The sequence below is a fragment of the Crassostrea angulata genome, chromosome 1 (genome assembly GCF_025612915.1).
Source record: "Crassostrea angulata isolate pt1a10 chromosome 1, ASM2561291v2, whole genome shotgun sequence".
Classification (NCBI taxonomy): Eukaryota; Metazoa; Mollusca; class Bivalvia; order Ostreida; family Ostreidae; genus Magallana; species Magallana angulata.
Window position 1 is genome coordinate 649,050 of NC_069111.1, and position 72,089 is coordinate 721,138.

At 32.5% G+C, this 72,089-nt stretch overlaps 3 protein-coding genes and 1 pseudogene across 3 annotated transcripts in view; 1 reads left to right on the top strand and 3 right to left on the bottom strand.

Moving 5' to 3' along the window:
• Positions 1 to 7,341: 7,341 nt before the first annotated feature.
• On the bottom strand, positions 7,342 to 15,576 carry LOC128162566 (uncharacterized). The gene is made up of 11 exons (XM_052825815.1): positions 14,939 to 15,576; positions 13,532 to 13,591; positions 12,959 to 13,101; positions 12,493 to 12,570; positions 11,666 to 11,752; positions 11,425 to 11,535; positions 10,946 to 11,080; positions 9,522 to 9,671; positions 8,830 to 8,911; positions 8,617 to 8,741; positions 7,342 to 8,459 (listed from the first exon to the last, which is right to left on the bottom strand). Exons 1-11 carry the CDS (start codon positions 14,994 to 14,996, stop codon positions 8,019 to 8,021), a joined length of 1,470 nt encoding a protein of 489 aa, XP_052681775.1. The 5' UTR covers positions 14,997 to 15,576; the 3' UTR covers positions 7,342 to 8,018.
• A 12,857-nt stretch (positions 15,577 to 28,433) lies between these two features.
• On the bottom strand, positions 28,434 to 36,578 carry LOC128156717 (uncharacterized). The gene is made up of 11 exons (XM_052818972.1): positions 36,169 to 36,578; positions 35,947 to 36,009; positions 35,721 to 35,866; positions 35,311 to 35,385; positions 33,721 to 33,807; positions 33,420 to 33,530; positions 30,277 to 30,411; positions 29,975 to 30,124; positions 29,778 to 29,850; positions 29,564 to 29,688; positions 28,434 to 28,924 (listed from the first exon to the last, which is right to left on the bottom strand). The coding sequence occupies exons 1-11, from the start codon at positions 36,308 to 36,310 to the stop codon at positions 28,601 to 28,603; spliced, it is 1,431 nt and encodes a 476-aa protein (XP_052674932.1). The 5' UTR covers positions 36,311 to 36,578; the 3' UTR covers positions 28,434 to 28,600.
• Positions 36,579 to 44,182: 7,604 nt separating this feature from the next.
• LOC128163144 (uncharacterized) lies at positions 44,183 to 54,507 on the bottom strand (annotated as a pseudogene).
• Positions 54,508 to 63,272: 8,765 nt separating this feature from the next.
• LOC128172129 (uncharacterized) overlaps positions 63,273 to 72,089 on the top strand; it is an 11,806-nt gene continuing 2,989 nt past the window's right edge. Inside the window, exons 1-3 of the mRNA XM_052837899.1 lie at positions 63,273 to 63,400; positions 64,660 to 64,713; positions 70,269 to 70,328. Of these exons, the coding sequence (XP_052693859.1) occupies positions 63,324 to 63,400; positions 64,660 to 64,713; positions 70,269 to 70,328 (191 nt within the window). The 5' untranslated portion in view covers positions 63,273 to 63,323. The remainder of the gene's footprint in view (positions 63,401 to 64,659; positions 64,714 to 70,268; positions 70,329 to 72,089) is intronic.

Genomic DNA, 72,089 nt, shown 5'->3' on the forward strand with positions numbered 1-72,089 from the left:
CAAATCAGAGATCACAAAATATTTATCTAAACAATCACAATGGAACTACTTTTTGCTTGGAGTTAAACAACTTAATTTTTAACGATATACATTTAGAAAGAGTTGATGAATGTTCAGAGTGAAAATAGTTGTTGGTTTTGAGTCTGTTGTGGCAGTATGTAAATTCTGTGTGAAAGTACTAGTTAATTTGTTGGATTTTATGATTGTATTCATCACTGTTATAAAATTTATACAGTTTATGTACAGTATATTTATTGTGTATTTTTTATGTTATGAAAGCGAAGCATAATGACATTTAATTTCAGTGTTTTTAGTGTCTGTGTAATAAGTGTATATTCTTCACTATATATTAAGACCCATCCAATAATTCTAAAAAAAAAATTAGTTTCCTTTTCCATTTATTCAGTGTTGTTACATCCATCATTATTATTTAATCCTGACCAGCGTATGATTTGGCTTTTGAAACTAAACCAGTTGCTTTTTACTTGTAATGATTATTATAAGGTTCAGTTAGACATTTGAATTAGGGTACAATTCTGTGCTTTCATCATTGCCCAGTATATGTGGTGTATTCCATTGTCTGAGTTCCGTGCTGTCTGTCAACACATTACCATTCTTTGTTGTGTACTTAATCTCTGTGTTTCAGCATTTCTCCAAGTCTTATGAAGATCATGATCTGGTTTTGCTGTTTTAAGTGGTAAATAATTATTGTTTTGATATTGTTGTTTTAATCTTTTAATTTTCTATAGAAATATTTTTTCTTTAGCATTAATCCCCATCATTTTGATATAAATAAACCGGTTAAACACAACAATGAAATGTTGCAGAAGTTAAGGAGTGAGATCAAAACATTCTATGCTGATAATTGATGGCTTGAATTTTCCGTACATGTAGAGACAAACTTTTAAACACTAACAAATAATTGTAGCGTGTATAAATTTCAAAGATGTTAAGAGATTGGGGTCAGATATTTATTTAAAAATGTGTAAATTTTCTCTTCAATTTCTCTTCAATTTGGGTGATTTGGTATTGAAATTTATATACAACGTGAACCAAAATTATCACCTTACCAAAAACAACCTGCTGTATGTTACCCTTAAGGTTGAGTACAATGCACCATGTGCCATATTCCATTGCTATTGCTGTAGAAAGAAACAAATGAAAACAGGTTAAGGACCAATGAATCTGACTCTACCAAACTATGGTAATCTTCAACTCATTGTTTTATTGATATCAGACATTGGTCTTTTGATCTCATACCTAATTAAATGGAGTCACTTACGGTATCCACGAAACACAATATTCTGCTCACAGATCTTGTGTATAATACTGCATTAAATTAATTCATCTTTAATCAGCATCCACCATAACTTATTTGTACTGGACACAGAAATACCCTCAGAGAACGTATTGGACACTTTTATAGCAGTTTCACTCACACTATAAGTGAAACTGCTAAAAAAATGTACAATGCATTATTATACAGCCACTGATGAAGGTTCATGGTGTAAGGGGTATAACTCTACAACAGCTCTAACAATCTGCAAAGATTATAAAGGACCATTCAGTTATCACCACATTTCAGATTTTTTTTTAGTTTTTACACTGTCCCAAGGACTGACTATTGTATATTGTACTTGTTTTGTGTGTTGAAAATAAATGTTACTCTATTTTGAATTTGCTTGTTTCTTATTCATTAAAAAAAAAACAATTGTAAATCTTTAGGATAATAACGGTATAACCATCAAATATGATATGATAGTTTTGGTGCCTTCTTTGACAAACAGTTGAAAAGTTAAGAGTACGTAATGGGAATGGAGTAAACATGACTGACTACTGACCAGAGCAGGATTCAAACCACTATTTAAATATGTTTTGAGAGACAAATTGTTCTCATCTAGTCTCCATGTTTGCCTACAATTCAGATTCTGGTTTCCTGCATACAGCTGTGCCATGATCTCAAGTACCTTAAATCCTTACATTCTCTGAAACTCTGCATGGGTGTTATGCACAATACTTGTTAGGTAATAAAAGTTCCCCATGACATGCGCACATGTATAACACACAGTTGATTTACATATCCCACAGGTTTGGTATAGATAGGTTAAGTTTAATTACTACTGGCACAGTTTTCTGTAACCAAAGATTACCTCATTTAAGTGATAGTGGACAAATTGAAATATGACAATGCAAAGTCTCTGTTGAGATTTTTTATAAAAAATTGGTAAAGTGACCAAATATCATTACAAATAGAAATATATTGAGCTATATACATAGAGGCTGCATATCCATGTGGATAGCTAAGAGATAGACCTGCTGAGTGATTATGCAGCAGATCATGAGTTTGATTGCAACATACTTATACAGTATAGATGACGATGATGTTGATTCTTCCCTTCCAACGTCATTGACTTTGGAAGTACAAAACGAGACAAACATTTACTATTAATGAAACAATTTATTTAATGACAATAAATAAATCAACAAATTCCACAATAAAATGACTTATGAACTTAAATAATACAGCACAACTTCATCTTAATCTTCTACACAGTTTTATGTACGATGTCTTATTTTGTGAGACAAGACCATCACATGATGCAACGTCTGGCAGAATCCAATTTGATCACCGTCCACACATACTTATGTCCCTTGTTGCAATCCTCCACAGTCCATGAGACACATCACTGATGACGAATATAAAAAACATCCAGAAAGGAACCATGGCATAATACATGGATATTTCTTCATTATAGTACTCCAGCTTCATGCACAGAATAACTTGGAATGACATTTTTAACAGAACGAAACTCATGTAGCACACTTTCCGCGTCATTGAGACTTGTCCCGAGTTGTATCGATTCTTACACTGTGCGATCATTTTAAACGTGATGTAGATAACAATGACAGCATCAAAGATCCACATCGGAATAAAAACCAGGAACCAATTCCATTTCACTTTCTTGTCCAGCTTCAGAGCAAGAAGTATCAAAAACGCAAGTAGGCTGAAACAAGTAAACAGAGATCGGTGTAAAATTGCCATTGTTGACAGCTTTTACCAGTCTCTACAATATCTAGAACTGCTCACATTTTCCAGGTTACAGATCATTTTTGAGTAGGCTATCTGAAATTTTTTTGTTTTTATCTATGTATAGAAAAAGCCTTGAAAATCTGGTAAGAAATATATGATCTTTAAGTGCTTTGGTGACTAAGATCTTAAGTTATAAATGCAAAAACCCAAAATGAAGACACAAAAGATATCCGTAAAGGTTCGATTTATGCGGAGACTCAACCCCTTTCCATTTTTTAACTAAAATTATCCACTGACTTTATTTATATCTACACTTAAAACAACTAACCCTAAATGACCAAACAAAGCATAAATAAATTTGAAAAATAATACACTCAAATATATTCATTGCATTCATGAATATTGATTATTCATGAAAAGAAAAAACAGTTTTTTAAAAGAAAACACTCAACTCGATAAATTTGGCATTTTAAAATATTTACATATGCAGAAATCATAGCAATTTAAAGCAAAATGTGCTTATTTTACTGCTAAGAAGTGCAAAAAAATTCTATTATGATAATACTCTACTCCTAGCTGATTTCATTCTTTGTGGTAAAACACACTTCATTTTATCATATAAATAAAGATTTCTCTGCTAATCAGAAAAATATATGTTGATATATAGCACTAGAAGTAAAACCATTTTTTAAGTGTAATTTTGCTACAAACTGGGTCCCTGAATAGGTTTTACCAAACATATGTATTACTAATAGAATTTAATAAAATTAATCGTTTTTGTTATAACTTGGGCAATTTCTGACTGTAGAACTGTTTGATAAAGCTATATAAGCAATGCACAGTGTTAATGGGATGTGCAGAACCCATTATTTAGCAAGTGACTGTAAAATAGACATGTTCGATAAAATTATCAAACCAATATTGTTATATGGATGCGAAGTTTGGGGTTTTTTTTAACACTATAGTCTTTAAAATTTTGTACCATTTATGGTATATGGGGAACTTGGAAGATACCCCTTAACAATTAATGTTAAAGTACATGTAAGAATGATTTCCTTCTGGGTAAATTATATGTACTTTATTTCCAGCACTCAAAATTGTCAGCAAAACTTTTTAATGTATTGAAGAATTTTGATAACCCATGGTGCGAAGCTATTAAGAAAATCTAAAATCAATGTGGACATTGATGTGACATATATATATATATATATATATATATATATATATATATATATATATATATATATATATATATATATATATATATATATATATATATATATATATATATATATGGTATGAAAACGCAATAAACATACCCTGGTTTTATTAGACAAATTTAAGCAAGTAAGATAAGTAGATGGTTTAATTAATATTCCTAGAGAAAACAGAATTTGTAAATTATGTGCCTGCAATAAAATTGGGGATGAATTTCACTATCTTTTGAAATGTACTGATGTATATATATATCCAATGCAAGGGTTATATGTTTACCAAAATATTTTATAACAAATCCAAAATTTGTAAAATTTGAAACACTGTTAAATGTCACAAACATTAGCCGACTTAGTATTTGAGAGAGTTAGCCCTCTTGGTTAAATAATATACATCTGTATCTGTTAACCCTTCATCATGCCTGTACCAATGTTTTTCATTTAGTATACATATTGTAGTTTGTACATACTGTACATAAGTATTTTCTCTACAGTGTAAATTCAGTTATGAGAATGAGTAATGCAAGATTGTATATGTTTTTGTTCAAGTCGTTAATAAATGTAATGAAAATTATACAGCTGTTGTCTATTGTAAAGCTGACACCAAGGAAAGGTCATGATGACCCTATGTGTAATAAGAATCAAGTAACAATGCATGTCAGGTCCTGCGGGGCAGTGATTACCTGACTGTTCAATTAAACTGTACATAAGTATTTTCTCTACAGTGTAAATTCAGTTATGAGAATAAAGTTCATACTCATTCATTGTCATTGTAACTCAAATTGCTTTAAACACAGGCTTCTGTAATTATTGCCAAAAGCTAGGGTATTAGCATCAACCAACATCAACCCTCACCAACGTCTTTAAATACCAAACGTGTTACACAATGACCTGCCTAAATCAATATAGGTGTTAACACCCCCCCCCCATCCCCCACCGATTTAGACCCCGGGTAGATGACTCTCCTTTTGCTAGAAATTCCTATAAAGTTATGTACATAGTATGTTCCTTTCCAAAAATCTGAAAATAACTATGAAAAATCGAATTAATTATGTAAATTTAAACTCTCCAATATGCATATAATACATGTATAACTATATAAGCATATTTGGAAGATTGGGTTGTGTTTTTACATAACGTTCAATTGATTTTTTTTATTGCGTTCTAGCTCAGATATTTCGAAAGCGACATGTCGCTTGTTAACATGACATTAAAGGGGGATGGTCACGATTTTGGTCAAATTATATTTTTCTGTTTATATTATTTACAATGCTTTATGAATGCATTTCAAATGATCAAATGAAAATTGGGTGCCCGTCGACGAGTTTTAAGCAAGATACAGGGCTCACAATTCTTCGTCATGTAAACAAGGCTCGTGCCCTGTTTTTGTTTACATAGGTTCAATATACCAGTAAAACATCTTTTTCAAGATGATTTGTCTATAATCCCATTCTTTTTAAGCATAAATAAACAGTTCCTAACGATTAACACATTCATTTTAGGTCTAAAACTGGAATTTTCACTTCAACATTCAAAATGTAAACAAAAGCTTTGTTTACATAGCGAGGAATTGTAAGCTCTGTAACTCGCTTATAACTCAACAATTGGCACTCAAATTTTGGTTGCCTATTAAAAATGCCTCACTGAAGCATTATAAACATTAAAATCGAAAAATTAATTTTTGACCAAAATTGTGACCATATCCCTTTAAAGGAATTGCCATCAAAAGGAGAGTCAATTTTAACTACCCCGCGGGTCTAAATCGGGGAGGAGTGTCTTTAAGCACATGTGAATAAATACACAGTATTAATACAAACATGTACACTATATAGCTTATAAATATGTGTCGGTTTATTTAGAATATGCTTAATATATAATGATTAGTTCGTAGCTCACCTTCTCTAACCACTTCATATCAGTTCAAGTATTTATTTAGTTTATTAAATATCTTAAGTTTATATTCACTTAAAAGGTATTATGGACACTGTTTTATTTTCAATTTACAAGTTTATCATAGAAATAATCCATCTGGACCGTGGTGATTTCGCAGAGAAATATTCCAGCATCTGAGTCAAAGTACTTGAGACTAGACACATAAAAACAACTAAATTGTTTCCACATCAACAAGTTCCCATTCTTCGAAGTAATAACATTGTCAAATACAACTTGCTGATGAATATTTTAAGAGGATGGTGTGATGTAAACCAATTCTTATATTGAGAATTTAAAAAAGTTGAATGTTTCATTTTTATAAGCTTATATTACCCCCCCCCCCCCAAAAAAAAAAAAATAAGTGAGTTTTCTACAACTTTTTTCGTTTTTAGTCAAAGAATTGTTCGTAGAGTCATACAAAATTTAATCCATGATTGAAATATGCATGCTCTGAAGACTTACACAGATGTACGTGAATGTGTTACATGTATGATAATTGTGAATAAAACTAATCAGGATGAAAAATGACTCAAATCAAACAAACGGTACATAAAATATTACAATCTGAAATGCATATACATATTATATAAATGACGTATAAAATATAACAATCTTATATATGTAAGAATAACGGCAAGAATAATGTCCAGAAATTCAGTAGAAAACAAGCGAGATTACTAGTGCAGATTCTCATTTATGATCAGTCATATTTATACCACACCAAACTACAAGACAAAACCTGATAACAAATACAATAAATTTAGACATAATCACTTTCTATGTTATTTTATGTTTTTTGGGGGTTTTTTTTTGCATTCGTTGTCTACACATTTACATGAGATATAATTAAGATTTCAACAACAAAACTACAATCAGTCCGATTCTAAATCTACAGTCACTTCTTTATCCTTATTTATTTCACTGTACAGAGGGTTTTCGGTACCTTTTTCTAAGTAATCGGAATTTTCTTTGGTTTCATCTACAAATCGTTTTTCTGGTGCCGTATCCACAGAATCTATCACGGCGTTTTTCTCCATCTTTTCGGTGTTTGTGACGTCATCATCAGTTTCGTTTTCTTTTCGTTTTGTACTTACGCGGTATTTCTTATTGTTCTGTGGTTTAGATCTCTTTAGAAAGAAAACTAGAACGACAACTAGGATGATCACAAGCACCCCTGCGCATGTCACAGCAACAGCAATCACCGGAAAATCAGATGTTGCTGGAGAACGTCCGTCTTTGACTTTCACATTTATCGTGACATGTAAAGTCTCTGACTCCCGAGTTCCATTGCCGTTGTTTTCAAAGGCCTATTTTTAAAATCAACCAAGCATTTGGATATCTTAATGTTGTCTTTCAGAAATAAATCACAAAATTTTCTCAAAAACATAAATAACTAAAATTTACTCTTTCATTTCTTAATTATATATGTAAGGAGTTACAAAGATCTTTGTGCAATGCATATATTTACTTTGTGTATTTATAACCGATACAATCCACCACATTACTCTACCTCGCTAGTACAAAGCAAACCACAGAACCACACCCAGTCAAATGCGACTTACTAGACAAACTACTGGTAATGATCATAAGTTATCGAACTTTGACATATATGGCACATGAAAATTCTGTCTATTGATGAAATACACAAAGATTGCATACACGTTTATATATTGCAAAAAATATCAAATATTGAATTTTGATTGATGTTTAAACCCAGTGTTGTTTCTAACACAGAAGCACCTGCTCAACTATATCACTCAAAACACACTCCATACACACAGATTAACGACATCATGACACGTGACTCGGCATCATGACACGTGAACCCACTTGCTGTCTGCTCACACGCCGTCCTTATCGCCGTCATACACGGGGTTATCAGCCGTCATTTCCTTCTCCGGCGCGCCGCCATTTGCTGCCGTACCGTTGAACTCTTTCGTATCCTTCAAGTTGTACTTTTGCTGCGGCTGTTTGTTCCTGACTTTGTAGACGACGACAATTAGGATGAGGACTACCACGCCCCCTATGACTGCTAGAACAATGATCAATATTTTGTTGTCATCGCTCGAGTCAGAGCTAGCGTCTCTCTCCGGGGCCGGGGTGGTGGTCGTTGGTGGCGCTGTTGTTGATGTCGTCACTTCCTGTGTTGTTGTGCTCGGCGTTGTTGTTGTTGTCGTCGTCGTCGTCGTCGTTGTTGTTGTCGTTGTGGTGGTGGTAGGAGGGACATTTACGTTGATTGATAAAGTAAAATTATCCGACATCTGACCATTACTGCCTGTTGCCTGAAACGTCATGCTGTATTAATGAACTAGACATTAAGCGTTAGAGGGCTAGACAATGAAACCGCAAGACTAAACCCAGGCCAACACATTACCCAACTACCGATTATCTACTTAGCCATTGCCAAACAAACACCCACAATGCTTTGTAATGTTTTACCTGCATGGTCACTGTGACAGTGAAGTCCGATTCCTCCGCATCCCCGGAGAAATTCGCAAAGGACTGTAGAAGGACGAATGTTCCGTTGTCAAACTGGATGTTGTCTGTGTATTTCACAGGATATACTGACAAAACACAACGCACAATATATAATTCTGAAATAATAGATATGGTAATATTATGGCAATACCGTTGATGCAAGAAGTTAATTACCCTCCATGTTGTATGTAATATTTGTGGGGTCGGTATCAGGATCCAGCGCCTTGATGCTCGGTGGATCAGTGACCACGGTACCCTGTAATTGTGGAGGATGTTAACCATTGTTTTATTTAAGAGTGAGATGAACAATGTCGGAAAGACAATCATTATGATGAAAGCAATGTGACCAAGTCATCTTTATGTTTGTAATTAAACTGATTTTACTATGTTGTTAGACATATTTTATATATATGCTTTCATTTGGAAAGTTGATTCATCCATTAACTTAATACTTATAAAAATTAAAATGTGTTGTTCCATTCGACATACATGCATATTAGAACATGTAGTTAGTTGATTGATGACATTATGTGAAAAGGAAAATATGGTAATTTTTTATGAAACCCAAGCAATAAAGAAATAATTGCCAGAAAACTATCAACAAAGGAACTTTATGATCATTTGCAACTAGATTTTAATCATGTTGATCTTTAAAAATGACGTTGTTTATCACGTTTGGAATTATCACCAGATATCTAATTATTTTTAAATATTTCATTTTATGCTTCTGAAAATTGTTTGCAATTATTTGAACACTTTTGCCAATACAGAAAACATTTTACGTCGATCGCTTCTATTGTGACGTCAGCAAACCCAGACCCGCATGATGGAATCCTCAAATGGCAAATTATTATTTTCTGAATTACCTGATCAGCATAGTGAACGTCTGCGTTTATAGCTGATATTGGGCATGTAAAACACGTCGAAGTGCACTGACTGTTGACAAACACCGGCGGAGTATCATCGACGTCAACATATGTCACACTAAGGGACTTTGATATATTGTGGGGTCCGTCCTGAAATAGTTGTAAATAAATATGATTATTAATTTCCTTCATCATTTTTTTTTTAAATTATGTATTGAATCACTTTTTCGCACAGGTGCTTGAAGAGAGACCCCCCCCCCCATTTTTTCGATTTAAACATAGGGATAAGGTGCGTTTCTTCTTGGAAAAAGTCATTCACACAATACATCACATTTCAAATATTCGCCGGTAAATGACCTTGAACATTGATGTTAAGAGACACGTATTTTTCTTTTAAAAAGTTGTTGTCGGGTTTTTTTTCAGAGTCATACCAAGGGTTGTCATTCGGTCTAGTCGTTACAGACTTTTCGGGTATGGTAATTTTGGGTATTTCGAATCACCCCGCGTTTCGTGCTTTCGCATATTTGAAGCATCGTTAAGCAATGTACAAAACACCAACAAATTAAACTACCAAAAAAATCATCATAAGCAATATATGCTATCTATATATAGAATTTGGAGAGGAAATATAATACGTTTGCACAGCCTGTATACATGTAACAGAGATACTCATTGCCTCTGCTAGGGTTTGAACCTCCAGCAGAGGCAATAAGTGTCTCTTTTACATCGTGACGAATTTACACTGGTTCTGCATGCATGTTTCTTTTGTGGCTCTACTGATAACATGTACAGGCGGTGCATAGGGCATGTAATTTAAAATAGTCAAATGCATTTATTTCTTTACTTTTATTAGAATGTAGAATGAAATGAACTAATATCTTCGAAATGTTATTTTTGTCGCAATGTTTTTCGCCCGTTTAACTGCTGATTCGAAACATCCGATTTTTTGTGGCATAGTTTTGTTAATTGATATATTCTCTTTTCTCTTTACACTAAACAACTAATTATGAACTTAATTTCATTATTTACAAATTTTTGCAACCAATTTGTAAAAGTGATTCAGAATGACTGTGTGCTTTAATCAGTTAAGGAGATACTTAAGAGGGGGGGGGGAGGTTACCCGTAAAAAGTGACCTGAGAGTGTTTGAATTTTCACTAAAACTTCCAACAAGAAATAATTTAATTAGATTCATTAAATTAAAGAAAAATCCAATTAATATGAATTGTATACATAAAAAAGAGAGGAGCCAGCTCCTGTTGCGTACACCCGAGGACTTTTTTGTGTGAAATAAAATCATAATTTAAACAATTTTCTTTCAAAAAGGACTATATTAATTAATACATTCACTAGATGTGAATAAGATTATTATTTATGTCGAGCTTTTTTCATATGAAAAATACCAGCATATAACGTATAGCGTTACCTCTGCACTAATGTTAAGAAACCCTCCACCTTTTCCCAAACCACACTGTATGGTTGTATCCTCGTAATCAAAGCGTTTGCCTTGATAGAGGTATCCTGTAGAACTGTTTACCATGAAATATTCACTGGCATCTGTCTGTAAAAAAGATGAGATTAAATAGAAAAGAACACACACCCTATTCCATATCACACCCTGTATTATCACGACTTTGACACAATTATTAGGCAGAGGCTAGTCAAAGGGTGATGCAGCTTGCAAAATAGCAGTAGCACTAATTATTATTCCCATTACTTACACATCAAACACAACTACTTGGACATTTGAGCAAATGGTATCAAATAACAGCAATTCGATACTATAGAAAAACCTGCAACCATGCTTGATACGGTATAAGATTACTATGGCCATCTTTAGATTCAATGGTAAGGTATATTTTATAAAATGTTGTATTGATGCATTACAAATTGTGTTTATTATACCTCACTACTTGTGTATTTCGTAATGCTGAGCACCAGGTGTTCTTTAGGACAATCCCGGTCCTTGTAGTAATCAAGAAGAGCCGCTAGAAAGTATGGCAAAGTCACGTTTCCCTACAAGAAAGGGAGTATACAATCTGATGTCAAACGCCATCTATTGTCTGCAATGCAGATTTTATAATGCATTATAACTTTGTTTCCTTCTTCCTTCTTTGTCTCCTTATTCAGTAAGTAGAGAACTGACCTCAGTTATCAGAATATCAGGAACTGCAACCACTTCGGGAGGGTACTCGTTTACAGGAAGTACGTGAAATGTCAGTGGTTTGGTAACCTAAAAGATATTGGTATACTCGTGTAAAATTAATCATATAAAAACAGAAAAAGAAAACAACCAACAATTTTTTTACTAAATGTTTGTTTATGGCAAAAATTATCATGTCAAAGTTTAGGACAGATCTTATGTTACTTTGTTGATCACCAAGCCTCATTAATGATTTATTTGAAAGATAACAAGTATTCCGTATAAAGGAATGATCGGCATGTATTATATTTCGTCAGCTCTGTTAATGTAATACTAAGCTTTACGCTAATGCAATAAACTTTATATAGCATCGCTTTGTTGATTTCTTAAATAGCAAGGCATGAATTAGCTTTACTTTTAGTAGGCGAGTTATACCTCCGATATATATCTCCGCGGAAAAAACGTGATTTGAATCATTATGTATGTAACTGTATAAATGTTTTATTTTCAAAGCAAACGGATATTACAACATTAATGTTAACGGTTATAATAATCAACGCGTAATTAAAGATTTTAATAGGGTTGTAATTGCATAGTAAATAAAGAAGTGCAAGGCGGAATGCGTGCGCAAATAGTAAAATGTGCCGGATGCCTCATATGGACGCAACTGTGATCGCGGCTGAGGCCGATCACAAAAAAAATGCTTGGAAGACATTGTTTTTAATCAAAAAATGCTAAACACTGTCATAAAGCGGCTTTAAATTTTTTTTCTCTGTTTTACCATTTGCTATAATCTTGTAATGTTATTATTTTCCTAAAGTGTTACTTACCGGTTCTAGGCCACCACCTCTATCACACGTTATTGCTTGTTGAAATTGTTCTAACCCAGAAATGCAATTGTCAGTCGGCTAAAAAAACTTGTACTTTTGAAAAACACATTGAGTAAATATTGTCCAAAAAATACACCGTACGTAATTAAAAAGTATATGCGTTGAAATAGATATATCTTAAACATATAATCAATAAAGTATTTAAATGAAGTGAAGAATATTTTATTGAATGGAGAATTTTTTAGGAATACGTATACAAATTGACTTTCTCCACATTGCCAGGTACATGCATATTAGATTTTGGAATGTTTGTTTAAGAGGACTGGATGGTCGTGGCCATTTTTAGACTGTATTAATCTCATTAAGAAGAAGAGCTTTGTATAAATATATAGGAAAATACTAAAATTTAGGAAATTTTTCTGCACTATGAATAATAAAAGAGTATACAGCCTCCGTAATTACATACATTAGCCACGTCCAAATCTACTGCTGAAAGCAATGTGATTTGGTAAGTCTGGTTCACAAACGTCAGTTCAACACGAGTATTGGTAGACATGATCCAGTCCTGCTTACTTGAGCTGGTTTCATTTGATACAAAAATAATGGAACCTGTACAAGTTTTGAATAAATATGTTAATGGCTGTAAAATTAAAAAGAGACGAAAACGATGTTTTTGTGCGGAGTAACAATATAACGTTCGGTTCCCTCGATAGACTACAATGTCACAGATAATATATGTTATATTCAATTACTAGTAAAGCATATTGGGTACAACAGTAGGGCGTGGATAAATGCAATGCATATTACACAATACTTGGTATTTATCAAACAGATGATAATAGTGATATATGGAACAACTGTCATTTTATGCAAAATTTCTGACCCAAATAACATTATAATTCATTCATAAACACCTTACGCAATAACCTCGTGATTACAATCGATTTAATTTCATCACTAACTCCCAAAACACGGATATTGTTTCTTAAATACGCCCACATTAGGAAGTAAATCACAATATGTTAAAAATACATTTTACCTTCAGCTGATGTTTCGTCGAAGTAAATATTATCCAGAATAGGAAATTGTTGACAAGAATCTATTAAAATAAAGTAAAAGCATGTGTACATTAGAAAACATATTTGTTAGAAAGAAAGAAATACATGAAAGTAATAATGCTGTGCAAATCTACTTAATATACATGTAGTTTTTTTTGGTCATGGAATATGCTATTTTGCGATCAAAATATGAATTGACCAAGAGAGTATATTGGTAACAATTGAAGAAAAACTGAATGTGTACCTAAATTCATATATAATGCATTATTTTCAACGTTTCTTACATGCGCGAATCTAGAGGGGTTGATTTTGAGGAGTTCTAGAACAACCCCCCCCCCCCCCCCTTTTATATATTTTTTTTTTATTTTTTATTTTTTATTTACATAGTAAAATTACCGCAACTAGGCCTCAGACACCCATTGCAAATATATGTATCCCTCGGACCCCCCCCCCCCCCCCCCGAAAAATGTCGATGAATTTAAATATTATGCATTTATTGAAGTTTAAAAAAAGGCGTATTACACTCTTGAGTAGGAAACAACTTTGCATGTACTAGCGCAGTGGCATGCACGGGTAAAAGATCAACAGAACAATTTCAATGTATGACACCATGTTCCCTATTAACCGATGGGTCCTGCGTAAAAACTACATCAAACTTTGATTGGTATTCTTTAGAATGAAACGGTGTTTATCAACGTATGTATTACAAGCTTGAGGTCTTGAAAAAACAACAACACACCAATAAAACCGCTTAAAACCTAGCACTTTTATACCGATACATACGTGTATGCAATCTCTGTCTTAATACTCTAGCATTAAAACAAAAGAGTTTGATTCATCTTTTCGATGACTACTTAGGGATAAAAACACCTTAAATCTTATTATTATTATCTGACAAAATCTGATACAGTGGAATCTTTAAAATTCGTGGTGGCTCAATTTTAGTGGTTTTCGTGGGTAGTTCTCAACGAAAACAAATTAAGAAAGAGCTAACTTTCTTATTTAAACTGAAAACAAAGGCATCCACGAAATTACATTCCCACGAATAAGTAAAAGACCACAATCCAAGAAATTTGTCCCCTCGAATTTAAATTATTTCTATAGTAATCATTTGAAAGCCTTCTTAACAATCTGCTCATTATATTGCACATCGTTTCGGACATCACCTTGTAGGGCAAAACTAGATATAACCAAACAGGACATGAAGAATTTATTAAACAAATAAGGTTAACATTTTGTAAAAGATTCCAATTATTTCGGTGCATGGATTTTAAAAGCACCATAACATACTCATTTGAAACGAATGCATCACGTGACATGTAGAAATAAGTACAGCATATCTTTAAAAACGTTGAAATGTGTACATTACAATGATTTGAAATTCTTACCTTGTGCAACAATAGTTTTTATGTAGTAAAATAAAACAAACGTTATTATTCCCTTCATGATTTTTTAAAATTCCTGAAAAACGTAAAGTATATGTAAATCCGTAATTTTGATCAAGTTATTTTGATCAGAAAAGTTTTAGACGAAGCCTCTTTTATTTTTCACAGGGCCATGCACCGTTGTCTCAGCACTCTGGGTCCCACTATTTGTGTTTTATCAATTCTTCGTTCGCCAGCGATAGCCTGTCACCAAACGAATCGATACCGTTTAACTCGATAAGATTAATTTACCCAAACTGGGCTAATTTTATCGTTTACGTTCTCTCCTTAGCCCTGCCTAAACCCAAACGTGTGGTAACTGTTCATTTTCCTTATTGCACATGCCTCGAGAAATCGATCTGAGAAGTAAAATTGAAAATGTGCGCATAATTACACCCCTCCTTCTGGGTCCCGTGCGGTATAAAACTGTTTGTAGAACAAGTGGAAATCGCTTCGTGTAACAATCGCTACATTTATAATTTCTTATTTATCGTCATTCAATATTTGCTGTAAATATGATAAAAGAAGTCAAGCGGTATTTTACCGATTGAAAAGGTTAAATGAATTTATGATGCATGGTTCAAGGAAGAAATATTCTACTGACCAATAGAAACCATGTTTAAGTATGTTAAAATAAAATTATGGCGAGAGGGTAGAAGGACCATTGACATATTTTATCTGTAAACAGTGTGAAATGGCTCAAGATTTGACAATAAATAAATCCTAAAGAATAAAAAGGTCTCACAGCAGGGTTTCTTGTAGTTTCTCACTTTACAATGTTTTTGTTTCAACGATCAATCTTGTTATTCGCGTAAAGGCATACAGAAAATAAATTGACATTTAAAGTTTATCCGTTTTATCAAGCTCCAAATAATGACCATAAATAACAAGCACGGCCCTCTCTCAATGTTCCAGAGTTATGTTGAGAAGTTTGATAAAATACAGACCTCACGTTTAAGCTTATATTGCGGCATACAGAACTTGAACTTCAACATAAAATGACCTAAGAGACTATTTGTTGCGTTCAGCAAAGACGTGCTCACGGTTTAGAACCAGTCTTTGCTCTACAGTTTAGAGAAGAGAGAGAGAGAGAGGGGGGGAGGGATGCCCATAGATTTTAGTGTCCCACCTGTGTACCTATTTCCCCGGATGTGATAACTGGGCCCCACAGTCAATAGCTACTCAATAGTGCATTTAGATCAGATTAGGAGGGGATATATCTTTCTACAACTCTACAGCTAGGCCAAAGTCCACGGGAAAAGTTCAACCAAATCTCTAAAATATCCTCAGCAAACAATTTAAATGATTTGAAAACAAACCGCTATTTATTTTATGTTTGTTCTCGTGTTCTTTCTTTTAACTAAAATTTCTTATCTTTTTTCGTAAAAATGTCTTATCCTTGATTTCGGTGTTGTTATTCTTTCAGACTAAATGTTTTATTTGTCCAAACTCGAATAATGTCCGCAATTGTTCGGAATACACAAATATTCTAGAATGATTGTGGATTAGAATTCCGTATACACGAAATTCTGGGAATTTTCTGAATCTAATATCGATCCCGCTTATCTGTAAGTGGTGCTATGCGTGAGTTTATGCCGACTCTTGTGTTGGGTAGCAGGTGCTTCGATTATGCACAATTTGCCAGGAAACAATAACATGCAAATACAACTCGTTTGTCTTCATTAGGTGCATTTGCATTTTTTTATTGCACAGTGTAAAACGTTTAAACAAGAACGCAGTGGCGTAAAATATGCCAAGAACATAAAGAATGCATAGTTAAAATAAGCAAAAAACGTATTTCTTTTTCAACAATTTCGAGCGTCTTCAAAACACCGTGAACACACTTCTATTCCAAACTTATTTGAATTCCATAGTCAAAACTAATGATATCATTTTTAAAAAATACAATTTTCACTCAGACACCTTCTTTTTTCGTATTGGACCCCAATTTCAATTTTTATTGCATTTGGTATGATTTAATACTTTGCCTAATATTAATATTTCAAATCTCAGTACATATTCTCCTCTACAACTGAACCATTTGAATTAACTTAGCGCCATAAACCATCCGTTTCCTTAAGACAATCAATCGATAAATGTCATTGGAATTTTCCCTTGCATTATCTTGCACACGTTCAACAATTTAATGTAAAACAAACACTTTTTCCAAATTATCAAACAGAGACAGTCAGTCTGCTTTTCATTTTGACAACTTATCTTGTCAAACGATTTTGAACGATAGAAAGGCATTTCAATTAAATTTTTATGTAGCAAGTTGCTGGTTTGTAGATGCATTAGGAGCATGCTTTTCCCGTCAATTTTATTGTTTTATATTAGTTATTTATATCAAGTGTATACGAGGATTTACCCTGGATGGTATTTCATAAACTATGTAGCTGCAACCTGTTTGGAGCACACAGTTTTACACACAATTTTTATCTTGTGGGTTAATTTAAGGTATAATCTAATTTCATTGTGAGGTCACTTTGCATAAATAGCATTGCATGAAAACTAGTGCATCTGTAGTTCTAACAATCTGTAGTCATTTACACCTGGCTTGCTAACCAATCAGAAGTCATCGTACATGTAAACGGGTTGGTAAATGTAGATGGTCAATCTACTGAGAACCCATTCTGAGAAGCAAGGTTTGGTGTATGAACACTCTTAATGTTCGTTGTTGTTCTATCTCCCTGCAGTATTAAGACAACTGTTAATATATGTCTCATTCACACTTTAAAAAGATCAGACATGATAAAAATTACAGTCATAAGGGGGGTGGTAAATGCTTTAGTTCATGTTTCTGATATCAAAGCTTAGTTAAACAGGAAATATCAAATAATAAACAAATGACAGAAAAACAACTGTCATCCGTTATTACCAACAACAAGTAAACAAATTTTCTCTTTCTTTCAAAATTAAATTGCTATTTCCTCTTATTTTACTTTCCTTGTTTATCTTGACAAGGAAATAGATTAAACGATAGAAGGGTGTGGCCATTAGAAGGCAGCTGCCTACTCAGACCATAGGTAATTACACTTTCACGTTAACAAATCCATAATGCATGTTAATATGCATAATGTAGACATGAAATAGTGCCTACGGGTCCGACTTCTCGTGCGCTAATGTATATATTCATACCGTGATATATGACATCAAATGACTATTGTAAAAAATCAATTTTAGGGAAAACGAGAGTCGTCACTTTAAAAATAAAACTGCACCTTATTTGGACAATACAGTGTACACAAATATGTTTGTGTATCCATCAAGAGGATGTTGCTGATACTACTCTTGAATATTCAAATATACAAGTTGAATGGTCAATTATATTATCAGTGCACTTTATTAAAACAAGATGTCTATGACAGACCAGGTTTTGTATTAACTTAAAAAGTACACGTTCCCATTGGAAAATAATTTCTTCTGTTCTACAGAGAATACACAGGAACTTCACACATTCTTTACGATGTGAACATATATCTCATGCCATAAGGTGGAAAATGTGTAAAGATTAAACACACATCAAGGTAAAATAAGCACCTGCTTGAGTCGATGGCTACTTTATAACACGTCATATAATTTACAATGGGAATAACACATATGTCGGAAGTAAAATACCAACTTCGTTAATATTCTTTGAAAAAGCTAGTTTTAAAAGTTTCTTTTTTCAACTTAACGTTTTATCACAACTTATATTGCAATCTATTTTATAAATGGACTCTGTCTTTTAAATGTTGATTGATTGTATCCTATATACTGATGCTTAAATTAATATTCATAACGGGTGTTTTTTTTCAGTATTAAACGGTACAAATCGAGAGGCCAATGGGCAACAACGCTCTTAGAAAATATATTTGATTTCGACCTGATAAGAATTAATTTTAAGAGGGTTTGATGGCCTCTCGAATAGATTATTTCATTTCAATAAAAGGTATCTATATTGTCCACAATCATTGCTGACTGCTATAGATATACATACCTTTAACCTATCACCCTGATAAATAGATTGCACCTATAGTCGCTCGTTTACTGTTCCCCATTTTATCTATCTTAACTGAAAAAAAAAAACTCACGTGCTGGCATTCTTATAATTAACCACCGATAATTTCAACAAATACAAATAGTGAAGTGTAGTTTCAGTGGAGGTTGCAGAAGCAATTAAGATTAAAAGATTATTGGAAGCTACTTTGATTTTTAATTTATATTCTCTTAAATGTATGCTTGTACATAACGATGTAATTAGTACAGAAATGGACGTCTATGTTACGGTGGGTATTTTATTTGTAGATAGTGTAAGTAACGAATAAGACCCAGATAGCAAGAAAACACCCACAAGTATGTTTAAAAGTTTAACCTTAAGTTAGGTTTGGGTGTATACATAAATATTTAATTGATGCACTTATCTTTTCGCGAACATTTTACTTTGATGTCGTAAAACACGTATCTCCCTAAATTGTTTTAAAACAAAGTACGCTCAAATAATGACTGCCAAATCTATTAACTGTTAGGTACTTAAAAATAAGATAAACCAAAGTGTATAAAACTTGACATATAGATAAACAATTTAGCTTATGATATTATGTAAATCACATTTCATGTAAATTTAAAAAAAATGCTTCTTATTTGGACGTCTAGGTCTTGTAGGTTTTGATTACTGAAAATATTGCAAGCTTTCAATGTTTGACCTGTTAAGCTGTATTTCAATATTCTCTACAAAATGTAGGAATTTTAAATACCCCCTCCCATTAAAAAACCCTGGCACATATCCCCAACCACGACAAATCCAAATTTCATATCATCCGATCGATTTCCTTCGAGAATATTGATTTTCCAACTGTAATACCTTGCACATGCTTTGAAATTTTAATATAAACAAACCTTGCGTTCTTTTCCCAGAAAAGTTTTGGATGACTTGATTATATCACCTACTTTATTAAATTGAGAAGGTTTTGGAAAATAATCAAGGTAGTTTCAGTTTATAAGGTTGCGTAAGTGAATTGTATGAAGATTGATCACTGCTGCATGCCTTCTGCGACAAGTATCTTCCGGAAAATCTTAGTTATACTCAGTGAATAAAGTACGAGGGTCAATCAATGAACACGAAGATAATGTGACTGTCTATTACATATTTTTAAAAAATTCATAACCAATAAATTAATTTATGCAGCAACACTTATTTCATTTATTTTTACCTTATTTGTATTGATATGCTGTTTCATTTCATTTGATAAACGGCATTTTTTTTTTATTTGTTACCCGGTTAAAATATTTTAATGTTTTGTTAAAACGTCATGTTTTGTCATAACGATTGGAACGTCCAAAACATGACGTCATGATTGCGTACGCACAATTGAAAAAAAAAATTACGAGAAACGGCACTATACCACTTGACATCTTATTTGCTTACATTTGTTCGAGAATTTAAGTTCGTTCTTCGAAATTTTCATTTATTCCGTTTATTTCATCGTTTAGGGAAAACTATGAACTTTAGATGACGTTACTTATTCTTTAGAACAAATATAAACTAATATTTATTTTCCGTTCGGGCTGCTTGATGTTCAAAAATCAGTTACCATCACTCCAACAGAATGTATTACACACAAATGTGCAAACAGCTTTTGCAATATTATGTTCATTATTATTTTATTACAATTAAGAGAATTTCCATAGCTTGTTATTCGACATTTCCCGAGTTAACTCCATACTGTTTGCACTTGTCGTTGCGCCGTGACGTCGGGCAGCGTTACGTTTTCAGTCAATATTAATGAGGACTAGATCTAACTGTCTTGTGTGACTAATTTCTGTTTAACGAAATAATATATACTGTCGTAGTGTAATACATAGAATAATATTGACAAAACTTAATTTGAAGATTAAATGATATTTGGTTTTAAACCTAATTTAAAGAAATATTACTATCGACACTATATGGTTTATGTTGACATAACACAAAATTTGACCGTGCGCAGTGACCTATTTTTTTTTTTTTTTGCAGAATTCTATTTTAAATGATGCTTAAAAATATAAGAGTAATGATATGATGAATGGTTTCTATGTACAAAATGTATATTTACAAACATTTTAGTCTGATGTCTAGACTTGAAACACATCATCTGAACCTGTGAAGTTTTGATATTTTGTTTGAATCCTTATTCCTCATTAAACAAGAAAGCTCATGCATTCGAATATCATATATTCAGTCTCACCAATAAAGGTATTTCTAGACTGAATAACAATGGGTTTTTTTTTCATCTAAGAAGGATTTCTGAAACTCTATTTACACATTATCAAGTACACTCATAATGTGTTATCAAGTCGACATGCAGTAAGTCTGATGGAGGGTCACCGGCATCCGGTGAAAACATTCTACAGAGCAAGATAATTTGTTGAAGTACTCTTATAAAGTGTGTAACTTTGCTTAGACAGAAAAACAGTGGGACATTGGCGAAAGATCAGATTATCTGAAAGCTGAAGAGTTTCTTTACAAAAATATTAGAGAAATGCAGAGATAAAAGCAATATAAAGTCTATGAAACGAGCATGGACTTTAACCTCTACGTCATGGGTTTTGCATAATACCTGTTCCTTCCAATAAGACCTTAGACAAACTATGTCTTACAATCCAATCATCTCTGATATTAAAATGTATCTTTTGTTTTAAACCAATTGAAAAAAATCCAAAACATTTTAAATTACAACAATGATGTTATTCTTTGACACAGAGAAAACAACATAAAGAAAACATTTTGGATCACTTCAAATCGTCCTCTATTCTTGAATCAGCCACTGTGACTGTGAACTGCTTCACTGAAGTTTAATGATAAGATTTGAATATCTTTTACTGTACAAATAAACAATTAAAATTTGGCACAAGGTCAGAAACTTAGACAGTGCTTTCCCTAATCCTCCGTAAAAATCTGATTCTTTGAAACTTGAGATTATTAAGCTCATTTTATTCTTATGTTTTATTAAAATTTAAATGTTCTGATGTATCCTATTAGAGAACATGGTTAAGGACGTCAATATAGGCAACCGCCCTCTTTATATATTCAAATCATAATTTGTGAGCATTTAGACGAATAAATCCAAGATGCCTAAACGTGTTCCCATACAAATTACAAGTAAATACTATCATCATATTAAACATATTCTTGAAATTAATACAAGTGAAACTTTTTTATCTTTTTTTTTACTTTATTTCCTGGTGAAAAGACGACAACAATTCCACACCATTAAGTGTTTTCTTATAAAGCGTGTTTATCCTTCAGGCTAATTACTCCATTAAGAGGTAACTCTGTGACGTTACCAAATTACGACACAGTGCATGTTGAGGATGTTTTAAATTAGGATGTATCATCTTTTTAAATATGGGAAATAAAACAGGTATTATAGTGATTATTATGTAAAAAGCATATAATGGTGGACGACTGTATGATTTGTTTAACTAGTTCTCGTGCTAGTTTTGTACGTTCTAGTCATACCTTTTCATGCACATACATTATCATATGATATATAGTATCCTTAGTCTTACTGTTAAATTGTACCAATAGGGGTCGCTATCATTTGAGTTGATGTGTCAGGTTTGGCATTACATTACATTTTGGCCTAGAAACAATGAAGTTTCGATAAGAGACCAGTTTACATTGGTATTGAAGGGCTAAGCTTGCATATTTAAAAGTTGTGTTGTGACATAAATTAAAATGATATGTAGTATCTGCAGGGGGTCATAGAAATCAAACGATCGCCAACCACGGGATTTGCAAAAAATAAATTCTTTCTGGTGGGAATGTTGATAAAATTTGTCCTATACAGGTCACTCAGCCACTTCAAACACTTTTAACGTTGTCAAAATATTTTAATTGCCTTTAGATGTTGTAACTTTGTAAAGATAAAACATTAAAGTAAAACAAAAAAAAACCCAGCACCTGCACAGCTGAATGTCTTCTTTAATAGTACACGTCATTTGTGGCCTGCAATTGGTTAAAAATTTCATAAATCACTGTATGAATCAATTGGCTAAAGATCTAGCTTATTGATAATTGTTGTTAGGTTAATGTTGTTATGATTTGTGGTCACAAGGTGAGTTACTGTATAACTATATGTCCACATCAACATTAGAGTAGTGATAAATCATAGAAGGGTTGGTATATTTGGCTATTCCCTTGTATGTCTTTTACCAACACTATGAAATGATATGCCAACAATGGGAAGCGATACCATTTAGAATTAAAATATGAACCTGGTTAAAGGTGGTGCTGACATCTAAATTAGAATTTCAATCAATTTTAAAATCATAATTGTCAAAAAAAAACAATTTTCTAATCATGGAAGCTAATACCTTATGGCGATAAATATATATCATTTTTGCAATCAGTGACAGGTTATCATTGTAAAATTAGGAAAAATATGACCTAAACAACTAGAATTTTGAAAATTACATCCTTCAAATAATATCCTTACGACAGGTAACCTAAAAGTTGCAGAAATCTGCAAGTCCGTAAACATGCCGTAGCTCCCAGACTTTGTGTTTGAATGTGAGCTAGAGTAAATGTTTCTATTCATATTACATTCGGGTTGTAAATAGCTGAAGAGTTTATGTACTTTTGGTAATATTTGTATTTTTGAAAAATAATTCGAATGAAACAATGTATTTTGATTTCATACCGATTGATTTTCTCTGACTGTTCATATGTCGTGAAAAGGTTTTTGTTACTTTTTTCAATTTTAAATTTCTTTCAACTTAAATATTATTATAAAAAATAAAGTAATTATCTTTATTTAATTCAATTTCAAATAAGAACGTCTGAGGTTTAAACATAGTTTACAATATATTTTTGTAAGTTAAGTTATTTAAATAATTCAAACTTTTATTCGATATTTAATCCCTGAAAATGATTGAAGAAATGTTACTGCCCCAACAATATGTGTATTCTTTTGAAATATAATTTTAATTTACAATTTGAATGCAAACAGTTTAACAACGTAAAACGTACTCAAATGCTAGATATACATGTTAATGCATTTCATATTCTATGAAATACATATATTTAATATATCCATTCATTCACACTTTTACCCACCGTATTGGAAACTATGCTTAGAAACATAGTTCTAACAGATGTACTCTTTATTCTTGTGGAACAAACCGTCATATTTGAATTTTATATCATATGACGTATGTAATCGATGTTTCCAAAATAAGACCAAAATCATATTATGTACAGATCTAAGCAACATTTTAATTGATTTCATCGCAAAATGACCTTATAAAGAGTAACCCTTTCATAATTGATAGAACTCTTCAATAAAATACTCTTATCGCTTCAACGAAACATCATGACTATCTTATTATTGACGAGGCCAAACAAATATGAATATTTAAGAACATGCAGTGCATGCTTGTGCACCTCAAGTGTTAACAGAACGATAACTCTATGTTCCTGATCATCTAATTTCTGGGGATAGCCTTTTTATATAGATAATGAGATTATTGAACATAATGAAAGTTACAGTAAGATTGTGGATTTTAGTTTAGTATATTTCATAATTTTATAGTTTGAATAGGTCTTATGCGTTTACTATTATTTGACAAAAGTGGAGAAAACAGAAATTTGATCTAGAAATTGATCAGAAATTTGATCTAGCCGTAAAGTGCCAGCATATAATATAATACAATATTATATGATATATTATAAGTGATCAAAATCAAAAGTCCAAAGGAAATTTACAAACCAGGATCAGGAGCCTTGGAGGAGTGAACATCAACTGCTGACTGGTCACATCCGCCGTGTGCTCTGTCGTAATTGAAAAAAGGCAAACATCTTTAGACAATTAGGTTAGTATGGTGGCATATCTCTGCCCCTTGTGTGCAAGTTATTTTTCTATCAAACATGTCGACATGCAAGATAAATATGTTGACATGCAAGATAATTATGTCAACATGCAACATAACTATGTTGACATGCAAGAAAATGCAATCAGATTAAACAAAATCTCAAAAATGTCAAATATCGCCCACCTGTGACATCCACGATGCTAGAAGCTACCTCTTTATGTCGACATGCAACTTATTCATGTTAACATGCAGGATAAGTATGCTGACATGTAACTTATTTATGTCAACATGCAACTTATTTATGTCGACATGCAACTTATTTATTTCAACATGCAACTTAAGTATGTTGACATGCGAGATAAATATGTTGGCATGCAACTTAGTTAGGTTTACATGTGGGATAAATATGTTGACATGCAACTTATAAGATGTATGTCTGCATAACTAAGTTGCATGTCGACATATATATGTTGCATGTCACCATATTTATCTTGCATGTTAACATAACTAAGTTGTATGTCGACATAAATAAGTTGCATGTCGACATAAAGAAGTTGCATGTTAACATAAATAAGTAACATTAATAGGTAGCGTATCTAGCATCTTGGATGTCACATTTTGGCGATACTTGAGATTTTTTATAACTCTTATTTGGTTGCAGTTGTCTTGCTTGTCAACATAGTTATGTCGCATGTTGACATAACTATCTTGCATGTCAACATCTTTATCTTGCATGTCGACATGATTAATAGAAAAATAACTTGCACACAAGGGGCAGAGATATGCCACCATAGGTTAGCAATTATGGTCTTACAACAAGTAAGAAAAAGTCAGTCAGCATGCAACCAAGTGGAAGATGTATTTGCTGACAAGGTCGTTGTATCGACCATACAACTTGCGAAAAGATGTCTTCAAACGAGATTGTTGATAGTCCTGTTTATCAACTTGTTTGTCAGTAGCCTGCCTCGCCTTAGAAACTGTCCATTCATAGAGCATGCCCTTGCTTACCGAATTAACTGGGAGACAAAAACTACATATGCAGGCTATTAAGGTATATTGCTACATAAGTAAGGAAAGTTGACTATTTAAAAATTGAAGTCTTCACGTTTGTCATAAAGTGTTGCTGTTAGATTACCATCAATGTCCCTTTCCAATAATAAATATCTAATATTAACAGATGACGCTGAATCTTTGGGATCTTGTATCTCAATTTCACTGGGATATATCGAGTTGACGTTAGTATGGAAATAACAATAATTAACTGAAAAATCGTCATCGATATCCCTGAATGTTGAATTAAAGGCCACAGTGAGTGGGTTTTTTTCACGTACTAGTTTCTGAATTAATTCTGCTTCATATGAATAAAAAAAATAGGCATGCTAACAAAGGGGCGCAATTGGTATCCATGGGCCTTCAAACAGATTGTTGAAAGACCTAATCTCCAAACAAACTACAAAGATGTTGTCTACCAGAAACTCAAGCATCTTTTTAAAATCTACTTCAGAGTACTTGTCCGCAATCCGAATTGTTTTCAACAAAATTGTTTTGTAAATGACCGCTGATAAGGTAAACTTACGTATTCCATTTTAATTGATAAAGCATATATAATTAATGTCAAAAAGCATGTATGAAGTGTAGATAAGTCGTATGTTTTAATGCTATTAATTTTGGAAAATTTTTGGATTTCAAATTTTCCAAAAGTTCCACATCTGATTTACACCACCTCTTGAATATATTGTTGCACAGTTCTCTTGACGTACCTCCTTTACTGCTGCTAATATTTAGGTAAGGAGTAAAATAAACTAAACACTAAAATAAAAAAAATAGATTATGACCAGAAGACATACATTGTAACAGAGAAGAAATATTTTGCAACTGAAATCAATTGTACCATTATTTTTTTTCAATTAACTCTTTATTAATTAAGTATTTTGAAGCAGTATTTTGTTTCACAAATATATTGAATTATATCATTAACTATTTCATCTTCCTAAAAGAGAAAAAAAAGGTTATAGCATCTAATTGAAACTTAAGAAATAAGCATGTTGGGCACAAATATACATTAAATATCAAAATAATGGTTTTAACATCCAAATGAAATGTTGAAATTAGGCTTCTAGTCAAAAATTTTTAGTCTATATTTCTGCAACTCGATACTGCTTCTACTACTTCTTTATAGTTTCAATACTAAATAAAAGTCTAAAATATCAAAAACATTTCTAAACCCTTCTCCATGGATGATAGAGAGGTATCTTGCTATTGTCTTTCTCAAGATATTAATGACACACATTTTCCTGAATTATTCTACATTCATCAATACCTCTGGATTTAAACGATAGTCATTCCTAATCAAGAAAAATCTTAAGATTACCATATAAAAACGCCTACTCTAGCTTGTTGGGTTTTAAAACACGACGAAAAATTAAAAGGATATGGGTTTTTGCATTGCAAAAGAGATAAAGGTAAGCAGTGATAACATTTAAAACTTTTGTGAGGTATCCCGAATAATTTCGGAATGGATAAAAATGTAAATATTTCCCAAAATGAATCTCCGTGAGAAATCTGCTTTCGTCCCTGTGAATTTTTCTGAGTGAAAAATGATAAAGTGTCAATGAAGATATCTAAAACATTTTCCCTTTCATCGATTTCAATTGCACTTCTTTCACAGATATGTGTATTATTATTATTAATCGTATAATTGTGCTGCACACATATCTTGACATATTTTAGATGTGATGAACCCATTCTGTTGAAAGCTGCATTTGGTGTTCGATGTTTTTCTGATCACTTTTAAGGGTTCATGTGGACCTTGAACATACTTTTTTTGGTGTACATTATTGAAGATCAAAGATTATTCAAAGATTGTTCAGATTCGAATGCATTTTTTGGGTAGTAAACGTTACATTTACTTCAGTAAACCTAAAGTTAATCGCTTTCCATTAGGGCAATATGTTTAATAGTTTCAACATATGTTGTGGTTAATATCAATTACGTAAAATGATGCCAGAAATATATTGTGATATGTGTACAAGATATCATTGTAAGGGACTCTTAATTATAAATTGCTCATGTTTTTGATGGTAAATTACATATCTGAAGATGACGATATCATAGCTCCATTAAAGGTATGATTCAGTACCGATCAGACCCAACCTAACAGAGAGTAAACCCCAACTTAACCCTGGGTTTACTTTTTGGGTTTTATCTGGGTTTACTGAGGGATTACTAGAGTGGACACAAAGTAAACGCAAATTAAACCCAGAGTGGACACAGAGAGTAAACCCCGTCAGAAGTATACCCCTGCAAGCAGACGCTATGTATTTGGAATATACAAGGAGCAGGAATTACAGGCAGTATGGTGTAAGATGTAAGATGGGTCTGCTTCACACTTCAGTGCGTACAGATGAACTCAAAGGCAATTTCCAAGTAAACCCAAAGTAAACCCCAAGTGGCCCCAAACTTTTCAAAAAGCAAACCCAGAGTGAACTCCAAGTAAACCCCAAAAGTAAACCCGAGGTTTAGTTGGGGTTTACGCTGATGTTGGGTCGGGTCTGATCGGTACTGTATAAGGTCAGTACTATTTAAAATTTTTTCATACACTAATCACGAAAAAAAAGGATTAAGAACCAAGTTTAATGAGTAGAATACTTAAAAGTATTTTAGATTAAGAAAATTAAAATGACTGTAAGATGTACATAATAAACATCGTATATAGCGATTTCCAAACACCACAATGTGTTTAATGAAATTCAGTACACATTTCAATACATGCATAACGTTTGTTTGCAAAGTTTATGCAATTGTATATATATGTTCGTTTTCTATGCTGTTTCTTTGCAGTTCTGAATAAAGCGGTTCAATAGATACTGATTTCGTTTTGTGAAATCTATATCTGTAAACAACGTTAACTATGATAATTGTTAGAAGAAGGACGACAACCACGACCAGTACAATGATAATGACGTCATTTGTTGACTGAATTATGACCCTTTTGTCTTTTGTTGGATCCGATGATGTTTGGTCAGTAGTCTGCTGACTTGTTGAAGAAATCGGACGAGTAATCACATGAATCAAGAAAGGAAATTTATCCGAAGTCTGTCCATTACTTCCCGTTGCCTGAAAAAAAAACATAAAAAAGAAGAATTAATTGATATAATTAAACACTAAAACCCCAAACCAGACCAAGAAACTTATAAAAACAAATTTACCCCCCCCCCCCCCTCCATCCCCAAAATGAAATAAACAGGACAATTGTTTAAAAGATTAAATATCTTTTCACTTTACGTCCAAATTTGCCCCGCCCAACGACCCAAACTCATGATGCAGGGGTTATGAATAAAACAATTTTTGCAAAGGGATTCATGAACATCATAATAATGCATTCATTAATCTCTTACAAGTGAAAGTAAAAAAGGGATTTTCAAAGATTAAAAACATATTTACTATATGGCCAAATTAAACCCATTTAGTGCCCTAATCCCTGATTTTATAATTAAAGTAGTTAGTTTTCAGGGCTTAACGAACATCGCATTATCATGCATTTGGTTTTAATGAAATAGAAGAAATAGTTCACGGACGACGCCTGACGCATCACGGACATAGACTAATGACAATTGGTCACCAAAGTGGCTTCGGTGACCTAATAAAATCTTAAACATGAATTTTAATTCAATCAAGAAGATATTCATGGTTTTTTTTTTAGAGTTATCAAAGATTGAATAGGACCAAGACACCTACCTCTCAGTAAAACTTTACCTGCATTATCACTGTCACAGTAAAGTCCGATTCCTCCACATATCCCGAGAAATTTGCAAATGACTGTGGTAGAACGAAGGTTCCATTCTCAAACTGAATGTTGTCGCTGTACTTCGTAGGATAGACTGCAAAATTCAATTCAATTGTAATTAACAATGCCTTTGACACTGATTACACACAAAATACGAGATTAAATATAACTATAAATACTCACCATCCATATCATAGACAATATTTGACCCAAGATATATTGCTTTAATGGCGGGTGGGTTTGTAGGTATAAGACCCTGAAATCATCGAGAACAAATCAAAGATGTAAGTTTTGGGGAAAAGAAATACACACATACGTCATGATTAATTTGAAGACAACTAATGAATATAGGTTTCCAGTTGGACGGTTGACTGATTTACCTGATGAGTCATGTGAACAAAAGCACTGAGAGAATACAGTGGACATTTTAAGCACACATTGGAACAATCACTCTTAACAAACACTGGAGGAGCATCATCAATGTTGATAAAGGCCACACTCAGAGATTTGGATGTTTTGTGTAGACCATCCTTAATAAAATGAAATTGATATAATGATAAACAATAAATAGAGGACAATAATGAAATAAAAATGTTATAGAATTAAATAATATTATATAAATGTGTAATTTGCATTTACATAAACTTTTAAAAGCCAATTGCGATATGTAAATGTAATTTACCTCAGCAGTTATGTTAAGGAACCCTCCTTCCTTTCCTATTCCACACTGTATGGTTGATTCTTCGTAATCAAATTGTTTGGTCTGATAGAGATATCCAGTTGTGCTGTTTACAGTGAAATATTCACTTGCATCTTTCTGAATTGAAAATAACGGTATAACAAAAGTCATTAATCTTATTACTATATATGTACCTTGTTGAATTTAGCAAAAAATCTGTATATTTTTTCGATGTTTTGATACAAAGAAAAGTTATAATGATTGTTCATAATTTAGTTAAGAAAATTCAAAATGATATAACTTTCATTGAAGAGGATAGAGAGCTAAAAATAACTCACGAGAGCCCTTTTAGGTTTTTTAAATGCTTTTTTCAACTATAATGTATCGTTTTGAAAATGAAGAGTTTAAATATTTACTATTTAAAGTTGGAACATTTCTTTATATTATTAAACAGTTTTGATAAGATCTATATAATATATATATATAAATGGCCACGCTCATTCAGTCCTCTTTAGTAAATTATAGGAAAAAATTACTTGAGTGGTCATTTTAAAAGGATTATCAACAAATAGTCATCAATTTTAGCATTCGTCGATTAGAACAATACTCAAATAATAATCTGATTAAATCACTTAAACAGAAATATCAAACCACGTTATGCAGTTTATCAATTTGCCTATAAAAACTTAAATATTTGATGCGTAGAGTGTTTTTACATAGTATATTTTGCAACACAGTTATTGATTCATCTTACAATATACAAGCCTAAGCGGAAGACAGGACTTGCAATGCATTGTTTTGCTATTAAACCGTACTGTTTTCTTTGTTATTTGTAGGGATAACAATGTCTTACCGGTTAACCGGTTACTCGATCAGACTGACGATAGTCAGTTACAAAATCAATAATCCTTTAGTCGCATTAAAACATTTTATACTTTGACGCAAATTTATCTACATCTTTTGAAACATTGATATCTGAGGTTAAATGTAAATTGGAGACAGTTAAGACCCCGAGAAAAAATTGTTCAGAAGGCGTTATTTAAAATGACTATTAGACAACCTATTCCTACCTGTCTGTTCACCATTTATCTAATCATGTATGAATCGTATTAAAATTAAGAGTACAATTACAATTATAAAAGTATTAATTGTCCCCACTTTCAATGTTTATATCTTCCTCTTTTCATTTATTATGACATTAATTTATTGAAATGACTTCAAATGCTTTTGTTTATGTTAATGCATATGCATGTAAATACAATAATGATGATGAATACTTCAAATGGAACATCTTTGTCGTAATCGGGGAAAAATCCTCGGAAAAGTCCGTAGACAATTAGGTGATTGATTATGGTTTAACATTTAGTATAAAAAACGTCAGTCAGCATGCGACCCAGTGGAAGATTGTATTTACTGACAAGGTTTTCAAAGCAGACTGTTGATAGCCCTGTTTTATCAACTTGTTTGTCAGTAGCTTCCTTCGCCTTAGAAACTGTTCATACGAAGAGCATGTCCTTACGTATCGAATCAAATGAGAGACAAAAACACCATATGCAAGTGATGAAGGTATATTGCTACATAAGTAAGGAAAGTTGACTATAGAAAAATTGAAATCATTGCGTTTATCATAAAGTTTTGTTGTTAGGTTACCATCAATGTCCGTTTCCAGTAAAATATCCAAATATGAAACAGATGACACAGACTCTGTGGTATCTTTTAATTCAACTTCACCGGGATAAATTGAGTCGACGTAAGTATGGAAATAACAATTTAATTTAGTTAATTTAGTTAATTGATAATACGTCGTCGATATACCTGAATGTTGGGTTAAAGACCACGGCGAGTGTTTCATTTTTTTCACGTACAAGTTTTTGAATAAATTCTGCTTCATAAGAATACAAAAATAGATCCGCTAACAATGGGGCACAATTGGTACCTATGAAAATTCCAACAGACTGTTTGAAGACTTGATTTTCAAAAACTGCATACATGTTGTCTATCAGAAACTCAATCATCTTTTTAATGTCAACTTCAGAGTACTTGTGTGTACAATTAGAATAATATTTAACAAAATAGTTTTTTAGATTTCCAATGACAAGGTAAGCATGTTTATGACTTCCATTTTTATGGAAGAAACAACTATCGATGATATCAAAAAACCTAGATTTTAATTTGTCTTGAGGAATGGTTGCATAAAGCGTTGAAAAACGTTTTGATGCTATTGATTTTGGTAAGATTTTTTGATCTCAAAGTATTTAATAATTCTTTAAAGTTTTTTAATATCCATATCTGATTTACACAACTTCTGGAGTATATCGTTGTGCAGTACTCTTGACGTTTCTCCTTCACCACTGTAAACATTTTAGTAAGGTTTAGTAGAACATTGACTGGAACCTGCTATATATCTCTGTTTGTAAGGACTTTTGTGAAGCTTTGGAATCTAGTACAAATTAGTTAAATCAAATTCATTTTGTGTATTGCGGATATTAAAGATATCCATTACTGATTTATAATTTTGAAGTATTTCCTGCTTGGAAAGGCTGCTATGGGTGTAAGTAGGATTACCATGTGTAGAATCAAAACCTAGTTCTTTGAAAATGCAATTAATATAATGTGCCTTACAAACAAAGACAATGGTGTTACTTGCCTTTTCAGCAGGGACCACTACATACTGATTGTGCAATCGAAGTTTAAATATTCATGGAATTTTTCTGTATTTTTTAAAAATATTCAATGGCCATCAGCTCAAAAAGTAGGTCACTGAACTGCTTTTTTGAAAGTGATAAATAACACTACAATCAAAGGTCTTTAACATACAATAGATGTTTTTTTATTATCATCAGTGGAATTTTTTTTTCATTCTGAGTAAATGTCATCCTTAACTTAATTAACATCACCAGTAATGTCGTGTCCGACAGGACTGTAGTTGTAGAGTGAAGAAGAACATGAGCACATTGGAGGATTATCTTTCAGATGTTCGATATTAAGGTCTTGTAGAGTTTATATTCTATATATATATATATTCTATTTATTCTTATAATCTGCTATTTCCTCTCGATTGGTCCACGTTTGAAAAGTGGAACCAATTTCAAGAACACTTGTATAAACAGAAACATTTTGATACAAGTCAATACTTATACATGTACCTCCACGCTTGAGTATTTTGATATGCCGAGGAATAAACGTTCTTTTGGACAATCCCGGTCTTTAAAGTAATCATATAGCCGATGTAGAAACAATGGCACAGACACATTTCCCTACAGAGAAAGATGTCAAATGTCATAACATTCCGTACATTGTCAACAGAATAGCTTGTCCATTGATTTTATCATGTATATCTAACTATTACTCACAGAGTTAATTGCATGATTATTACATCACATTATTATTTCAAATATCATATATATATTAATAAACATGGGTAGGAGTTCTGGCGGGAAAACTGACCTCAGATATCTGGATGTCAGGGAGTTTTTCGGCTTCAGGTGGGTTGTCGTTGACTTGTCGCACATGAAATGTTACCCAATGGATAATCTAGACCCATTGCAGGTAAATTGTAAAGGCAAATTCATTATTTAGAGATATATTTATGTATTTATATATTTATAATTAGGATTGCATCACTAGATATTGAACTCAGATACATTTTCTAAATCATTGACTTACAAAGCTGGATTGTACAATTAAAAGAAGAATGAATAATAGTTTTTAAACGGGTTAGTTACTATATGTTTTAATTGTTTATACTTATAAAGTTGCATTGTGTTTGCTGATAATAAAACATACACAAATTTACATTTTATGGCAATCTTTGTTCTGAAAATCCCCGTTCTATTTTGTTAAATCAGATCAGTTGAGAAAAGTAGACCTGGCAAAAAATTTATTGATGCAGGTATCAAAGAATTTTTTCGACTGATCAGAAGCGCCAATATCTTATCAAACTAACAAATATCAAATGATTGGAAATTTCATTCAGCAGGATATTTCTGTGTGTGGGCGATTAGAACTGTTACTCGCGTTAAATTTACCTATATGTTTAAAAAATAAATACATCCTAAGTCTGATTTGAGTGTCATATGTGTTGAAAAATTTCATAAGATCAGAATTGTTTTGGTTGTTTTTAGAAGACTCTCCAAGTTACATTATTAATCGTTGAGTGGTGTAATTCATCCCTAATCGAAAGCTAAAATTGTGAATTTGATAAATCTACAAGTCAATGGCTTGGTGATAGAAAGAACTTTTGGGGATAAAGAATTGAAACCAGTTGCCAAAAATAAACCTAAATACTGTTTGTATTGGTGTGTGAGTCTCCAGCTCAAAAAACTAAGATGAAAAAATCAAGAACAAAACAAAACAAAGCTTCTTCTATTGAATGAAAAAATGACAATAACAAACCGTCATCCATCTCAAAAATCCATAAAACGAAATACAAATTCAAAGCAAAGCAACAGGGACCTCCAAAAAGATTGAGGTAGGATCAGGTGCCTAGGAGGAGTGAGCATCCTCTGCTGACCGGTCACACCCGCCGTGTGTTTTTTGTCATAATCGGGGAAAACCGGAAAAGTTCGAAGACAATTAGGCTATTAATTGTGGTCTAACATTTAGTATTGAAAACGTCAGTCAGCATGTGTATTGTATATGTCAGACAGAATGCCTATTGTAATGTCTTTCATCATGAGCATTTTCTCATCAAAAATTAAAAAAAAGTGACAATATCCACCTTACCTTACCTTAGCATAACTCTTGATAAACTGGAGAATATTGAAAACATATATCCTGAATAAACCTTTTCAGATTTGACAAATTAAGGCTAAACTAAAAGTTTTTATGGATGTTGACTGCGGTAGTGGTTGGGTTGAAAGTTATTCAGCAAACTTTGAAAATTATTTTAAAAGATCAAGTATTCGTTATCAAAACTATTACAAAATAAGACTATATGCAAAACCGCACACGGTCATAGCAAAACCTATGAAAAGAATAAAACTGGCTAAATAGGTTGTAGTTATTATCTCCTTGTGATAGTGTGTGTTTACTGACCGGATCTAGAAAATGTCGAAAACAAGTTACTCTCTGCATGAATTGTAGCTGTGGTGGAAAGCAGGTGCCGCTCAGCTACAAAATTAAAATTTGTAGACATAATGTGTAAAAAATTCACAAGATGGGGGAAAAAATTTTATGATTCAATTTTATATCTCAAAATATAAAAAGAATAATTAATATACATGTAGGGTATTGATTTTAAGAGTATAGTGACTGCTATTAGATTTTATTGCTTCTTATTGATATAGATAAATAAGTTAATATATTTGCAAGTGATATGAAATTATCATTATCTCTGTAATTTGCAAGAATGATAAATTCGTTAAATTCATATTTAAAAAACTTAATTTTAAATAAAGTGTTCGATTTATTAATTAGTATATTTGAGTTTCAAAATGATATCTTACGTTTGGCACGTCCAAATCTACTTCTGACAACAGTACCACTTGATAAGTCTGTTTCACAAACGTCAGAGCAACTCGCGGTTCAATGCTTGTCACAAACCACTCTTTTGTCTGTGAGTTGGTCTCACTCGATACAAAAATTACGGACCCTATATCAACAGAAAAATAAGTTAAGCAAAATATCAACGTAACAGTGTATGTAATTAATTGCCTTTAATAGTAAAGTAACCTGAGGCTGATGATTCGTTAAAGTAAATATTCATCGGAATTGGAAATGATAGACACCCATCACCTGTTTTTAAATAAAACGGCACTGTCAGATAAATATTTATTCCAACAAACTTTTATTGCATTACAGAGATTTAGAAAATAAACATTAAATTCCCTAAAGAATTGTACGATGTGAAGAAGAAAATCTTTATTAATTTAACAGTCATCGCAGTTAACATACCTTTACAATATATTCTAGAACTGACCAGTAGATAAACATACACAGGAAGCAATGTTATTCCACACCTAGTCCAAAGATGCAAAAAGCCACCCATTTTCAACCTAAAACAGCCAACTTCCTGCTTGCTACCACCACGAAACATTAAATGGCATTTATTGTTTCATTGGGGCGTATTTGGTTTTTCTGCAGAATAATTAATATGATATTTGAAATGGCGGAGAAAGTTAATTGAACAAGAAATTGAACCTAAAATACATTTCTTTATATCAAATCAATCATTCCCTTTCTGTGCATTAAGATACCTTACACTTAAATACGCCTTAATTCGCATTATACTACATTTAAATATTCAAACATCTGATACAATAAACATTCCAAAGTAGGTGTTTTACGTTAGATTCAAGTCAATGATATGAAGAAACTTTATCTTGTAAGTAATTTATTATTTAGATTTAGGATTTGTATATTATGAACTTGATAAAAAAATTGCAAACGGAGCTATTATAATTATAATGTTTTCTAATTGATGATTTTTCATTATCTACAAAACCCCAAAATTTAAGGCTTTGAATTTTCAATGTAAATTAATTCCATTTATGTTGAAGACAAATTATATTCATTATTTAAGAAGATAGACACTTTCATAAAATACAAGATTGTAAATTGCTTATAATTCAATCATTATAGAATTAACAAGCTAGGCAATAATTTTGTCGTAGAGCAAGCTGTTGTACTTGAATAATACATATTCCAATAACATATCGGGAACAGGAACCACGTGTATATGATATATATCAAACAATATTTAAAAAAATAAAAAACCAAAGAACTCTCATTAACACATACGCAGGAAAATTGTGGGTAACAGTGTTGCAAATATCGTATTTCAATATGATATTTGGGTCGGACTAAACTAGTATTTAAAACTAAAAATAAAATTCCTGTTTACATCTTATGTAACCCTAACCCTAACCCTGAACATAAATGCTTCGGTTTATTGATTCTCATTCTAGACAATATCACCACAAAGTATGCATGATAGTTTGAAAACTTACCACTGCGGATTATTACTTTTCACAACTGTACAGTAATACATCTTCTACTTTCATTTTGAAAAACTGAATTTTACCGGGTGTTTAGTTTCAGGTCAGGGCGCGGCTTAAGTTTTACAGGTGAGAATCATCGAGGGCTTGCAGTCTTCTTGTGGTTGTGAATGCTGATCATTCGTCCATATCAAATTATTTGACAGCAAATAATAAATTAGTTTAAATAAAATTGAAACAGAAGCATATAAAGAACAAGAAAGTTTTACATCACTTTTTTTTTACTTAATCGTTTCTTGCCATTTTTTCATATTTCATATTTCTTATATACCAATGGCGGTAAAATTAAATGATAAATGTCTCATAAATGAAACTTGCTCATTTTTTGGTAATTTTTAAAATGTACAGAATAACTAAATTTTTGCGGTAAAACATGGCAATGTAAATCTATTTTGTGTATATCAATGTTAAAATAATTCGTATACTAGTTTCCGAATATAGTTGTTTGTACCATTTTGAAACTATGCGTGTAGATACTTTTCTGTCATCTTCACAATGTCAGATGTCCTAGCTTGTGGATAATGCATGTTCGACATTGTGAAAATGAAGTGTTGCAGCTGCGTTGGTATCATATTATTGTTATAAAAATAGCTATATCAGCATTATTTTTAATAATAATGTACGATGTCTGCAAAACCTCTATTTTTTTATAATCCGCAGGCTCTCTAAAGTCGATGAACATGCCAAAGGCTGCAGAAGATAAACACTTCCATTCATAAACCGGATATTACCCTTGTACTTCGTAGGATAGACTGAAATATGTAGTGTACATGTACGAATAATGATTTTCTCACATTAAAAAGTACGTTATAAGAAGATATTCTTGTTCCTCAAATCAAACTTTAAAGGAGATAATAAAAGACACTTCTATAGAGTACGCACAGTAAATACAAAAATTAGTATTTGATTTAAACTCAATAAAACGATTACTGAATATGCATGCGTAGTTAGAGACACAATTTATAAACTTTCATTTCCTCACTTATCATAGGTATATTTGAGTCTAGGAAGTATTTTGAATTATAATGAGCTTACTAATGAAAGGCAGAATCTTGCTAGTCAAAGTTGACCTATATCTACACATCTTGATATCTAACAAGGCATCTAAAAGGTTATTGTTGTTTTCTATAAACATATTGACAATTCAGCTATAAATCATTGTTGCCAGTAAATTCTGTTATGAAGAGACGCTATATTCCTAAAGTGGTTTTGGTATACAATTACCAGTTAATACTCATGTCAAATAATTACCGGATTGCAATAACAATTTGCCTTTCCGATACGCGGAAAAACAACCCTGAATAAAAACAGCCTCGATTGTATTACGAGGATTTAATTAAATTTTTCAATTATCATAACAGAAACTTGATACAAGGAGTCGCATAACGCTGCATTTTGTCGCCACTTGCCAGGCGTGGATCATCAGATCAAAATCAAGAAGCGTCTCGTTTGACCTGATAATCCTTCCCTGGCAACTGGACGTGATGTGATCTGACACTTTCTGATTACGTTAGTTATTGTTCTGATAATATTTTTTAATTTAAATATCTTTAGAAATATTTTATGACATAATTACTTACATTATTATTGAAATGACTTTCTCGAAACCAACCAAGAACAGGCAAAGTAAAACAGATTCAGTCCGAATGTCTTTTCATACTTCTCTTTCTCTCTAAGAACAAAAGTTAACAAATATTCTTTTCCGACGTATTGATATTCTATGATAAGCTAATAACGAAGCTCGACAGAAAGATGTTTGTAAAAGAAACTATTCAACCAGTGAGTCAAGTTTCTAGCTAACAAGGAACATTATCTTCCTGTATTGTAAAATAAAGCTTAGTACTTGTGTCATGATCTAAGGCCTTGATGTAGGGTCGGTAGATAAAAACCAAAACCCTGTAGATTGATCAAAAGATGAATGGCTGATTTCATAAAATACTGTAAACTAATGTTTAAAAGTGTATGATAAATCTCAGCGATGATTTCTCGCAAACAATGATATTTATCTGAGACTGATACCAAACTTAAGAATAAAAATAAAATAAAGAAGTATATCTTTTTGATAAGTAATTTACCATAACACCAGCAAACTAAAAATATCACAATACCTGCATTGTTTTATAGCAATCTTATTAGTATACAGGAAGTGTAACATAAAATGATATTAACTACATGTAACATCAACGTGTGTGGTGCATTTTTGGTGGTCTCAAATTAGCTTCCTAAATCACATACTCTATATCATTTTCATGCTGTTAATATTTTTAAATATTCAAAATGTGAAAAATCTCCCCATAAGATTTGTAAACTTTAACCTCAATACAGCTTTACCGATTTTCATATAAATCATACTATACTGTATGAGACCTTGGCCAGAAGTTTAAATCTAGTATTTTTGTTACATTCTTTTCTGTACCTAATTTCGTCTTGAGTAGCAAAACATTTGGAATTTCTCTATTCTTATGCACGAAAATCTATGGTAAATTGCAATTGCCTCTATTTTAGACGTAACGGCAACTGCTACGACCGTTTACCAGGTAATTTTTGCTTTTTTCGCAATCACCTTTACCTGCATATTAATATATTAAGTTGAAATTGACAGCGGAAAAAAAACATCGCGATCAATGTCACTGCATATTTCGATTGGATTTTCTACTTTTTCCTAAAACCTTGAGGTTTCATAGAGCCCACCTTTTGTAACATAAAGACTTATTGCCTCTCCTGGGGTTTTAACCCGGGTCCTCTGGCATGCCAGTTCAGCACACTACCGATCGAGCCAAAGGATTACCCCACTAGCCAAAGCTAGTAGGAATGCCATATACCTGACTCTAAAATTTGGCTGTATTGTATCAAGATCTATCGCTTTGACACCGGGTGGGTTTGTAATTATCGGGCCCTGAAATGTAACTCGTTTACTAGTATATGAAATGGTAAAGGGAAACAAATTTTGTAGTGTTTAGTTTAATCGTTAAGCATCATAAACAGAAAAGCCGACATTTTATCAGCAATGTCCTGAACTGTTTGATCACTCATTTTACAATAGTCCTATGGCAACATTTTCTTAGAATTTGTAAGTAAACTATTTATATTTCATCTTTTTTAAAACTATAAAAACTTTCAGGTATTTTACGTTTCATTACATTACTTGCTCATAGAATTGAACAAATTAATAAAACAAAACATCTGCCGGAACATGCCAAGACTCAAGATTAGGTGAATGAATAAAGAATTTAACATATATATCGTGCCTTGTTTTAAATGTGAATTAAACAAGCCCCAATTTGTTTGATCATCGTATTCATTTGAGTTTCATTCAAAAATGAACTATTAAAACCTTTAAATTTTAACATTGATAAATTAGGAATACTGAAATTTTGTTTCGAGTAAATGACATATGTTAAAGTTAAATATTTGAATTAAAAACTGTTTCAATCAATCGTCTTTCAATTCTTTTAAATGCGCTGCTGTTTGTAACCTCTCGTTTTATTGCAATTTTGCACGTGCGTCATATTGTGACTTAGGCAAGTTATGTTATACAACAAAAACAGTTTAATTTGCCAATCAAATGACGCATTACAACCAGAAATTAATTATATACAATAATAATTATGCTGCTGCATACTTTCAAAGGCTTTCATTATCTGAAAAAGTCGGTTAAAGAAAGATACTACGTGTACAAAATAACTTCTTAGATTAAGTTGAGGAAATGCAAATTTTTAGAGTAACATTAACATATACATTGAGCTATTTATATTTATATTCCGTTTATATTTCCCATTATGCTTCCATTGAAAATCTGCGACATTCACTTTACTTACACTTAGACTATTCATGCGCAATAAGCACAAATAAAACGTCATTTTTTAGTATATCTATAACTGTAAGAATAAATAAACGTTCAACCTCAAATAACTAATTTAATATGTACTTATAAATAATCATTTAATCATATATTCTCGTTTACAAAAACAAATTCACTCTAAAAAGTTCGTAGTAGGCCTGCTATGTTAATATGGTTGTTCCATGTATGTTTCATACCCCTGACCAAAAGCGTATATAAAGGCTTTAAAGGGGCATGGTCACAATTTTAGTGATATTCTATTTTTCTGTTTTATTATTAACAATGCTTAAGATATGCATTTCTAATGCTCAAATCAAATTTGAGAGTCAGTCAATAATTTATAAGCAAGATAAGAACCCAAAATTCTTTGTTATGTAAACATGACTCGTGCCCTGTTTTTGTTTACATTGGTTCAATATACCAATCAAAATCTTTTTCAAACCAATTTTTCTATCTTCTTAAAATTCTAAAGCATAAATAAACAGTTCATAACGTTAAAGACATTCATTTAAAGGGGCATGGTCACGATTTTGGTCAAATTTTATTTTTCTGTTTTTATTATTTGCAATGCTTTAGGAATGCATTTCTAATGATCAAATGAAATTTGGCTGCCAGTCGTTGAGTTTTAAGCAAGAAACAGGGCTTACAATTCTTCGTCATGTAAACAAGGCTCGTGCCCTGTTTTTGTTTGAACATAGGTTCAATATACCAGTAAACAATCTTTTTAAAGCTGGTTTGTACATCTTATTATTCATTTTAAGCATAAATAAACAGTTTCTAACGATTAACACATTCATTTTAGCTCTAAAACTGGAATTTTTAATTCAAATTTCAAAATGTAAACAAACGCTTTGTTTATATAGCGAAGAATTGTAAGCTCTGGAACTCGCTTATGACTCATCAAATGTCACTCAAATTTTGGTTGCCTATTGAAAATGCCTTTCTGAAGCATTGACCAAAATCGTGACCATGCCCCTTTAAGGTTTTAAATTGGACTTCTCACTTTCACATTCAAAATGTAAATAAAAGCAGTGTTTACATAATAAAGAATTATGAGCTCTGTAACTCGCTTGAAACTCAACGAATGACACTCAAATTTTAGTTTCATATTAAAGATGCCTTACTCAAGCATTGTAGACATTTAAAATTGGAAAATTTTTGACCAAAATCGTGACCATGCCCCTTTAAGTGAAAGAGTACATTATGTGCGTAAGATTGTGAGCTAATTGGACTGAGATAATGATGTTGTGTTGTATTTCACATGTTTGGTAGAGCATATGGTGGCTCGCCAATGCTGTCATAAGAGCGATGTAAGCTTGCTCTGAAGTGCACTAGGAGATTGTGTGACATATCTGTTTGATATAAGAGTTACCTTGTACCCCGTTCGGTATAACAGATGGTTTCATTTTGCTAGGCATAGTAGGCTTACCTGTTTGGTATAACAGACAGTGCCTGTTACCAATTCAAGTGTGTGGCACCAAATCATTATTAAATGAACGTCTGGCATTGTCATTGAAACAATTATTAAAACTGCGACCTGTATCAGCCAAAATACATAGTTTGATATTTTCGGAAAATATTCTATTAAAGGGGCATGTAAACAAAGAACTGTGAGCCCTGTATCTTGCTTGTAACTCTACGAATGACTCTCAAATTTTATTTGATCATTAGAAATGCATTCCTAATTCATTGTAAATAATAAAAACAGAAAAATAAAATTTGACCACAATCGTGACCATGCCCCTTTAAAGGCTTTTAGCGAGAATACATAAATACTACATACAAATTAACATCATTATGAATATAAATATAAGTATTACACGCGATATTAAATTTGTCGGCACCCACTTGGTGTGTTATAGGACGAAGACATCCAAAAAAGAACATGCCATGCTCATCCTACCCCGTTAAAAGCATTTTTTAATTTTTGTTTCTTCTAAAGTATGGTTCTGATTATATACAAAGGTACACTTAACATTACCAAGGCCTTGTTTAATCAAACAAAAGTTATGACTTTTTGATAAGAATATTTTTCCTAGCTGCAGGTCTGTATGATGGAGCCACATTTACCTACGTGACTACGTGAATAGTTAAGAAAGAAGCATTGATCTCGACCTCTGGGTGCGACCGGAGACTATGACCTGTGCTAAATATCGCTAACATTTCCGGTTTGGTTGAATTTCGGTAAGAAGTTTTGGACTGTTTTAAGTTGCCGATGAAAATGTAAATACGTTTAAGAAATAGAAATATTATATCAAAATAACATTTTCTTCGGATTGCTTGATATTTAAAACAATGTGGAGGACAAAATAAACCGCAAATTTAAATTGAGTACAATCTGTTGTAAAAACAATGCAATCACCAATATTCCAACGGCTCTGGCTGTGTTCTCAGTGATCATTTTGACCGTGTAAAGCGGTTTCTTTTTAAACTACCACTTAAGACTAATATCAATCACAAAAATTCAAAATACATGTAATACCAATTTAATATTTTGACGTTTCGTCACGGGTAAATGATTTCAATTAGTGTTGTTTTATTTTAACTGTGTTATTGATGAGAAGACATATCAGTAACAAAATGTTGAAAATTTCACATAATTTTTATCGGTCATTTCGAAATTATTCTATTCATTATGGTGAACACTTAGAAGTTGTGTTGAGTGTTTATCCAAACAACATTCATCCGCTAGAACAGAAAATTTCCAGGAATTCTATATCAAAAATCTTCCACAGAATTTACCATTATAAATCCACGTCAAAATAAACTTAAAATAAAATTCATCAGATGTAAAGAAATTCTGCAAGCCGGTATATTTTGTCTTATAATATCTGTAACCGAGCAGAAAAGAGGCAGATGGTGGTTTCAGTCAATTTATTAAATATATAAAAAGAGGCCTATAAACAAAAAAATAATACATTAGACATAAAATAGAGTTTTACAAGTACAGTTTCCGAAATCTTTGACAATAAGCAACCGTTACTCCAGTATTCATTAAAAATATAAAAACATGTTTTTTAACAATTTTACATTTGAACTTACAAACAAATTTAACAGCAAAAATACGATAAAGTATAAACTTTGTAATTTAAAAAAAATGCCCTAATCACTAACATGGTAGTAAAGAAATATATAAATAAATATAATATTAACATACCATAAGATGCAGCAGATACACGCTGGATTGACCGACGATGTTGAAAATGAAATTCTGCCTAATTCTCCTTAGTTTGAACAGTTACTTATATCAAATAGTGAATTAAATTTATTGGATAATGATAATAAGAGAGACCAATAAAATTAGAGAACCAATGAAAAACGAAAGACTTTACTCAGCCAACTCAATCCAGTTGCGCAGTGTAAAATTTAAGACTGTGTTTAACAAAAACGGATAATAAAATAGATAAAACGAATAAATACATATAGAAATATGTTTGATACTATCACATATCGATTTTAACTACTCTTTGTCGAATACTATTATATTACATAATGCAAATTCGTCGGATAACAAATTAAAATGAACATTTCACACAAAGAGACAAAGTTTCTTGGATTCATAATTTACAACATATTCAATCAGCATGCATGTAGCAAATCAAGTTTACAAATGTGGTAGTGCTTGAAATAAGACATCATTTAGAAACTGTACTATATGTTCTGTGATATACAATGAATTTTTACAAGTTTCTAGAAGATTCAAAATTTTAAAAACATAAAAAATCAGAAAACTTAAAACTAGAGTAATAAAATATTACACATATTTCATGAACATACCAAAAGCTAGAATAATGTAAGTAAGAGTATTTTCTGATTTTGTATAAATATGTATATGCCATTGATCAACTATTTAATTAATTCTGAATAGTGGCATATACATTTTCAATTTCACCGTTGTTTCTTTTTACTTCTTCATAACTCATTACATTGTCTTCCGACTTCTTTTTCTGAACTCTAACTCTGTAAACAGCATATACTAGAATGACAGAGAGTAGAGCGACGACCACGGCCAGTACAATTATAATGATGTTCTTCATTGGACTCGATGACGCTCGTTCAGTAATTTGCTGAGTTGTGGACGAAATCGGACGAACAACTACATATATTGTAAGAACACATTTTTTCAAAGTTTTTTCATTATTCCCTGATGCCTAAAATAAGATTCATTAAATGATAAGTATAAGGTCAAAAATAACTTCGATCTAACTTAATATGTTGGTTTATCTTATATTTACAAACAGCGATATGAAAACAAGAAAAATAAAAACTGTTTAGGGGTACCATACCTGCACAATCACTGTCACAATGAAGTCAGATTTTTCCTTAGATTCCGAGAAATTAGCAAACGACTGAATTAGACCAAATGTGCCGTTTTCAATTTTTATTATGCCATTGTACTTAGAAGGATAAACTGTTTTAAAAAATAAAACACCAATAAAAATGCAAGAAACTTTTGTCAAACAGCGTTAAAACAGAAAACTCAAATCAACGCCTAATGATTTACCTTCTATCTTATAAGTAATGGTGCTTGATGGCGTTGTACTTGGATTTAGAGCTTTGATAGAGGGTGGATCAAATGGAATAGGGTCCTACAACCGTTGAAGACTTTAACAAACTAAATTGGTAATTTCATTTGAATATATGAATAATTTTAAGGTGGGAGCCTTAACTAAATTAATAATTAGTTTACCTGATACGAATCGAGAACCTTAGCGCTGAGAGACGATACTGGACAAGTAAAGCACGTTAAAGAACATTCACTGATAACAGTACTCGTCGTTGTTGTCGTCGTCGTTGTTGTCGTCGTCGTGGTGGTGGTAGGAGGGACTTTTATGTTGATTGATAAAGTTAAATTATCCGACATCTGACCATTACTATCTGTTGCCTGAAACGTCATGCTGTATTAATGAACTAGACATTAAGCGTTGGAGGGCAAGACGAATAAACTGCAAGATTAAAACCCCAGAGCAACACATAACCCAACTACCGATTATTTACTCAACCATTGCCAAATAAACACCCACAATGCTTTGCAATGTTTTACCTGCAATGTCACTGTGACAGTGAAGTCCGATTCCTCCGCATACCCAGAGAAATTCGCAAAAGACTGTAGAAGAACGAAGGTTCCGTTCTCAAACCGGATGTTGTCTGTGTATTTTACAGGATATACTAGATAACAAAACACGACTACATGAGTAATGGTTTCATTTTAAATAACATTATTGTAATAAGGTAATTACCGCCCATGCTGTATGTAATGTTTGTGGGGTCGGTGTCAGGATCCAGCGCCTTGATGCTGGGTGGTTCTGTGACCACGGTACCCTGTAATTGTAAAATATGTAAACCATTGTTTTATCTACAAATAAGACAAGGTCGGAGAGACATTAATATGAAAGCAATATTATCAAGTCATCTTTTTGTTTGTAAGTAAACTGATCTATTTTGTCGGACATATTTGATATGCTATAATTTGAAAAGCTTTATAATGCATCCATTAACTTAATACTAGGGGAAAAAAAATAATAATATGTTTTCCAATTCGACATACATATTAGAACATGTAGTTAGTTGATTGACGATATTATGTGAAGAAGAAAAATATCGTTATTTTTATGAGACTCAAGCAATAAGGAAATACTTGCCAGAAAAATATCGACAGAAAAACTTTGTAATCGTATTTAAATTGATCATTAGCAAGTAAATTTTAACCATGTTGATCTTTAGAAAAATGACGTTGTTTATAGCGTTCTGAGTTATCACTCGATATTAAATTTTTTTTATTATATCATTCTGTGCTTCCTAACGTCGTATCATTTTTATGATTTTGCTAGCACAGAAAAATTTTATGCCGCTTCTCTTGTGAAGTAGGCAAACCCTCGATCTACTTTAATAGACCTGGGATACTCAAACGTATGATTTACCGAATTACCTGGTAACCATAATGAATATTTGCATTAATAGCTGATACTGGGCATGTAAAACATGTCGAAGTGCACTGACCGTTGACAAACACCGGCGGAGTATCATCGACGTCAACAAACGTCACAATAAGGGACTTTGATGTCATGTGGGGTCCGTCCTAAAAGAGGTGTTAATAGATTCATCTTTATTTAATTTAATCTTTTCTTGACTAGCAGGTCTATTCTAAGTCATCATCCGCAATGTATGTTATCTATACATAGAATTTAAAAAAACCCATAATACTTTATTGAAATAAGTTTAATTAATGAACTTGCTATCATATGGACTAAAATTGCATGGTGAAAACATTTTATAAGTTTTCAAAAACTGTAAAAAGGTTTTTAAAAAATTATCAGATGTAGATCCAATGACTATATTTTCAACCCCCTCAGTTTAGAGTATTTCAAACACATTGCATATATCTTTTTGAAATGAAAGCATAGTTTAAACATTTTTAAGGACTATATAAATTCATTCACTCAATATATAAATATTTTTGTTAAGCTTTTTTTTTTTCATATGAAAAAATACCAGTATATATAACGTATAGTGTTACCTCCGCAGTAATGTTCAAGTACCCTCCTCCTTTGCCCAGATTACACTGTATAGCTGTATCTTCGTAATCAAAGCGTTTGATCTGGTAGAGGTATCCTGTAGAACTGTTTACCATAAAAAAAATTCACTGACATCTCTCTTTATTGGAAATAAAGTAATATTTAATCTCAAAGTAAAACATCAAATGCTCGTGTAGTTTAGACCGAAGCAGAAGTGTAAGCATTCTATCATTTATCTTCCTTAACATATTTTGTTTTCAGTGTAAACAGCATTTCTCTTAAAGATAGCAAAACAATCATATGGCGGATCCAGAAGGTTGGGGTTACGGGAGTCACCCCATCCCCTTCGAAAAAGCAAAATTTCAGAAAGGAGAAAAAGGAAGGGGGTGTAATACATGTAAGGAGAGAATAAGTTGACCTTTTTTTCAGGCAATGACAAATAGAAGTATGGAAAATAGTTTAATATACGAAGCATTTTATTCATGATATGCATAAAGTTTATAAACTGAACGTGGGTTTAACCGATAAAAAGCCAATATTAGATTTTATGCGGGTTTGTAAGTATGGAAAATCATAACATATCTAGAGTTATGATAATTTCTAACCGTATGCATTGAGTCGGCGCTTCGGAATTTTCCTGAACCCTAGGTGTGCAATTGAGTAACAAATAGCAATTTTTTTTTTTTATCATAAAATGAATTTGCTCATGCAAAATATATTTCTGTTTTAAAAATGTTGCTCCTATTAATTTACTATGTTTTCTCCCTTTTTGAGTATCCATAATACAATGTTTAATCTAGTGTTTTAAGTCATTCACTACCAACGTTTGGAAAGTGCAAATCGAAAATTAGCCTGACTTGGATCACTTGCTGTATTGCTTTTGGTACTCTAATAAATGTTTGGCAATGCAGTAATGCAAAGAAAATAAAGAGAATACGATCTGGGAAAAAGTTAGATTTTAGTAATTATAAAACATCTTGTACTGCTTAGATTTCCCAAGAGGAAAAAAAGAACTTAAAGACGTTTGCATGGTCGGGTCTTTACATAAATAAAGTAGTATCGGATGGAATGTTGATAAAGTCTTATAAGTAGTAGTAATTAGGGGTTAAAAAGGCATCAAACATTAATTGCAATACTTGTGATCTACCTGAAAATAGTACAGCCACCATGTCAACAAAGATAACTTTTATAATGACTACCCAAACATAAATTCATTATTAAAAGTGGTGTTAGGTATTGATTGTGGTAATTCTAAGGTATGAAGAAAACCTTATGGTCGAATTTGATTGTAAATACTACGTGAATATTCATTTAATTGAGATGTCATGTTGTAAACTTAAAATTAACTGCCACCCGGTAAATTCAAAATCTACAACATGACAATGAATCTCGTTCCTTGACAATGTTCAAAGCTCAGTTAAGGACATTTACCCGTTGGACACATTAATTTTAAAAGCATGAATTGTGTGTATGGAAGTGGTAACATAGGAAATCAAAGTACTGAAGTACTGACGGGAGTTGATTTTATCGATTATTTTATATTTAAATAAACGATATGTTTTTGTTGTTATTTTTTTTTTGCATGGTAAGTATGTTCCTATATTATTTGAATTCAGCATATCTTTATTATATAAATTCTTCGACAGGAATCTCGTGAAAACCCCATATGAATCTTGTTGTGTAATATTCAAACAATTAATTCCATCAAACTACGTATCAGTAATCGAAATAGTTCTGAGAAATTGCATGGATTCAGGCAATATTGAATTCTAGTCTCGTTCAACCAGATCAACGTTCGGCTATCTCCGTTAATATCCGACAAGCTAAAGATCCTCTGTGCTTGTCGGAGATTTATGGAGACAGTCGAGCTTCTGGTTGAACAAAACTATATTGAATTCTGGCGTAGGAATACATACAATGTCTGACCACAATTAATATTTAAATTGTTCGTACTATTTAAAATCTGACAATTTACAAGGTATCTATGGATAAGTTTCCTTAAAAAAAAGTCTTTAGAATACACCCCATCGAGTTTATCGATTAGAACTATATGTTGTCAGCGATATTGATGTTTGCTTTGCCCCAAACACTGTTTCACTTTCGGTTTGCTAGAGTAACTGCATAGGAGAGTTGATTCAAATCAATTCCCAAAAATGTTATTAATTTTGAAAATACAACAGCAGTGGTCAATTGTTTTGATACGTTTTAAACGTGACATAAGGTTCCTCGGCTTCTACTTTTTATGACAGTAAGTCGCAACATGGCGATTTTAACCCTTAATTAAAAAGACAGTTTCGTGTATGATATTGCACAATAATCTTCTTATCAACGAGAAATTAGTAAAAATCATCGTGCAATTTAAAACATGGTAATTTGGTATATAATTACTATAAAACGCATAGAATGTACCTCACTGCTTGAGTATTTTGAAATACTGAGAACCAAGTGTTTCTTGGGACAGTCTCGGTCTTTGAAGTAATTCAGGAGACCAGCTAGATGATATGACGGAGTAACATATCCCTACAAGCAATGAAATCATGCAATTTTGATATCATATGGCATGTATTGTCTACATTGCAGGTTTAAATAAATACAATATATACTAGCAGAAAAAAGAAACTGTGAATTATAAAATTTAGTATAATTTTTCTATATCTATTGTTTGTATTTATAAAATTTAAGCAACCGATAATAGTAATGTTTTTTGACATATCGGATGGTAACCGTCGTGGTGCACAGACTTTTTCATGGTTAGTGAGCACCTGCTGTTTATTGAAGAATTTGTACGCACGAGTTTTACGGGCCAATACTGTTTTGAATAAGAACTGTAAAGGATTTGTTTAAACTTTTTTTGTTAAGGAAACCACTTTAGTTTCAACAAAATTTACCCCTATGTTATGCCACGACTCAACGAAAACCAACGTAATCGTGCTGTTGGGATGCTGCTGCAAGCTGGAATGGCACAAAACACTGTAGCAAGACACTTTGGAGTTCATCGGAACACCATCCAGTCATTATGGAGACGTTTTCAACAATCTTGCAAAACTCAGGATCGACCGCGCTCTGGGCGACCTCGTTTGACGTCAACAGGACAACCACATTCGATTAAAAATTTGGTGCATCTGAGAAATCGTTTCCAGACAGCAAGTTTGACTGCCCGTAGAATTTCAGGGCTTCGACCAATTAGTAGAAAAATTGTGCGTAATCGTCTGCGCGAGCAAAACATCAGAACAACACGTACAGCGGTGCGCCCAGTACTGCTTCAACGTCATCGTATCGCCAGGATAGCGTGGTGCACACGACATCTGCGATTCATAATACAGGACTGGGCCAATATTCTGTTCACTGATGAATCCAGATTTCATTTGGATAACTGTGACGGCCGTTGTAGGTGTATCGTCGCGTTGGAGAGCGTTACCAGGAGGCTTGTGTTGTGCAACATCGACAATTTGGTGGAGGTAGCGTTATCGTGTGGGGTGTAATATCAGCACGTGGAATGACCCCTCTACAAATTGTCAATGGAAATCTCACCGGCGTACGCTATCGAGATGAAATTATTCAGCGTCATGTGATACACTTCATACAGATACATCAAAATTACATCACTCTGCAGCAAGACAACGCAAGGCCACACGTTGCACGTGTAGTCAGGGACTTGTTTGTTCAACAGAATGTCGATGTCATGCCTTGGCCAGCTGTTCCCCCGATTTGTCGCCGATCGAGCACGTCTGGGATGAAATGGAAAGACGTTTACGCGGTTTACAAAATCAGCCAGTGACATTGGGTGATTTAGGCCAGGCTTTAACCAACATCTGGAACAACATTCCTCAAGCATTTCTGAACATTTTAGTGGCATCAATGATGCGTCGCTGTCAAGCATGCGTGAACGTAAATGGTGGTCACACGCGTTATTAATTTTGTTAATTCAATTTCAAATAACAGTGACTTTCGAGTGTGCTGAAATTAATGTTATTCGACGTTGACATTAATGTGTTATGAGATGTTGTTACGAATACATGTGTTAACAGTATTACAAAAAATAAAATTTGTTTATTGTAATTTTTAAATGTTTTTTCATATATCAAATAATGCACAGGTTTTTTTTCCGCTAGTATTGTTATGTTTAATAATTCTGTAGACATGTTCTGTTCAGAGAGCTGACCTCAGATATCTGGATATCAGGAACTGCATCCACATCAGGCGGGTACTCGTTCACTGGCTGTATGTGAAATGTTATTTGTTTCGAAACCTGAAAGTACATATAACTTGAAATACAACATAAACAAAACTGCATGTCATTTTAAACTTTATTTATACGTGTATTAAGATTATTTCGAAGAATTTAACTTCAACTCGTTTTCATACCAGAAAATGACAAAGTTTGATTATTTAGATTCATTTAAGGTAAGCATCGTATGCCGATTTTTTATGTCGTTGGTCCTATATCAAACCAAGGAAGTGCACATAAGATGAAATATACACTTAATGTAAATATTATAATACACCTACACATAAAATTACCGAATTATGCCTCCAAAGACTTTCATTTAATTACTAGTGAAACCTTTATCAATATTTCACTAGTATTTGTTTTATAAAACACTAACAACTGTTCTTAGTTTGAGTCATTATTGAAACAATTGGGCATTCGCATCTTTGTGCATGTCAACAAGTCATTATTATTTCCATTTTAAGAGATTAAGCTCTAAAAATTTTTAAAGATATAAAAAAAAAGTCATGTTCTTTTTTAAGTGAAACTTTGCTTTAGGACAGGTATATTTATCTCTAAAATGACGTTCTGGTTGTATTGCACAAGGTCAAAATAACCGCAAATCACACATAACATCATCCATTATAATTTAAGATCAAAGTACTGAAGAACTGACGAAAGTTGATTTTGTCGATGCTTATTTATTTTAACATCAATAATATGTTATTTTGCATGACAAGTTTCTAATTTGTATTTGAATTATATATGTATGAATTTTGGACTTTTTCGACAAGAATGTCTAGAAACCCCCATATGAATCATGTTAAATAATATTTAAAGATAAAATTAATTCAATCAAACTATGTATCAGTAATAGAAATATTTCTCGAAAATTGTATGGATCCAAGCAAATTGAACTCTAGTCTCGTTCAACCAAACACTCTGCTGACACTGTAAATCTCCGACAAGCAAGAGAGACTCTCTGCTTGTCGGAGATTTACGGAGACAGCCGAGCGTAGAGTTGAACGAGACTATATTGAACTCTTTCGTATGAATACATACGACTACAAAAAATATCTTAATTATAATAATATAATTTAATATAAAAATCTAAAATATCTAAATTATTCGTACCATTTAAAATCCGACTATTTTCGAGGTATTTAAAAATAAGTTTCCTTGAAAAACAATGCTTTAGCATACATTACATTTAATTTATCAATTATTTTCAAGAACAAAGTCTTGTCAGCAGCGATGATTTGTGCTGAAACACTATTTCACTTTCGGTTTGTCTGAGTTGATAAAAATCAACTCCCAAAAAAGTCAATATGCATTTAAGGGGCTGTCCTTAAGGTTTTATGAAATGTAATTTGATATGTGTTTTATCAAACTCGTTGAAATGATGTTATATTCGTTCGCCAAGCCCCGCGAATATATTCATGAGTTCAGTTCGTTATATAGATAAGGCAAATATAAAATAACTCAATATAGACATCCTCTATATATATTTTACTTACTGGTTCAAGGCCACCGGTTCTAACGCACGTCAAAATCTGGACAAATTGTTGTAACGAAGATATGCAGTTGTCTCTGGGCTACAAAAGTTGTATACACTGTACTTGGACATCAGATATTTTAATCAGAAATGTTAACCAATTGAGGACCGTGGTAGGAATGAAAATTTTTAACAGATGGGTAACGTTGGTTCTTCTTACATCTGCCACGTCCAAATCCATTCCACTAAGCAATGCAATTTGATAAGTCTGCTTCACAAACGTCAGTTCAACACGAGTACTCGTATGAATGTACCAATCCTGGTAAGTTGAGCTTGTCTCGTTTGATACAAAAATAATGGAACCTTTAATTAAAAAGTACCCAGAAGAAGAACCGTGGGGCATGTAGTTTTTAGAACAAAAGTATCCACGTGTAGCAGATACAACAATACACTCTACCTGTAGAAGACGTTTCGTCGAAGTATACTTTGTCCGGGAATGGAAGCAATAGACAGGGATCCCATATGTCAGCGTTAGAGTGTAATTGGTCCAAGCTTAGACTTCCTGCTTCCAAATGGTTAAAAAATGAATATTAAGTGTTTATCAGTAAGAGCCGAAACCTGTTCTTACCTTTTAAACAGATGGTGATCAGTCCCAACAAAGACTTCCGACTATAAAACAGTCACAAAAGCGTCTGTTACTCAATGGAATCAAAACCATATTATATATCATTCTGTTTTCTTTGGCCATATTTTTATTGCTTGCTTTTAAGACTTTTTTTCCAATAAGGTAGGTGGTTGAAAAATAAGAAGCACAACTTCAAACAAATTAAAATATAAATGAAATAACAATAATCACACTTATCATTTCCCCCATTGATAAAAAAACAAACAATTTCTTTTTTAAACTTTTTTAAATATTATATCCTTTATGCTCAAATGTTTGATATGATGGTTTTGCTTTTTTTCATTTACCTGATTTTACCAACAATTTTTTTTCATATTCGTGAAAAATTGAGTTGGTCTTCAGAAAAAAACCCCAGTAAAAGCTAAATGGCCTTACATATTATTGTATCTACCTTTACAGCAAGTCGTAGCAATGACCAGAAGATTCAGGTACAGATGAAGGAGAGCCCTTTTATAACTGGACCAATGGTTTAATACGCCAACAGACATGGTCAAACTCCTCTATAAACTGCATAGCTAGGAAATATCTGTGTATTTGCTGTGAGATAAAAAAAAATTTCTATCGATTTTTAGATAAAACAATATTCATGGTGCACCTGTCATTAAAGTTCTGCTTTAAATTGTTTTAGACCTTGGGGAATTCTTTTATCGTTGGTATTTACTATCGTTCATTTCAGGAAGGAGTCGTCTCATACTTCTTATATTCAGAAATTCATGAAATTTTACAAAGTCAAACAGACTATGCTACAAAGTGAAAGTAGAAGTCTGATCAAATTCGACCTTCTTGATTTTGCAGGAAAGTCAGGATATTATCTTTTTCCTTAACTTAAAAATGGAAAATATACCGGGTAATGTTAATATATGTAGTCATTTGTCACTGAAACTGTTATAAGATATAAAGTTTTTATTCTTCAATGAAATGAGGCCAACAATGTCTATCATCTATACTACTAAATTGAAATCAATTTTTAAACTAAAATTGATGATTCACCTGCTTTCCTCTAATTAAGGTCTTCTGTTTCCAACGGAAGACCTTATTGTTATTCTTCGGATTCTTTTTCTTCTTCTTCTTTTTTTTCTTAACACTTTTTGTGCACGCGATATCTCAGAAATGGCTCAACCGATTTGCATGAGACTTATAGATCTTACTACTTATGTAATGAACCTTATCGGAAATGTTTTTGGTTGATGACGTCATTTTCGTTCTTGATATATTGGCATTTTAAGGATTTTTAGGGGGGTGGTTTGTCCAATAGTGTTCTCATAAACTACAAACGATATCAATTTCAAAATTTCAGGGATGTGGATTGTTTATATACACAAAAGCATTCATGTTTGCCTAGCACAAAAAACGCCGGAGCTCGATAGGGCTCGAAAATGGAGATAAAAAAGCGTTGTAATTTTGCTTGGTTTTCTTAGTTTATCTCTTTTCTCGCAAATATTTTGTTAAGACATGTAGAAGAAAAAATATTTTAAGTTACATTATCTTTTGTTTGACATCAAGGCTGGCCCCTCAAATTAGAGACCTAGAACCCTTAAAAGTTTTCACTTTATAACTCAAAAGCGGTTAAGATTTCGATATGGCTGTCGCTGCAAAAGTTGTTCATTATGATCTTATCATTGTCGTAACAATAATATTTTGTTTGGGTATTGCGTAATATAAGTGTAAAAAGCTAGACTTGTTACCATGTATTTGTCTTTTATTTGGCAAATAAACGGGGTATTTGTGCGTATTACTGACATAAAGGGTACCTGATTACATACGGAAAGTGTTTAAACATTTAATTATTTTCTAGTGAAACACATTATGGACAAAAGAACTGCTTCTATGCAATGCATTTGAGTCGCATTTAAAATTTAACTGGATTCCGAGCTGTGTATGTAAACAATTACGTATCCGATCCCTTGCCCGCGGCTGCATCCCTATTTAATGAACAAAAATAAGGCAGTGTTCATTTGTTCATTAATAGTTTTGAAGTTTACATATTTTATTTGTTATAATAGATCATATGAAAAGGACAGATGTCAAAGTCGTAATACAACCATACTAGATACGACGTAAGGGCTGAGATTAAACACGAGGCGAAATAATTTTGTAAATATCTTGTCTAACCCCGTGGTTCTAAAAACATTGGCCGGATTAGGCAACATCCTGTTTGGAGGACAATGTTGCAAATTAATTATAGTAATTAATGCAAAAGGTCGTGTATTCTTGCAAAATTTTCAATTTTTCTGATATATATTAGATTTCATCAATTTTATTTACAGGACCAATTTTCATTTTCGTTTTTTTGGGGGGGGGGGGGGGGAAACAATAAGTTCATAACGGATCTTTAATCAATAGCTCTTTACTGAGAGATATTTTGTGAAAGGTCATAAAAGCAGATATGTTAATGATTTTATGATGTGTTACGTTATACATGTAAATTAGAGGTTTTTAGAGGTCAAATGTCCAACATTTTAATCATTCATAGATAAAAAATGAAATATCTTTGGAAATGTAGTATAGAAGAAAAGATGCTCAAAATGATGTACTAAACAATATTAAACCTTCAAAATGTTAAACGTTATTTATTATTCATTAAAAAGCCCCTATAAAGAGATAAGGAATCGGCATCTAAAACTTTCTTTCCCATATCTTTCAGGAACGGTAATCAATTTCTTAACACTAGTTGAACGAAATGTGTTTTTGATTAAAAGGCCTTTCATTTGATATTATGAAAAAGGGACTGACCCCTCAACTTAAGGGACCAGAGGGCTCTAAAGACTTTTTTCTAGTCCTTTACTGAGAGATATATTGTGAAATGTCATTAAAACAAGTATGTTATGTTACAGTTATGTATCCAATCATTGTAATTATTTTATCGTGTGTTACCTAATTAGGTGTTTTTAAAGGTCAAATGTCTGTAAAATCAATCACCCATATATCAGAAAGTAAAAATCTTTTGAAATGCGGTATAGAAGAACAATTTTGTTAAATACCCCCTATCAGGGGATAACGGATCAGCCCCTAAAACATTTTTTCCCATATATTTTATGAACAGTAAGGAATTTCCAAAAACTTGTTGAACAAAAATGTTTAAAATTTAAAGACCTTTCATTTGATATCAAGAAAAAGGGAGTGACTCCTGAAATTAGGGATCAAGATGATCCTAAAGTCTTTTATCTATACAGTCGTTTACTGAGAGATGTTTTGTAATAGGATATAAAAGCAAAATTAAGTATGATACGGTATTTAAAAATGCAACGTAAGAGAACTTATAAAAAGCATTACAGGAAAGCATTAGTACTCAACTCCTATTTCCAGATCATGTTTTGTTGTCAAAAATTATAGTCGATGACGTCATATCACCTTCTAAAAATCGGAAGGAAGACCTCCTCGTTGCTCGCAACGAGATCGTGTCTAGTTCTTCTTATTCTTCTTCGTCCAAATTTGTCCAGGCCGTAACTTAAATACCCTTTGACATTAAGACTTCAAATTAGAAGTAGATTGTTTTTAGGAGTGCAAGCCACCAAAAGTTTTGACCTTGACCTATTTTGTTTTTCAAGGTCAAGCGTTTAATAAAAAATATTTTCCAGACCATAACACAAGACTCCTTAGAAATACAGACTTTTAACTTGTATCATAGATAGATGGTATATAGCCTAGTTGATCTTTTTCAAAAATGTTGACCTATAATTTTTATTTCAACGTCATATAAGAAAAAAACTTTATTGTTCAACTCCTAAATATACTTTGCCAGAAGGACTTCAAACTTAAAATAAAGAACAAGAATAATACACTGAGGTGTACTATTGATTAATATTTGACCTCGACCTTGTTTTACTCAGGTCAAATTAAGAAAAAATAATAAAAAAAATTGTCTGGGTCGTAACTTCAATATCTTTGACATTTAGACTTCAAACTTAGAACATATGTAGATGGTATTGAGAAGGAACGCACGCCATCAAAAGTTTTGACCTTGACTATTTTTGTTTTTCAAGGTCAAGCGTTTTATAAAAAATATTGTCCGGACAATAACACAAGACTCCTTAAACATACTGACTTTTAACTTGTTTCGTAGATAGATGGTATATAACCTAGTTGAACCTTAGCAAAATTTTTGACCTTGACCTAAAAATTTTATTTCAAGATCAAAATAGAAAAAAAATTCATTGTTCAACTCCTGAATATCATTTGTCAAAAGGACTTCAAACTTTTAACAAAGAATAAGAATAATACACTGAGATGTACTATTGATTTATATATCATGTTGACCATGTTTTACTCAAGGTCAAATTAAAAAAAAAATGTTGTCTGGGTCTGGGTAACATATAACCGACATCATTCTTTTTCACTTGTTAAATTTGCCCCAAATTAAAATCCTTGGGGAGAAGGGGGAGACATGTGGTTTTTTGGTAAAAACAATACCCACTAGTATTTTTTTTTCTCTTTTAAAGTTCTTTCTAAAACATGTCATATTATTCTGTGTATTCTTTCCCAATACCGGCGATTACTGCATGGCTTTTCCCGCAGCAAGTTTTTTCCATCACTGTGTCCATATATAGGGTCATGTCAAAATAAAAAAAAAAAACTTGTAGACTTTAAATCTGCCAGTGTACTATTTTAAAAACAACAGAGATACAATTGTAGAGACTAGATAGAAACCACTTGTTTTAACGACAGGGTACACGTATATTACAAACGTTAAAGCTGCATCTGTCGAAAGAACTAGATTGAAGGCCTGTTGCGTCAATTCTGAAGTATTAACAAGCATTCTGAGAGTATTGCTTAAGCAATACACGTCCCCTACCGGTTTGTAGAAATTTGTGAAAATAATGCACTGTTATGCAGAATATCATTTCAACAGACTAACCCGATAACGAACCCGATTGTAATAATACAAAAAACCCTGTCGATTAATTTTACAACACAATGCTTGACACTATATAACGGAACTTGTTTGTTTGTTAGGAACAATAAAAGGAATGGTCCAAGTAATGCACGATATTATTACTGAATACTCATTTTCCTCATTTATTCAATACACACCGAACCCGATAACGAACCCAAACATTAAAAAATTAAAATATAAAAATTAATGTTTTCGAAAATACGTCAACCAGACGCTACAAAAGTGTTAACTTGATCTGAGTTTGACATTGAAGCTGTTCGGCAAATTTCACATTATTCCTCAAACGCATTAAAAAAAGTGTGGAATATTGAAGTGGGACAGACAGACGGACTGACGAACACAGAGGAAAGCTATAGTCCCCTCCGGTGAAAACCGGTATGGGACTAAGAAATGCTAAAGTAAAACAGGCTTAATCATCAGAATAACACGCATTCATACTCAGACTCACAAACCAACACGACTGCATATTTAGGTGTACAAGTTAACTTGTTATCCTAAGGTAGCAAGGGACAGTTTCGAATAAAGTACTTGTCTGAATCCTAAGGTAGCAAGGGACAGTTTCGAATAAAGTACCCTTCAATATTTTTGTAAAATTGAGAGTTGCTGTACTTGAAAGCTTATGAGTGTTGCTAAAATTCATGAAATGATTTTTAATGATTATCATTAGTTAGAGGGGTGTCTCTTGTTGAAATTGATATGCATTACGTAGGTCCCTTATGTTAGGTACATGAGAATCGGAAGTAAAATGCGAAACCTGCGGCTATGACTGTTGTGCTGACTTTACACAGTGAAATTGCAAGTTACAGACGGGAGGTAAAATAACACGAAAAGTAGGTGGATGGGACATTGTAAACTATACACTGGTAAGTTTCTGACATGTGATAGTGCAACATGCACGCGGTACGGAAGGTCAACCCTCTGCAGGGAATTAGCTGGGGGAGGTCTAAAAAGCTGAAAAATCATGAAAAATTAGCAAAATATGAAAGGGTCAAAATCTCATAAAAACCAGTATGTAGAGAATTTTACAGGTTTTGATTAGTAATTTTCTTCAGAAATTGGTGATTGGCCTTATAAAGAGTGAATTAAAGGTATTTGTGCTGAATGGGAACTGAGGAAATTCTAGTTACAGAGTTTCGAAGACATGCATCCCTTGGCTACAATGAATTGTATCAAAAAAACTGTCCCCTGCCACCTGTGGATGTATCCACGAGTTTCAGCTTCTCTGCACAAACAGTTTTGAGAATATTTTGATTTTTTCCTATTCATTATTGTGGTCCCACGTACCTTTCGGGGTATGATTTTAACAAACATGGATCTTCATTCAATCTAAATCCAATTGGTTTTTGAGAAAAAAATTTAAATGATTCTAAACCATCCCCCTGGAAGGCGTGATTCTTCATTTTAAACTATCTTGCTTCTCCTCCACGCAAGGGTGTTAAGTAATTAAATATTGGCCAAGTGATTTTGAAATTCTAATAAAAACCCTACAGACGGGAACAGATAGACAGACGTACGCCAGACGAAAAAATGATCAATAATTAAGCTCAGAAAAGCTACGAGGTAAAGATATAATTAAAAGTTTTCCTCTCAAATATTTTTTTTGGATTTACTCGATCAATTTTGTTTGGATAGAAGGTAAAAAGTACCTTTTATTTTGGGTAGGGTACTTGACGCAGAAGCATAACAAAATGTTATTATCACTTACTTTTACAACAATTTTTATGGGGGCAATAATCGCAGATTACGCTGATAAACTAGTTTTAGAGTTTAAAATGCTTTACTGGTGGCTTTTTTTACTGGTTCTGTTGTTTCAAACAGATTATATTTCCCCCGCTAACTTGTTATGAGCACAAACAATGCTGCTTCTAGTGTCACATTTAGAAATGTTTCAAACGTTGTATGTTCAATTCCGCATTCAATATGAAAATAAATAACTCACTGAGCTTTGTATTAAAGCGTCCAGAGCTGTGTACCTCATTTATAACAGGGCGACAAAACAAAAAAATTCAAATGTTCAGCTCAAATTGCGATTATGTCCCATTTAAGAAATTAAGATAAGCTTCTTGTTACTTTTTCGCCCTGGTAAAAAATCTAGTTGCCTTATATAAGTTTTCGAGTTTTCAGACATGTAGACAGCTCATAAATTCTCAATTAGAATTTGATTTTGGAAACGGCAATTTGTACAAAATTGCGTCCAAAAAAGGAAGGCATATATTTTTAAGGAGCGAGACATTTAAGTAGGCTAAAATAAAATAAAAAGTTTTAATCAAATGATTGTCATTTAATTTCTTGATATAGTATTACTTGCACTTTTTTCCCAGTGCTTCGTTAAACGCCACGACGATGTCGCGACACTGTCACACGAGACACCGCAACTTCTCGAACCATTAACAAAGTTAAGTTTATATGGTTTTTAAGTAAAAGTTCGGATCACATGTCATATGAGAGGAAAAAAGGGTAGTGTATTGTTTCAGTTTCATCACGCAGTTATTTATCAACAGTTTCTCTTTAATTAAAAGACGGCAATACTAGAGGTGTATATAAAGGGCCTTTCTAAAACACAATTCACCATTGGTACTGCACTCTTTGGACTACTTTGTAAGTTAACTTTATTTCCTTACTTTTAAATTTTCTTGGACCCTAACATTTAAACACGCATAAGTATTTAAAGGTTGTGAGATGATATGTAAATTTAAACCTTTACCTGTTTTAAAACGGATATTTTCTTTGGATCTAGTAAGTTTCAACGTTTTCTCCTTCCAAGAGAGACGTTTCACAAACCATATGCAAAATTGCAAATACAGCGCACGTGTTACAGTGTTTGTTTTAAGAGAAAGCTGTGTTCGTTGATTGATTGGTATTCATTTATGTATAAAGATAATTGTTAGCATGTAAATGAAAGGGAAACAACAGATACCATTCGTTTTCATCCCGACTTTGTTGGAACAAGTCTTTTTATGGAAATTATTCCATTTATTTCATTCTAGATGTATGGTAGATCATATTCATGAACCTTATGAAACAGCATTTTGAATCAAAAACATAGCACACTTGGCACTGTATGAACGAGTTTCTGATTAGAGGGGTTGAGGTTAAGACAAGTCACGTTTTTAATGAGTGCATTATCTTTTTTATTTTAAATGTAAAGAGCCTATTTAAAAATAATATCAAATTTTTAAAAAGCTGAATCTTGAATTTCCATACCTGGTTTGAAATGTAAACATTTTGTGCTTTAAATTTAAAAGTTGCCTTTAAATTTAGTCTGGTATAAATTTCAACTGACCTGATAAAAAACTGGAACCAAAATATAGTTTTTTATTTAGGGGGTTTTTGTGGGCTATATTTTAGTTTTTTGCATATACTCCAACACGTTTAAGGTATTTTAAATCTTTTAATCCGCTTTGTAATAGTTTAAAACTTGATCAAACTACATCTGGAGTCTTTGTTTGAAAAAAAAACCTATTTTAAACAGAAGATACCTGCTCTCTTGTCTGATTTATCTTGAAAAAGATTCAATTCAACCAAAGAAAAATGGTGCAATTTTGTGATATCAAAAATCAATGAGAAGCACATTTTTCTCCTAAACTGTTTTGATGGAAATAATTAATCTATTTTACTTTTTGAGTCACAATTTGCAAGTTTTGGCCAAGCATTAATTATTTTACATTGATTTTAAATGGTGTAAGATATTCTGGGACACCCTGTACCTTTCTTTCTAAGCCTAAAGAATCAAAGTTGCACATATTTTTCGCCTACTTGACTTTTATTATACTAATGTGCATCACGCAATCTTTTTTAATAATGTTATTTTTGCTGATTTCCAATTGTATTTGAATTTGCTCATTTCAGCAGCATTCATTTTTAGAAAAAGAGATTATTTAGTTGCATATATGTGCTCTGACGTCAAAAGTCTCAAAAAGTCGGAATTATGTTTCAGATGAAAAAATTATTTTTCCTTGCTTCTATCTCGTAATCATGTTTAGGTTTGATATTCACAAAAAGGGGTGGTTTTAGGGAGAAGGGGTGTATCTTTTTAAACTGACATCCATTTTGGAAAAAACGTTTTCACTCACTTTTTCTCACCACCCTCGTTTGTGATCACTTAACAAAAATATCGATTATTTGCAGTTTCCGTTTAAATTTCATATGATCATATTTCAAATTTCATATGATCATTATAAAATGCTTTCCTAAAGCATAGTGTTAAATAAAAGCAGAAAATAAAATTTGACCCGAATCGTGACCATGCCCCATTAAGTTCAAAAGGTTAATATAATTTCATTTCCATTATTTTGCCTATAATGTATACTGCCTATAATAAATGCTTGTGCACTCTATAATGTATATTTAAGGGAGGAAGACAGGCATAAGTGTTTCACAAACATCTCTTGTCACATTTTTTTTCAGAAAAGATGACAAAACTAAGCTATATAGCTTTGACATATGCCTGTGTTTTGACATTAGGAATCTGCAAGTTCTTGCCGGATGTGTAAGTACATACATTATCATTTCACTAATGCTAATGCAAAAACTTTAAATTATTATTACTATTTCTGGGATACCTAACAGCTAAAATGAACGATATTTTCTTTTTATTTTACATTACAAACTAGAAATAAAAGAGCGCGCAAGTGCGGTAAATAATATTTTACCCTCATAAAAGAGCTTTGTATTTTATTTTTTGTACACATTTTTAGCATACATTTTCTTTTCCTTAATTGTGTTTTATTTCTAAAACTATTATTTAAAATCAATTTTTGAAATTAAAAAGTAACTGGTTTGATATTTGGAGAAGCAGGCAGATGAAAATCTAAACTTATATTGATTATATGAGGTATAATTTCTTTTTGCTGCAGCTGAGTAAAAACTTAAACTATTTCGGATTTTTACTGTAGTCTGTATGTGTTTTATTGTTTCAAATGAATATATAATACCTTTATTTTAGCACCATCTTTTGTATTAAATGTCAAACCTTAATTACATACATACATCATGATTTTATATCAAACTGGAAGTGGTGTAGTGCGTGGTCATATAGTATTTCTTTTTTAAATATTGTTCTTCAGGTTAAATTAAACTATAATTGTTTTTTACATGTATTTCAAATGAAAGCCTACTTTGAAACAAAGGGTGGGTTGGGGGTGGGGGGGGGGGCTGGTTTATAAAAAATGAATATTTTTGATTAATTTCACGACAATAACTGATGAGTTAAAATTCATTTCTAGTTTACGGACATCATCTTACTAATTTTGAAATACCAAAGGTGCGAGCAGTTACTCTAATGCAAGTATTTTGAGAGGTTTTTTTAGGGCGGGGGGGGGGGGCAAACGTCGTCATGTATAAGTTCAGAAGAGTCCGTGTGCATCAAATTGACTTCTATCATTTTTATAATTCTTTCTGTGAAGAAAGACACATTATATGTATATATGCTAAGTATTGATTTTTAGTACTTGAAAATCCAGCGGAACGTGGCTACGATGAATACGATGTTTTTCGAATACAATTATCTTTTTTTTTCAAGACCGGTCAAGATGCGCTTCGCTTTTTTCATTCATGCTTAAAACAAACTTTACTTTTTAGGTGTTACAAATACCTCAAGAGGAAAATATATTGTAAAATATTATTGTATTTTAATATACCAATATGTGATATTGTGTTGAAAGTAAAATGCAATCAAATACGGCGTCAAGTGCACATGCACTAATTATGTTAGTTAAACACAAGCTGGTTATTACCCTATCATTGTAGGCAATATGACTCGGAATTCTTCAACAAGCTTCAACTGGAAACCGACTTGCAAAGGTAAAGCGTTGTCTTACAACATTGATAAGCTGTTTTATCACTGACTCGTTTACATGGCAGTCTACGTGTTAAAATGTTTTTTATTCAGGGCTTGACTTTTCAATATTGGATTGTAATAAAACTTTATACCAATAGTTAAATGTGTTCAAATCACAACAAATAAAATCAAATAAAATTCACATAACTTTTTGATAAGGCATTAAGCACAAACAAAATAGACTTGATTCAAAAGATATGAAATTGCGAATATTTTTTTCTATTGATGTGTTCCGCTAAAACATTTTGGATGGCACTATCATATAAAAGTTAAAATTGTATCTGTAAGTCAATATCATCAAGCATATTTTTCTATTGGATTTATGACGCATTATTTTTTATAAACACATGACCCGCGACGCAAAATAATATTGAAAAATGCAGAAGAAAAAACAATAAAAAAATACATTTTTTTTTTATATCATTGACATCAAATATATTTAACATCAGCAGATCAAGGTCAATATAAGTAGTTTAGAACCTTAATGCTTATGTGCGTGTAGTGTTATCATCGTTCAGTTTTCTGGTAAAATTGAATCAACACTTGGTAGAGTTTGGAAAATTGATAGAGGATTTGAACTGGAATATATCTTAAAAACAGTTGTTAAAAATCTTTCTCTTTTATCAAATAATAAACACTGGTCTTTATGAATATATCAATAGGCAAAAAGTTAATTTATTTGTAGTATTTCATCTTCGCTAGCCAAGGGTTTTCGGTCCACTTTGCTCCCTATAAACCCTTGGCGGACTTTACTACAAAAACTCGGTGATGTGGTGGCGCTATCAAGCGAGCAACTTGAGTTGCGTCCCTTGCATATTTACATTTTAATCGAATTAAACAACGGGTTATATACACACTATCTCATTAATACAACTTGTTGACTACCGAATATCGGAAGATAATTATCGATGTTATTACATACGAATTAGGTTATAACCTAGGGGAAGCACGGAATGTTTTATTCATAGTGTTTTGTAAGGACCTGTACCGGGAGTGAAAAAGTCGCCGATTTATATGAAAGCTTTCATACCATAAAACCAGGTATCTGCGGACAAAAAAAATTAAATAAAACACATCTCATTGAACCCTTAAAAGCAATAACCATAAGCAGTAACATATATGTTATGCTATCGGGATAGACAACTTCTACATTCGCTACGTTTACTTCCCATGCTTTCACGCGAACAAAGACAAGTTTGTAGAACTATGTTCATTCCCAGTAAAACATACTGGTTTTTTACAACAATCTGGTCAGACCATCGTTGGGGAAGCACTGTACTCGAGAACTTGTATCTCAACTTGTTAAAAGCACCGAATGTTTTACCAAAGATCACACTTGTGTTTTCTTTTAAAGTTTATATTTACCAGCACTGCGATTGGATCAGCTAATCGCAGCTGCAGCCAATCATAAAACGGAGCTTGTCACCGAGTTTTCGTAATGAAATCCGCCAAGGGTTTATGGGGAGCGAAGTGGACCGAAAACCCTTGGCTAGCGAAGATGGGGTAAAGCTGATGAAGCGATATGTTGCGATTAGGGTAAAGTATTTTTATGACTAGAGTAAATAAACTTGTTTAACATTTAAATATTTACATAGCTTGACTTTGTAACTGCTCTCTCATAGTTTTACTTTGTAACAGTTTTAAACAGTTTGTTATATTGAAATAGAACTTTTTTTTCGATATCCATCACTGATTCTGTCGTTTTTAAAAGACGTCATACTTTTTGAACTACACGTAGATATATTTTATAAGGTATCGGATGCACAATTGAGACTGAGGTCTCGGGAAGTTCCGTTATGACCTCGGTAGATTACGGAGATTGGAATAAATTTTCAAAATGCATGTAGAAATATTTTTATTTAACATGATAAACAATAGAAATCAACAATTTATGCATAAAGTAACGCGATTTGCCGCGGTATGCATTATTCTTTTTCCCACGGCGCATTTGTGTAACGATGACGTGAAGAAAAAAAACATACTTTATTGAGTAAAGTTTGCGGTGCGTTTATAACGCATTCAAACGTAATATAGGTCGTCATAATAATTGATTCGGAAGATTGTTTTTGTTGTGCATAATTTAAATTTGGATATTCGAGCGATTGCATGACCCTATTTAATGAGTTCGTTTTTTATATCTAGTTCCATCAATGTGCATTCAAAAATTATACATGCATAATGTTATAATGTACATCTTTATTTTTCATCTAAATTTATTATATTAACATATGAATTGTTATTCGAACGTTTGTTAAATTTCCTAGTATGGAAGAAACACATCACATCGTGCTTTAGTATTTGGAGATATAACATATGATTTAATTTTTTTTAAACTACAGACCCTAAAATGTACTACTTTACCACTTGCTTGCTAAACGGCGGTTCAACCGAAGCGCTTAACAGTTTTCACGAAACGCTGCACGCTTTGCCCGACGCTAAACAGTTTGCAAACCGCCTTTGAAACATAATTATTCACATTATTATTATTATTTTTTAGGAGTGTCCATGCTGTAAATTTTGCTGGGTTGGTGAAAATACGTTGTTAATTTTTTATTTGCACAAGCCGAGAATAGAATTTAAAATTAATGCCTTGCAATCAAATGATTATTTTTTTTCTTTGATCATACTAACCGCGCAGAAGAATATTTTCCGAACATAAAACCAGAAAAAATTCAAATCCACTAGAAGATACGCATAACGAAATAAAAATGAAGTTTTCGAAGTGTATCACTGCTTTATGATTTCCTTTTTTAAAATTCTAAACATTGTTATGGAAAGAACAAAATAAATGATTTAGATTTCAGACCGAAAATCTGGCTGTATAACGGCGGATATTTTCAAGAATAATTGCTTGGACAAAATATATTGTAATCATTGTAATTAAACATCTAGTTATTTTCTGTTAAGAGGGTTGATAAGAGTAAATAATTCGCATTTCATAGAATATGAATAGAATATTTTTCATTATTTTTTGTTGTTGAATTTTCTATCATTCCAAATGATACTATACAGCATAAAAATCAATTATACCCAATGAAATCAAATACCCAATATTTGATAAACAGGTTCTGGCCGTTAACCGATGTCCAAGGTTATGTATGATAACAATACCACAGTGTCACTTATAGTTGATTCGAATTGCCAATGGAAGTCATTATGATAATTTGTTAACGATATAAAACATGTTGACGGATTGCGTATTTGAATATTGTACCGATACGGAAACGTTATGGGCATTCTTAATAGGCAGCCTCCGTCTCACAACTGTCTTATTCTTTTGTTTGTTGAAAAAGAATACAAGTTTGCTTAAAGATGTACAAAGTACAATGTTTATTGTTATCTATCAATGAATTCTCAATAACCTGACGAACGTTTTACACGGTTCTCGCACGCATTCCTCGTAAGGCTTTATGCGCCTGATGTGACCCGCATTCCACGACATCGAATCGCTGTAACGGTAACAAATATTTCTTCGTGCAGACATTTTGCTGAATAAAAAGCTTAAGATTTAAATGTTTAACTCTCAAATTACAAGTTTTAATCGTAAAGTAATAGACAAAAATCAAAATTACAGGGTAACGGGAATATGCGTAAGTGTATGTGATTGCGAGGAAGGGGGATAGAATAGCGTGACTTCGACATGGTCATTGTAGAAAATTGAGAAAATCTGTTCATAGCATTGAAATATGTATGTTGGCAATCTATTTTTATTAGATATTAATCATGTATACATAAGTCTTTGTCAGACGCCAAATAGCAGTACGTGTAATTTTTCAGTGTTGTTGTGTATTACGCAATGGGTTATAGATTTGCTCGAAGAGTACGCTTCTAATCTACAAAAATAGCCCCTTAAGATAGACCCAGAAAAGTATCTCAGAAGACATTTATGCTCTCTATAAGAAATTTCTTACAGCGTTACCCTTATCACGTATGAAGTTTTAAAAATCTTTACCTTAGTCATGAACTTGCTTTACACAATCATAGTAAAAAAAATCCCTGCTTTTTCGCTTTTGTAAGGATAGATTCTGCAAATGCATTTGTTTCGTTTATACACTTCAAATCGTGTAAATTAGTGTATTTATTCCGTCATACTACCTCAACGAATGCGTAAATCTTGTCTAAACAAATCGAAGCTTGCTTCCCTATCGCCATCTTGGACTAGGATAAAGTGCGTTACCATAGTCCGTTTCTACACAGTGTCATTGTAGTGTTATGTTTCACTTTAAAAAACTAACAAATTGACCTTCTTTTCGGATTCACGGCCTTTGATTATTATTTCAATGATTAACAAAAATCATTCAAACTCTTACACAAATATTTAGATTTTCAGAATTGTATAAAAACTACCGTCTTCGCTAGTCAAGGGTTTTCGGTCCACTTCGCTCCTCATAAACCCTTGGCGGATATCATTACGAAAACTCGGTGACAAGCTCCGTTTTATGATTGGCTGCAGCTGCAATTAGCTGATCCAATCTCAGTGCTGGTAAATATAAACTTTAAAAGAAAACACAAGTGTGATCTTTGGTAAAATATTCGGTGCTTTTAACAAGTTGAGACACAAGTTCTCGAGTACAGTGCTTCCCCAACGATGGTCTGACCAGATTGTTTTAAAAAACCAGTATGTTTTACTGGGAATGAACATAGTTCTACAAACTTGTCTTTGTTCGCGTGAAAGCATGGGAAGTAAACGTAGCGAATGTAGAAGTTGTCTATCCCGATAGTATATACGTTACTGCTTATGGTTATTGCTTTTAAGGGTTCAATGAGATGTGTTTTATTTAATTTTTTTTGTCCGCAGATACCTGGCTTTATGGCATGAAAGCTTTCATTTAAATCGGCGACTTTTTCACTCCCGGTACAGGTCCTTACAAAACACTATGAATAAAACAGTCCGTGCTTTCCCTAGGTTATAATCTAATTCGTATTTAATAACATCGATAATTATGTTCGGATATTCGGTAGTCAACACATTGTATTAATGAGATAGTGTGTATATAACCCGTTGTTTAATTCGATTAAAATGTAAATATGCAAGGGGCGCAACTCAAGTTGCCACCACATCACCGAGTTTTCGTAGTGAAATTCGCCAAGGGTTTATGGGGAGCAAAGTGGACCGAAAACCCTTGGCTAGCGAAAATGGCTTTACCCTAGCTGGGAGGAAATCTTCGGCTCGCGTTATCTCTATAATTACGATCGATTTAAAACTAACACCGCCTAACATATACTGCGCAATAATTTTTAGAATCAACCCTGGAAAAGGTGAAAACTTGTGCGAAAAAATTTCGCCAAATCGGACTAGGGTAAAGCGCGTTACCCTAGTCCGTTTCTACAGTGGAGGCTCTAAAACTTCAATAAATAGTTTCAACAGTGCATTATTTTTCATTTGTTTCATTTTAAAAAGGAATTAGCCTTATGTAATGATGAACAGGAGCCTTTTAACCTTATACGATCAAGGGTTTTCTTTAATGTTAAATAAAGTTATATTTTATTACTTCTTTACAAACTTTTTTTATTTCAGAGAGGAATCGTTTTCAATGTCACTGAACAACCTTAATCAATTTCTGACTGATTTGCAACGGTATAATTTTTGCAAAGAATTTAGAAAGACAGAGTGTTCAATATTCTATGAATGTTATTTTACGTAGTACATTGGTTCTTTTCAGCCTGTTTACCGTAAAATTCGACGTGCGCGCACCCCTTGTCAAAATGTTGAATTACTTTGCAAATTCTGACGAAACAAGAGATGTTTGTAAAATACTTATATACCCCCTCTCTTGGAAACATCTGCGAAGAAAATGAACCTTAACTGCAACTAATTGGAAACTGCAAATGATCAGAATTTTTCTACGTCCAAGGCACTTAATTCTGTCACAAACTGCTTGATTGTTTCCAAAATTAAACTTGACCTAATACTATTTTGAATAATCTGTTTTAGAACAACGATGACAAAATCTATAAAGAATAAAAATGAACAAAAACATAATTTTTTCGATCGAAAGTCGAAATGCTCTTGTAACAGTAAAAAAATATTGAACTCTGCAGCTCTCCCTAGGAAAGTATTATCTTTAGAATTTCTTAAATGTAAAATCACCTTCTTATATCTTTAGTAATAAAAAATGTGAATTACTAGTTCTCGTTCACGTCCTATACCTTTGTATTTTCACTTTAATCAAATAAATACATGCATTGGAAGGGTGATAATAATGTCTTTAAATTCAGTTGTTTTTACATGTACGTAATGATTTTGTACCTAATCATTTGGGTTTTTTCTGCTCGCATTCTTACTAGTGTGATATCGGTTTGTCCAGTGAGAGATTTGTTTGTCTTACATTGTATATTACTACGCCGCTTTGAAACGTAAACACACACTGTCTGCTCTAGAGAAACGCATAATAATTGATTGATATTATCCATTAAGTAATTGTTTTGCTTAATGAATTACAATTTATTATATTTTCATTGATGAAACTATTGTATCTTATCATTTTGACTTGCACTTTTTAAAGCACGCGGAGGGATAAATCGAAAATAATTTCTTGAACATCATAACAGAGGATTGTCTGACATCGTTTTTTAATGTAAAATGCGAGAAAAATAATCATTCAATATATACTCATATGGTATAGTATAATTTCCCTCGGTGCCAAGATTCATGGTCTAGGACTCAACAGAGTCTGGTCCTAGACCGTGAATGTTGTCTTTCCGGTGGAATTTCACTATCCTACTCTCGTAATAATGAATGATTTGTATCAACTGAGTGAAAATTTCAAGTTAGTTTTTCTGATCACTTTTTGTCTGGCGTCCGTCTGTCTGTCCCTGGACAATTTTTGGACCCCACGGGGGTTTCAAAGTTTGATGTATTTTAATATTTAATTACCGTGGAATCATAACATTTCGTGGTGGCTCAATTTTCGTGGAATTCGTGGGTACCTCTCATGTACGAAATAACATCCTCCATGAATGTGATAAATTAGGGTAATAAAGTCAAATTTCCTTTTGTAGATACAGTTGAACTTCGATTTCTCCAACACCGATATCTCGAATACATTGGATATGCCGATGTAATTTTTAAGTCCCAAACACCTCTTTTGTTTTACGTATTTTACCCTCGATATCTGAAATACTCGGATATCTTGAAGTTTTTCAACAGCCCCCTCTAGTTTGAGATAACGAAGTTTGACTGTATATAAGAATACACGAAATCACGTCCCCACGAACCTGTAAAATTTAAGTCATCCACTAAAATTGGCCCCCACGAAATTTAATGATTCCACAGTAAACAATTATTTAAGATCTTTCAGAGAAACGCAACACTTAATGTGTGATATGAGTATGAAAC

Excerpts from the sequence above, each read along its gene's own strand:
- LOC128162566 (XM_052825815.1), bottom strand. The coding sequence starts at position 14,996 with ATGAAGGGAATAATAACGTTTGTTTTATTTTACTACATAAAAACTATT. Across the intron at positions 9,672-10,945 it reads TTCTTAACATTAGTGCAGAG|GACGGACCCCACAATATATC; the intron begins GTAACGCTATAC and ends CAACTATTTCAG. Across the intron at positions 8,460-8,616 it reads CTGTCACAGTGACCATGCAG|GCAACAGGCAGTAATGGTCA; the intron begins GTAAAACATTAC and ends ATGACGTTTCAG.
- LOC128156717 (XM_052818972.1), bottom strand. The coding sequence starts at position 36,310 with ATGTTTCGTGGTGGTAGCAAGCAGGAAGTTGGCTGTTTTAGGTTGAAA. Across the intron at positions 36,010-36,168 it reads TTCTAGAATATATTGTAAAG|GTGATGGGTGTCTATCATTT; the intron begins GTATGTTAACTG and ends ATTTAAAAACAG. Across the intron at positions 35,867-35,946 it reads TAACGAATCATCAGCCTCAG|GGTCCGTAATTTTTGTATCG; the intron begins GTTACTTTACTA and ends CTGTTGATATAG.